Raw genomic sequence first — 71,444 nt, forward strand, 5'->3', positions numbered from 1 at the left:
CTGTATCGGCACATAAACATCATTTGTCACAATCCCTTTCCGCTCCTTTCTGGGCAGCTACAAAAGTGGCTTTATCTTTCCCTTTCAATACAGCTCAGCAGTGTTCTCTGTAAGCTGCTGTTGAAAACTCTGGACAGAATTCTTCCTTAGTTCCCTCTTTCACGGCCTTAAGAATCCCTCCTGTCCTCCATCCTGGTGGGTTTGAGCTTCCTTAATTCACAGCCAACTTTTTTTTCTTTTCTATAATTTGTTTATGAAACATCTTATCTTTGCAAAGCTCCTTGGCAAGATGTGCGTCTGGGCTCCCAAGACTATTGTCAACTCCTGTCATATAATCACTTACGATTCTTATGGATGGGAACACGGACGCATCTCTCTTGACTCTGCCCATCTTCATCCCAGTTCTCAGTTTGATTGTCCCGCCTAACTTTATCCTGCCTTGCTATAGGCCAAAGAGCTTTATTATTTATTATTTATTTATTAACAGTAATACATATTCACAACATACAGAAGGATCATCCCATAGCCCTCAGTAATCATAAATATATACCAAAGAGAAACTCTTCCAACAAGAACATTCTATAGCCTGCCTGACAGATGGAAATGTCTAAAGAGACACCTGAGTCTCCCAATCTGACTATCAGACTGTTGAAACAACCAATCCCACAGAGATGGAAATTCCCCAGGAATCGCTTTCTGAGAGAAGGAGAAAGCCCCAGCCAGAGGGGAAGCTTATTACTCAGGAAGAGATTTCACAGAGTTGGAAAGCCCCGATAATGATGGGTCAATGGTGGGAGGCTGCTCAGATGTACTTGTCCTTGGCCCTCTATTTAAACTTTAATTTCAGACCCCAAAGATGGAATTGAGAGGTTCTCTGGATCTCATTATCCTTCTTCCCAATGTGGCCAATTTGAATTAAATCTCTTTTTTCTCATTATTAATTTGTCTCATTCAATTGCATTATTGAGGATGGGTAGCCAGACCTGACTAAGGGCACAGGCTGTGACCCCCATATTTAATACTGATTTCTGGCAGCATTTTTTTTTTTAATCCTGGAAAAGCTGAAAGTAATTTAAGTCTGCATCAATAGAAAAATGCATTTGCTGGATTAACTTTAAAGCAGCAGTTAAAATCAATGACCAAGAGCACAGTGTGAAAAAGATAAATTATGAATATATGTTTGAAGAGGAAAGAATGTGTACAATAATGAGTAGAGAAAAACAGCATTCCATTTTCGACTGGAAAGATTGCTCAGTGTTGGTAAAGTACTCAATCCTCCATTCCTTGGTGTGTAAGGACTGGAGTTCAGATCAGGTGCATCAACATTATAAGAAAGATTTCGCCCCCTGGAGTCTGTACAGGACACACCCTGACACCAAATTCTCAGCACAAAGGAGATTATTACCTCTGAGGAGCAATCAAGGGGGTTGGGAGGTGGGGTGGGGGGAAGTTAACAGGGGTGGGGTTTTTTAAGGGGCATCTAAGTTAGGGTGAGTTGGTCAATCCTGATAGGACATATTCATTATTCACATCAAATAATGAATTTTGACTGTAGGACCTTGGAATTTTGTCTCAGTAATGAGCCAGTGGCCAAAAAAGGGAGTGGACCTTGGGGGTGAGCTTTAGGAATGTAGTCTAAGGATTTTCAACAAGAGGGAGGGGAAAGGATAAAAAAAGTATTGGTGCCACGTTTGTCACGCTCAGGCCCACACTTGCTGTACTCAGGCTTGCTGGAGCCCTCCACGTGGAACTGCCCTACGGGCCTGTGTGTATGTGACAGACTTCCTGGGGTGACATGACTGTGGTGGTTTGGAAGAAAATGGCCCCCCAAAAGGAGTGGCACTATTAGGAGGTGTGGCCTTGTTAGAGTAAGTGTGTCACTGTGGGGGCGGGCTTTGTGGGCTCTTTTTCTCAAGCTTCCCTCTGCGTGACTGTCAGTCAACTGTCAACGTCCTGTTGTTGCCCACAAGATGTGGCACTCTCAGCCCCAGCACCACGTATGCCCACACGCTGCCCTGATCAGAATGGACTGAAACTGTAAGCGAGCCACCCTCAAGTAAATATTTTTATGAGTTGCCGTGGTCATGGTGTCTCTTCCCAGCAATAGTAGACCCTAAGACAATGACACACCCTTCAACTCACCCCAGAAAAGGAGTCTATGACAGACCAAAGTAAAGATTGCGCCCATAGCCAATTTGGTGAAACTAGTGGGTGTTTTTATTGGCTTACTAACAGGGGTTTGGGTAGAGGTTACTTATGAGGGACAGGCATGATTCTTGCATCACCAGAAAGCCCACCCCAGCACAGGTGGCCACTTCCGACTTCTGCAAATTGCAACCCAGGAGCTGCTGGGGCTCTCTGCACAGTTTGAAGGAGCTCTGCAGCTGGATCTGACTATCTTTCCACCACTGGGCTGCTCAGAGTCTCCAGCCCAGCAGCTTCTTACTCTTTTTTTATGCTGTTGAAAGGGGTCTTCAGGAATCTTCCAGGTTGTTGTTGCTTTTATAAATGTGGAATGCTTGATGAATTTGCCTGTCATCCCTTGCTCAGGGGCCATGCTCATCTTCTCTGTATCTTTCCAATTTTAGTACATGTGCTGAAGAAGCCAGCACTCATACAAGCTTTGGTTTTGTGCATGCGTGGCCTTTTGTAACCTCTGCTTCCCTCTTGGAGGAAATGTTTCAATGTGGAAAAAAGTGTTGCAATTCAGAGGAACGAGCCAGACAACAGCATGGAAACCCACCTGAAATTCCAGCGCTTGGGAGTTGGAAACAGAGGATCCCTGGAACAAGCTGCTTAATGAGAGTAGCATATGGAGACCCTGCCTCAATAAATGAGGTAGAGAGTGGTCAAGAAAGACACCTAACTTCAGCCTCTGGCCTCCGTATACACATATGTGAACTTGTGCTTGCACACTCATGTGTACCCACACATGTGAACACACACACATACACACGCACACACACACACACACACACACACACACACATATATATAGCACACACATACACATGCAAGCAATGAGTTTTATACACACTTCTGACAAGCTATATACTACTGTAGTAAAAGTCTGAAGAAAAAAAAACCACTTGAGGATGATATATAACAATATATAGAATGGTTGACCAAGAGATGGAGAGAGGGGCTCCTAATATTTTTCAAAGCACATTATAGCATTCTGATAAAGTGCAAAGTATATTTTACAAATGCTAAGGCTAAATTTATAGTCACTAGAATGGCATGCATCGATGAATGCCATTAGTTTTATTGATAGGATGGGCAAGTTCTATCAACAAAGCAACGATCTGTATTAGCTAGGAGAGCTGGCAGTTGGGAACCACATGTTGGTTTCCCTGGATTATTCTTTGTCCTTGCATCAAAAGAGACCCAAGCCAAGTTTGCATGGCTTAGAATTAATCAATCAACTGTTCTATGTAACTGAATGTCATACTCACAAGTTCCTGAAGAATGTCCAAAATGAATCGAAAGCATCATCTGTACTTTCAAAGAATTAAAAAATGTAATTCTATAAATGAGACCAACAGGGAAGGACAGAGACTGGTGGGAGCTAACTCCTGTGTTTTGTGCCACAAGGACTTCGAAATCTGGAGATCCGAGCAGACTGTAGAAGCACTTGGCAAAGCATCATGAGTTGAAATCTAAACTAGGATTGTAAAATGAGGAGAATGCAGTCTGCTGTGCAGGTGAAATTGAAAAGCAAGCCTTTCCTCATGCTTGAAGCTGAAGAGATTGCTCGGCCTTTAAGAGCCCTTGCTGCTATTACAGAGGACCTAGGTTCAGTTTCCAACACCCACATGGCAACCCCAAACTGTCTTTAACTCTAGTTTCAGGGGATCTGATGCCCTCTTCTGGCCTTTCTAGGCACTGCATGCACTTGATGTGTGTCCATATATGCAGGCAAAAAAACACACTCATAAATTAAATGCTTTAAATATTTAAAAGTAAGATTTTATTCATGGTGCATTATTGTTCCAGTCTGAGAAATATGCACTTCCATTGAGTCTTAGCACTGGATATAACAGCAGCTTCACTAATGAAACATTTGACCAGTGGGGAAGTGAAGGCTGTCAGAACTCATTACTTAGCTCCTTCCCTGTCCCAAAGTTCTGAGCAAACAGAACACCAAAATGAGGGTAAGGATTCTGTCTGGTCCCTTAGAGTCTCATGTCACTTGTGAGAAGGAGCAAGACCTCACTCAAACATGCAGAGAGGAAAACGGGACCTTACTGAGCACACACTAAGCCTTAGTAGCTGTCAGTAAGTTGCAACAGCCAGTGACTTGGAAAGACAGAATTGGAACCCACATTCTCTGTCTTAATCATGTCTTGCTTTTCCTTTCTTTTGTTTTTGGTCTGTCTCTTCTCTGTGTTGTGTGGCTTCCTCTGTGTGCATACATGCACATACCCTGTAATGTTAGTTAACATCCATCGAAACTCTAGGTATAGTTTCCTTTTGTGCATACAATCCATTTCTTGAACTTTACACTATAGGGTCACACACACACACACACACACACACACACACACACACACACACCTTAAAGCAACCCAAATGTTCAGTAACCTGCTCTTGTAGTCTCAGAGAAGCAGAGTTAGGGAAACATAGGTAAAGCAGGAGGTAAAAGCAGGTTCTCTGCAATGAGAAGCAGCTTCTCATAGTCAATTCTATGAGAAGAAACTGGCGAGAAGGCAGAGGGCCAGGTGTCCAGACAGGAACAATAGGGAACAGGGGAGGGCCCAGGAGCCCTATAAAATACCTAAGCCAGTATCCGTTTACAGGACATCCAGCCTTAGGCTTTCCCTCCCAGAATGTATAGAGTTACTATTTTTCATTAGCTTGATCTTCTGTATTTCCCAGATGTCCATTTTGTTGCTGCTGTTGTTCCTGCCAAGGGAGACACCTGGCAGTGCCCTGGACAACCACTGGCTCACTGCTCCCACCCCCTCAGGTCAGCTACTTGAAAGGTTAGGAAATGAGGAGAGCTCCAGTCCAGGAATCAAAAACAAACGTGGGCAACGCAATGAGAGCCAACGTGTGAGTACATAAGTGTGAAAAGCTAGGAATGTAGCTTGGCGATAAAGCACTTGCCTCGCGTGCATGTGTCTCTGAGCTCCATCCTTGCAAACTGCTGAGTTTTGGAAACAAAGCTTTACTATGTGGTCCAGGCTTACCGGAATCATCTTGCCTCAGCCAAACATTGGCTTTTCCTTTTCCTTCTGAGTATGATGTGTGTGTGTGTGTGTGTGTGTGTGTGTGTGTGTGTGTGTGTGTATGTGTGTGTGTGTGTGTGTGTGTGTGTGTGTCTGTGTCTATGTCTGTGTGTGTATGTGTGATTATATATACATTATATATATAACAATTTGATATGCCAATGTAATTTGATCTGGAAATTTGGGCAGCATTTTAGGAGCCCATAGAGAGTCTCTCTTCCGCTTCCGCAATTGTGGGAACACATCGTGATAGAAGGGAGTGAGATGGAGGCAGCCCAGCCACCACAGGGAGTCCAGGGTGGTGCACAGGAGGTGATCTTATTTTGTATTAGGTCACCATCTTGGTGATGCTTGCTATAACAGCATAAAATCAAGACCATCTAATAACAATATGCTATCCACCCAATAAAAAGAATGAGATATGAGAAGGGGACATAACCATATATAAAATTATTGTTTGTGGATTTAAAAAAACGAAACAAAACATTATGGAGTAGGTAAGACAGAGACACTCTTTAAGCTCTTACATATTAAATGATACAAGTAAAACATAACAAATAAGGGCTGGAGAGGTGACTTAGCATTAAGAGCATTGGCTGCTTTTGCAGAGGACCCAGGTTCAATTCCCAAAACCCACAAGATGGTTCACAATCCTCTGTAACCCCAGTTCCAGGGGAACTGATGCCCTCTTCTGGCCTAAGTGGGCACCAAATATGTACCAGACATACATGCAGGCAAAATATACAAACACATAAAAAATTTTAAATTAAACAATAAGATATGACAGCTTGTGCAGTGTACATGTTGCATTGGCTCCTGAGCCAGAAACAAAGGTATTTTTCTTTTGCTATAAAAGATATTAGCGGGATAGTTAGCAAAATTTGAATAAATATATTGACTTGTTCAGTCTTATATCCTAATCAAATGTTTGTAGTGTTAGAACCAAATGTGAGTTTGAACTGAAGAGTAATTAATGTGTCTAATTTGGAAATGTAAAAAAGAATGAGCGCCCTTTGCTGGTAGCAACTATAAAAAACTTGTGGCTTCCTTTGGGGAGCTGGCTGAGTCTATGCAGGGGAGGCCTCTCTGCATGGAGAGGTGGTATCAGCTGTGTGCAGTTAGGGCAAGCCCCACTGATTATCTCAGCAGTCAGTGATTTGAAGTATTTCTAGGTTTTGCTTGCTGTTATTAAGTAGGAATTCTTCTAAAGAATTCAGTACAAAGTATTATATGGCAATCCCTTTTTCCGTTTCAAAAAGCTAACAGTTAAGAAGTAAAAAACAGATCGCATCTCGGATCCTAATTTGTCCCGGCCAGCAGGATCTTCAGCAGAGACCCTAGAAGGGGGAATGGCGAATGAAAGGGACAAGAGACACAAAGAATTGACAGCAAGACAGTATTCTGATCAAACTGCAAAATTTTATTTTTCTCAGGTGGGTTTTATAGTAAGCAGACCAGGAAACTTTCTTTGGGAAAAGATCAGGGAACTGTTGAGTTGCCAAGCAACCCAACCAAGCAACCTAACCACAAAACATTGTTACTAATGGTCACTGCAGCAGAAAGATAAGGAAATGTGAAGTTATTTTCTAATAACTCAGGACTTGTCCAGGCATGTCAAAAATTTCTGGTTAGTAGCTCAATACTGGACAACGGAAACTTAACTCAGGCAAGCAATATGACATGGCTCTTAAAATTGTCCTCGGTACTAATTCAATAGCAAAATTCCCTCAGAGATTTAACGACATAGTCTCAGTAACTTAGTTTCTTAGACTTTATGCAATCAATAAGAAGAAATTGATGAGAATAAAAATTCTATAGAGATTGGATTTCTGGTTTTAACAATGACATTGTCACTTTTTAAAGAAGTTCTTAAATATCATTTTTTCTGTTGTTTTTCATTCACGTAAAAGATGCTTTTTTTTTTTTTTTACCAGTAGTTAAGCACTTTCCTGCTTCTGCTTTGCCCTTTCGACTGCTTCGGCTCCAAGCACACATCAGTGCATTGTGGGTAAGACGAGATAGGAGGAAGAAGGGTACATGACTGAAAAGGAGAGTCTTTCAGTTGCTTTATGCACACATGTGCTTACACATATGCCTTTATTTGACACGGGAATTTATTTTGCATTCTACTGTATTGAGTGCTGAGAATCAACACCAGGAACTTTCACATACTAGGCAAACATGCTACAACAGATCTACATACACTGTCAGCCTCATAATTTTACAATTTGTATTTTCATTTATGTTACAGTTCAAATATGGAGGGTCTCCTTAAAGGCCACGTGCTAAAGACTTGATCTCCAGAATGGCACCATTAGGAAATAAGGGACCCTTTAAGATAGATGGCCTCTTAGGAGGTAGTAATGGTCACTAGGGACATGTCCTCAGGGAGATTTTGAGAGCCTGGTAGCTAGATAGGACTAGAATTCAGTTTTTCTAAATTCATAGCAGGAATTCTGTTATAAAGAGAATGACACACAGTAATTATTAATGCCTGCACAGTAATTTATAGCAAAACATGTCTCACAACAAAATGAGATCTCATCAAACTCCAAAATATGTAATTTAACTATTTAAACAGTTATTTTATTTATTTTTTATTTACTTGTGTATTGTAGCTAGAAGTTTTCCCGTGTCCCGCCTGGTCCCACAGCTGCTCAGACCCAAATAAACACATAGAGGCTTATATCAATTACAAACTGGATGGCCTAATGGCTCAGGCTTCTCACTAGCTTGCTCCTACAACTCAACCCATTTCTATTAATCTATAAATTGCCATGTAGCCGTGGCTTACCAGCACTTTCACATCTTGCTTCTCCTGGTGGCAGCTGGTGTCTCCTTTCTGTCTGTGCCCCTCCTTTTCCTGTCTCTGTCCTGGATTTCCCACCTGCCTCTAAGCTGCCTTGCCATAGGCCAAAGCAGTCCATTTATTAACCAATGGGAACAACACATATTCACAGCATACAGAAAGACATCCCCCAGCTGTGTGTGTGTGTGTGTGTGTGTGTGTGTGTGTGTGTGTGTGTGTATGCACATGTGTGTGCAGGTGCCTGCAGAGGCCAAAAGAGGCACTCAAACTGCCTAGAGTGGCAGTTACAGGCAGTTGTGAGTTGTCCACCATCAGCCTGGGAACACAACTCTAGTCCTCTGCAAGAGTAACAAGTGCTCTTAATCATTTAATGTTTATAGGTCTTTTAATTTTTATTGGCTTAATTCCGACCCGTCTATCCCTTGTAGTTATAAAGATTAAATTAAATAGTGAATTTTAAAACTATAAAGGTTTTTACCAAGCCCAATTTTTTAAAAAACCAAACTAGTATTATAATTTAAGAGCCCCATCTTCCCCTTTTCTCTCAACACCATGTTTCAATTCATTTGTATTTATCAATCCAAGGAACATGGTGGATGAGATGGGGGTGAGGCTTTGGGTTCTTGGAATGTATAGCTCAGAGTACTGTCTACTATGCACCAGTCTAGCTCTTAGAAACCTGTGGGTGAGAAGGCAGAGCATAAATGTGAATAGACAGAAAAGTGGCTAGCAGGGTGCTTGATAACAAACATCCCCAGAACTTTAAATGGGGGTAGATAGGTTTAGTTTGGTGTGAGAGTTAGGGACTTCCTGGCCCTAGAAACCCCCGGGGAGTTGTACATCTGCACCTAAAATGATATACTACAAAAAATTGTAAAAAGACTTCCTTCACTGCTCCAGCAGGGGCCTGGTAAGTTCTTTGTTCCTATACCACTGGTCCATAAAGACCAATATTATTAGCTTTATAACACTGTTTCACGGCTGTGATTTCAAGTGCTCTAAAACTAGCCTTGAAGTCCAAATAGGACAACTAATAAAAATAACCACTAAGGTACATCCTTAGTCAATGCAAAGACAGTCAGTACAAATAAGATGTGCATGCAGGAAAATAGGATAATGTAGGGTCTTATCTCTGCCTTTACCATCTATATGCGCTATTGGCCAGATTTCTGATTGGTAGCACCTGCATCCCTTTGCCTGAGGGCTCTTTTTGGCCACCAGAGCACACCTTGCTATGTAGCAGGCAGGTGCCGGGTCTAGGAGCAACCTTCTACTGACAACTGATGCTGCAGTGTTGTATATAATGCCCCCCTGTCTTTGTGACTTTTCTATCACTGTGAAGAGACGCTATGATCAAGACAACATATGGAAGAAAGAGTTTATTGGGTTCCCAGTCTCAGGGGGGCGAATCCATGACCATCGTGGTGGGGAGCATGGCGACAGGCCAGAAAGTGACGACTCCAGGGGCAGTACAGCAGAGATCACACGTTAAGACAACAACCACAAGGCAGAAGGAGAGAGAGGGAGGGGGTCTGACTGGGAATAGTGTGGGCTTTTGAAAGCTCAAAGCCCACCTCCCTTGATATACCTACTTCACCAAGGCTACACCTCCTAATCCTTCCCAAAGAGGACCAGGCATTAAAATCTTTGAGCCCATGGGGGGTATTGTCATTGAGACCACTATATTCCTCTTCTGTGGAATAACTCTGAGGTGTGCTTTACACTGATCTCCAGAATATATCAGTAAAAAGATTAAGTCCCAGTCACCCTCAGCCTTCTCTTGATGATACACCCTTCATGCCTGTATTAGCATCCTTTGCCTGCCTCCTTGTTCTGCTACCTGTTTCCTAGGACTGCTTCCACCATACTGCCTGAACTCAACTCCTTTCCCAAGGCCTGCTTCTTATGAAATCTGAAGCTTGTAAGGCCCTAGGAGAGGCCTGAATAAAGAGGATGGAATATTCCAGTCCATGCTTCCTTCCTTTATTCTCAGAATGCTTTTGAGCTCGGAAGCATTTTCTCTTTGGAGAATTTGTTCAGCCAGAAGGAATGAACAATATGCTTTGAAAATCTTCTTCCTGCTTTCTGATTGCTCTAGGCTCCACTATGCTGTTAAATAGGTTCTCATCTGTTGTATTAAATTTCTATGATCCTTAACTATTGGCTCACACGTACAAATAAGGACTAAAAACAAAAAATCAAGGGGTAAGGATCTGGAAGTAGTGGATGTCTGCAGTGAAACAGTATTTTCTGGATATAACAGGGAAATTTGATGCATGAACTCACCATGACTATGACTTCATTTTTTCAGGACCTGCACACAGTCAGGCGAAATCACAGCTTGGGTGGGGGAAGGGTTAGAAAATCCCACCCCTAGCTAAGAAGCCATTGACAATGTATGGCTGCAGAGGGGAAGAAGGGTAAGTTTTCCTGAGGGATGCTGCCTCTGAGAAAATACACGTGTTTCAGTTCATTCCTATGTAGGCAGCATTAAATGGACTCAGTGGATGTAGGGGGAGGGAGAGGACAAGAGAAGTTGGAAAGGAAACATAGCAGAGGAATTTGGAAGAGACAGAATGGGAGGTGGATTTGGCCAGAATACATTATATACATTAGTAAAATTCTCAATAAAAAAAAAATTGAAAACACACACACACACACACACACACAGAGAGAGAAAGAGAGAGAGAGAGAGAGAGAGAGAGAGAGAGTATTTAGATAAATCTGTCAGAAAGCAATTCCCCTGTGTTATGAGCTTTTATAGGACTAGACTCTAGCTTTACTCATAAGTGTGTATGTATGATCAAGGGCATAGAAATCTAATATGGTAGCTGAAAACCAATTTAATACCAAAGGGATAATAGATCAGGGAAAAGAACACCTTTATGTATTTCTTCCTTTCTCTGCGGAATGAGAAAATGTTACATCTATGAAGCAAAAATATAGCATCACAAGAAAGGGGCACTTGAAGAAGAAATGAGAACTTCAAACAACCAAAAGCCCTGAAGATCCCTGAAGACGAATTTGAGAGATTCTCCAAGAAAGGGCAAAAAGATGACGTCAAAAAACTGGAGAGTAAAACAGATGACTGAAGTGTTTTACATCTTGAGCCCCAGTAGAAGGGGTATCACACACAAGCGGTTGATGCGGCTGATGTGGGGGTGATCTAAAGCTGAAAAATAGTAACCCGGTTATAACTGAATAAAACAAAACAAAATTTAAGCAAGTTTCTCAGGCCCAGAATAAATGCAGAAGTACTAGTTAGGCAGTTCTTACTACAGGAGTGTGGATAAATTATGAAAAGTTAGAGCGTGGATTGAACAAAAATTAAGAGAAAAAAAAAGAAATTAAATGCTAGAACAAGCTGAACCTGTGACAGAGGAGGTATCTTGGGTAAGGGTGGGAGCTGGGGAGGGAGGAATTTGATGTAAGAGGAAGAACAGATGGATTCAATTTCTCTAAGTTTCCAGAATGAATTGGACTCCATTTAGCAACATGCGCAATGAATGAGAACCGGCAGTTTGAAGTGGTGTGTTTGAGTGTATGGAGTGGGGTAGCGATCACAAGTTTATTCAGTGTTTTCTGAGCTCTACTGTGGTGTCAAATAGAGGAATGAGGTTCTTGTGTTCATGTTACGGAACTTGTTAGAGTCTGAGCCTGGGCCTTCAGCAGCTCTAACAAGACAACAAGCCTCTTGTCCTCAATAGGCCAATTAAGGAAACAAGCAACAGTGAGGCAGAGAAGGATGATGTTTTCAGCGTGTGCACACTGGGAAGAGAAACAAATGAAGAGGCTCAGTGAAATCCTTCCCTGAGTACCTTCGGGGTTCTGACGTGAGATTTACATTTAAACACTGGAAGACAAGAGGTATGCACAACTAAGTAGTTCTGGTCAAGGTATGGATCGGCTCATCACTGACTCGTCTTTTTATGTGTCCCCCAAAGCGGTCCTAAGAGCTTTTAAAATAGGAGTTCACAACTTCCTGACAGTAGAAAGTGCACACGGCCAAAGGCAGAGGGAAATTCCTTCTTGGGAACCTCATTCCTCCTGAGTGGCACCAGGTTTCAAGCCTACTTTTTCTCCTCTTGAGAGATTATTGAGAGGAAATTGCAGTTCCTTGGTGACCATTGTTTCAATGCTCTGGTAGCCAACTAAAGTAGCATACTTATTTTTTCTTTGGAATCGTTGCTCCTTCTAGGTGTAGAGGTGAACCACATTTAAAAGAAAGCATCGGTTAACTTTAGGTGGTGACACACGCCTCTAGTCCCAGCACTCAGAAGGCTAAGTAAGGTTGGAGCACTAAGAGTGCAAGGTCAGCTTGGACTACGTGGCGAGATCCTATATGCATACAAAAATGGGATTAATATTTCTTTCAGGGGTACAGCGTTTGGCCTAGAAGTAATGAAATCGGTGGTGAGCATGTGCGCAGAATACTTGGTGACAGCAATCGCGGATAATCGCTTCTGTTTAATAGGTGCTCTGGGGATTCCCAAGAAATGAGCGCCCGTCCAGTCGGTTATGGTGAGGTTGGAGCCACTGTGACAAGCCTGAGATGTTGGGGCGTCTGTGTGGAGGGGAGGTGTCCTAGACTAGGGGCTCAAAACTTCCTGGCAGTGTAGTAGAAGGCGCACACGGCACGCAGGCGCAAGCACCCCAGGCGTGCTCACAGTCAAAGGCGGCGGGAAGTTGGTGTTAGGAGCAGGAACTGAGCAGCCTGAAGACTGATTGGAGCCCACGGACCAATAAACAAACGTCTCATTGGCGAGGCGCGCGCAGGCGCGAGTCCCGCAGCTTCGCATTGGGCCTTTCCAGCGGAGGGGGCGTGACCCCAGGGCTCCGCCCCTCGCCTCGGCCCAGCCTCGGGGTCCGGGCAGAGGGTTCCAGTGTCCTCGGGCCGGAGTCTCCGTGCTGTTTGCTCTACGGTGCCGGCTGCGCGGAGCCGGGATGCGCTGCGCCTGCTGCGGGTCCTCAGCATGGAGACCAAACGCCTGGAGATTCCCGGCAGCGTCCTGGACGATCTCTGCAGGTACTGGCAGCTCACCTCCGCCTCAGACTTTGCCTCAGCCTACCAGCGTCCCCGACCTAGGTCCTCCCTCTCCCCGGTCCAGCTTTGCGCCCTAAGCTCGGTTGTCCCTCCCCATTCCCGAGTTCCACTATGCACCCCAGCCTCCGCTCTCCGCCAGTCCCGGGTCTCAGCAGTGAGCCGGGCCTCGGCTCTTCTCCATGTTCCCGAGTCCCCCTTTGCCCCTCCACACCCCCACCTCGGCCTTGATTCTCCCCCATTCCCAGGTACCACTTTACGTCTTCAGTCCCAGCTCTCCAGGCCCCTGCGTTGCCCCCCGGGTCTGGGCTCTTACTCCATCCCTACCTAGGTCTTTTGCACCCCAGCCTCGATTCTGTCCCCGTCCCTGGGTCCCAATTTGTGGTTCAGGCCTCGCTCTCCTCCATCTCCGGGTCCTTTGCGGTCCTGGCCTCGGCTCTCCTCCATCCCCTGGTCCCGCTTTACGCCCTCGCTGCGTGTTCGACGCCCCTTCAGTCCCTGAAGTCTTTCAATTTCTCTTTCTCTAGCCCCTACATCCTGGAGCACCAGAATCCCTCATTTTTACCTCATCTATTCTGCTTTTTCCTGCAAGTGAAACTCCTTTGCCCAAACCTGAATCCCCAGCGGTTTTCGGCCCAGTTCCTTCTTTGAAGTGTGTGGGGTTTGTGTTTTTTTGTTTTGGTTTTTTCTTTGCCTCTGACTTTAACCTAGGGTTTTCTTCCTCCTCTCTTCGTCCTTTCTCCGATTCCGTAGGTGGGGCTCACTCTTTTAATTTCGGTTTTATGATTCTCAGGTACGTACGCAGGGAGCAATTTTCAAACTCAAGCCTTCTTCTCCTCTGCGTGTTCGCCTGTGGCATTTTCTGTAGAGAATTATTCTTTCCCTTTTCCCACGGATTTATCGTTGAGAACCAGAGGGGAAATCCAACAGTCCCTTCGCTTTAATCTTTTGATTCTCCTACGTGTAAGGAAATTCTCACTCCCCTGGGTTTCTGTGTTCTTGTGGGCAATGATTGCAGCCAGCCAAAACCGCATTCAGAATACTTCCTTCTTTATCGAAGTAAAGTTCCTGGTACATTGTTACCAAGTCGTCGCTAAGCGTTTGGACTGTGAAATAATTTAGATTATGAATGCTGGCGCTGTCTTCACTTCTAGACACTATATATGTGCTTTAAGGTGAAACGGTAGTTGTGCCACATTCCAGCTGTTTGCTTTTTTTATTTTATTTTTTTAAGATTTGTTTTCTTTGTAATTACGTGCCTGAGAGGGAAAGGGGCACCGATGTGTGTAAGGTATCTGCCCAGGCCGGAAGAGGGCATCTGATACCTGGAGTTGGAAATAGAAGCCAGTTGTGAGCAACTTCAAGTGGGTGCTGGGAGCTAGACCTGCATCCTCTTAGAGTAGACATGCTGAGCCATCTCTCCAGCCAAGCAAAGAAATATGCTTGTGGAGTGTTTGCTGGTGTTTCCTTCACACGTATTGAAACAACGCTAAGAGGGACAGTGATTTCCATTTTCATCTGGACAAACAGATTTGAAGATTAATTTATACAGTGACACATTTTTATCCTAGTTTTGAAGGTCAAGATTTGAAGTGTTCCTTTTCCTCTACACCCCATGAATGTAATGTAAAGTCAAATCAGGCATTTTAAACGTTGCAGAAGTACATGTAGAGAGTCCATAGATTGGACTTATAGTTAATAAGCTCTTAGCGTTTACTGCAGCTCCTCTACCCACTTGGTGGTTCACAACCATCTGTAACTCCAGTTCCAAGAAGGTATTTGATTCCCTCTTCTGAACTCTGTGGGCACCAGGTTTGCACGTGATACACATAATACATCTGAGCAAGCAAAACACTTACATGCATACATTTTTAATCTGACCTTTTTTTTTAAGGATGTCATTGTAATTCTTTGGTGTTGGGAGAATTATAATTTTTGGCATATGGTAGATTCACATGAATCCATAAAAGTTATGAGGAATTTATTTTCTTTATTCCCAAATTCCCAAATGGTAAGAAAATATAATGTATCTATGTGGATAAATCACTAAAGATTTGAGTCTAAAGTGGGATGAGAGGGTTGTGATCTTCATTTTCTTTGTTTCCGAGGTCTTTTGTTATTTTCACAAATGCACATTTTGTAGTTTGAAAAACTATAGTTTGGGAAAGTGAGTGGTTTTGCATGGGTTAGTAAGGATGAAAAGTTGACAGAGGTAACTTTACACTGTTTTACAGGCATCTTCAAGTAGCCTTCCTAGAAGGAGTATTTGGGCTAGTCTGCATATTACCTAGGATTGCATCATTTGAAGAGGTGATATCAGCTGTTGTGATTGTAGTGTGGCTCTGTTCACAGAGTAATTACGTTCTGTTGTGCCAACAGTGAGCTAAGCAACTGTTAAGGGTTCAAGGTAGTGGGGTTCCAGTGAATTTATGTAAGCTACTCTTTCATATATCTTACTGTACCCTGATCTTTTTAAACAGAATGTGATATGTTCAGCTGTTAGGGCTAGGTGCTTGATGAACGAGTAACTAAGGGGACTGACCATTTCTTTAAACTACAGGTCTTAACAGTTTTTGAGTTAGTATGTGTCTCTTGCTTGGTTTGTTTGTAGTTTTGTGTTAAAAATTCAAGCTCAAATGTAAAGCTCAAGCTGCAGAAAAATGATGACTGGGGGAATTGGGTACTTGTCATTTGTGCGTGTGTGGAGGACAGCTTTGTGCGTTTGCTGCCCTCCTTTCACCTTTACGTGGGTCCCAGGGATCTAACTCAGGACTCCAGGCTCGTACCATGGCAGCCTAGCTAGCTCCCCAGCCTTCTGATTTATAATTGGATTGCCATTCTCTATCAAAGTGGTTCTCAGCCTTCCTAACACTGCGACCCTCTAAGACTGTTCCTCATGTGGTGACCCACCCACCCACACACACACCATAAAGTTATGTCGTTGCTGCTTCACAACTGTAATTTTGTTACTGTTATGAGTCATAATGTGGATATTTGATATTCGACCCCAAAGGGGTCATGACCTACAGGTTGAGAACCATTGGCTAGCACATCAACCCTTCCAGTGTGCACAGTTGCTTCCCCACCACCACTACTCATTTCTTTAGTATATCCTTATATAAACCTCTGTCATACTATGTGCTCTGTTGGATCTGCTTTTCCTGTAGACTTCTTGTGCTGAGAAAGGACATGATGCTAGAGGTGTGAGGATAAAGTAGTCGTCAACCCAAAACAGACACAGATTTATTCAAGAAAATATACTGCAGAAACAGAAATTGAATAGACAAGTTCTTCAAGGAATGCTTCCTGAAAGGGAATCAGAATTCTTTTAACTTTGGATGTGCTGTGCTGTCCCTATCTAGATGAATAAGTGGATATTCTACTATACTAGTGAGTAGTAAACAAAAGATTTTGAGATAGTGTGTCATGTATGCTAGGCTGGCCTCCAGCTTCATGAGATAGGGTGTTGTGTGCTAGGCTGGCCTCAGACATTATGTACCTAGGGATGAGCTTGTGTTCCTCCTCATCCTGCTGCCTCTCCACCTCCTAGGCATGTGTGCCCCCTGCCCCGTTTATTAAGCGGTAAATTTTATAGCCTAGTTGTCTTTCTCATCACCGGCCATCTGGGATAAGGCGCCATGGTCATTAGGAGTTAGGTAGGCTCCGGGTGTTTTTAGTAGACCATGACAAGTCAGTGCATGTCTGTGAGATCTGTGTGCTTTCTTAGAATTAAGGATGTTTTGTTTTGTCTAACAGGAGAGTGAAGTTATATGATCAGAGGGTGCCCACAGGAAGGGAGACCTTTCTCATGGCTGGTGGCCTTAGTGTAAATGAGAGCCTGTCTTAAGAAGCCACCATCTGATCTGGCAAGACTGCACTCTCAACTGGTGAGTGAGGAGGCGCAGTAGCATTGGTTTATTATCAGCCCTGAGAGTGTTCGGGTGATGCGTCCAGACTCACTGGAAATGCGTGTGAAGAGAGAGTGTTACTTAAATAAACTTGGGTGGTGTGGCTGGGTGAGCACTGCCAGTTCCAGCCCCACAGAGCCAGTGGTTTTCTATAAGAGTCGAGCCATGTTATTTGAGGAGATGGTGGACCTTTTGGAGATGATAATGTAGGGGAGGTAGCTGCATGGGCTGGGAGTAGGAGTTCTTTATGAGAACAGTCCATTAAGACAGAAATAATGGCAAAAGTAGCTAGAAGACCCAGGTTCAGTTCTCGGTATCCACATGACCACTAATAACCGTCCATAACTTAAGTTCCAGAGAATCTGATGCCATCTTCTGGCATCCGTGAGCACTGCATGAATGTAGCGTAGGCAAAGCACCTGTACATATAAAGTGCAAGTCCCTTAAAATTCATTCCCTAGCCCATCGGTAAGAGATTCTATGTCTGGAAATAAGTTGAAAGGGGGGTTATGGTGGTGTACACCTTTAATCGAAGCATTCAGGAGGCAGAGGCCAGCCTGGTCTGCATGATGAGTTCTAGGACAGCCAGGGCTACATAGTGAGACCCTGTCTCAAAACACAAAACAGAAAAAAAGAAGGTGGAGAGTGACACCTGATGTCAACCTTTGCCCTGCATACACACCTGTGCCTGACACCGTTACACATACACAAAGTCACACTGTAAGATGGTTTCAGAAAGGCAGGTAGGAAGTATGATGATAATGATTATGAAAGGTTGGGGGTGGGGATGCCCAGTAGGAGTGCAGTGATGTTTGAGAAAAGTGATAACTTCAGTTCAGGACAGGCAAAGTCTTCTGAAGGAACATGCTAATGACAACTTTCCTGAACTGGATTGGGTCTTCCAGAATATCTAGGGAATGAGAGGTAAGAGCTTGTAAAATACCAAAGAATTCAGAAAGATGGACGAATGAATCCCGGCCATGCATTGTGGTCTCCAGATAATCAAAGCTACATGTTCACTTGGGTGTGACCAGAAGAGAAGACAGAGATCTCCAGGGGGCTCCTAGAAGTTGGCAGTTCATGAGCTTCTGGGGATGACAAATGGTGCCAGACTCGGTTGCTTGACTGCAGTTGGACGTGTGAGCAGGACTTGATAAACTCTAGTCTGTACAGGTTCCAGTGGGCTTTTACCCCATGCAAAGGTTTTAAATTAAACATTCTCCATGTTAATGTGAGACTGCGGCCCCCCAAAGGTGAGATCAGTTTGGGTCTATACAGATCCTATTAGTCAGTCAGTGATGACCTTGACCGCCTATTGTGTAGCGTTCTCAGTATGACCTGGTAGCCCTACCTTAAGGAAAGCCCACTGGAAAGGCTTTTGAAGGGGCAGAAGTGGGTTGTGGACATAGCAGTAATTTGGTATCTGAGAAGAGCCCACTAAGACTGTTGAGTCTCCATTAGGAGTTTAGTGAGAGATCTCCCAGGAGCTGGAGATCTTGCCAGCAGATTGAGGATGCTGGGTTACCTGGAGATGATACTCTGAGCTTCATTCACTCCCTGAGTGAAATGAAGGTGAAAAACAGGCTCCTACCAATTGTAGAGATCTGAGAAGCCGAAAGCAAGGAATGATGTATTCCCTGAGGACAGTGGTTACCTCCGAGCCCTGGTTGGTTGGTTGGTTGGTTGGTTGGTTGGTTGGTTGGTTGGTTGGAGAATACCTCTGTCACTGTAGTGATGACATACAATGGAACCTGAAGCTATTAAGAGCCCCTTGCGTGGAGGCATGTGAGTGAGATTCTTTTGCCAGTCTTCCTACAACATAGTTCCTCTGTGCTGGGTAAGCAGAATGGAGGAGGGCAGAGGATCCTCTCAAGATTGGCCTGACAATGGGTAGGAGAAGCTTTAGAAATGGACCTCAAAGTCTGCAGAATGTGTCTGTGAGGAGAGACTCATTTAGAATTGGAGAGACTTTGGCCTCAAGTGTGTGGCTTGATGTTAGGGCTCTTCCTTTGGGAAGATTGGGGAAACTAGTGTAGCAAGAATCTTAAAAGGTCTTATTAATAGAAACAAACCCAGAGCCAGGTATTGGGGTGAATGCTAGAAGATCAGAGAAGCAGAACAAGCCACAGCTAACCTCACCTCGCCAATTCCTCAGCTGATTCTGTTCCCTCAGACTGGAAGCCCCTGTGTCCTCATCCGAATGGATTTCAGCTGAACTCCTGCCAAAAAGCCTAAAAGCTTAACCAGCTCCAGTTCCTGGTCCTCACACCTTATATACTTTTCTGCTTTCCGACATCACTTCCTGGGATTAAAGGTGTGACTCACTGTGCCTGGCTGTTTCCAGTGTGGCTTTGAACTCACAGAGAACTGGATGGATCTCTGCCTCCAGAATGCTAAGATTAAAGGTGTGTGTGCCACCATTTTCCGGCCTCTGTTTGTCTAGTGGCTGTTCTGTTCTCTGACCCCAGATAAGTTTCTTGAGGTACATAATATATTGGGGGACACAATATCACCACAAACTAGCTTATTTTCTGGGCTTTGTAATCATCCCTCTGATGTGGTCAGGAAGCCTTGATGTAAAAAACCTTTGAGTTTCCTAAGTACTATTTTGTGATCATGTGACTGGGAACTAAGGCAGAAGGGAATGGAAGTCTAGCTGCCTGTTGATCTTTTTGGGTACTATCTTGAGACATGCTGGAATGGTCTTTTTGATGGGCCTTGTCCTATATAACAGCTACCTGCGTTAGAGGCTAGACGGCCTCTAGTAGGGCCAAAAATTTCATAGGTGTGTGTCTTCGCAACTTTCCTATTGCTATGATAAGGCACCTTGACTTTTTTTTTTATCATTTATAGAAGGAATTTTTGGCTATTTAGATAGATAATAAGGGGTTTGTTTGACTTACTGTTCCAGAGGTATACTCATTTATGGAGGTGTGGGGATAGCAGGTGACAGGCAGTTGAGAGCAAACTGGAAATGGCACTAACCTCTCAAAACCTGTCCCCCAGTGACAATTTCTCACAGCAAGGCCACGCCCTCTGAGCCTCTCCAAACTGGACCAACTACTGGTGACCCAATATTAAATATCTGAGCCCGTGGGGGCTGTTCTCCTTCAAACCACCACAGCGCATCTAATCATCACATTTTGGGCAGTGAGAGGTCTGTTTCCCTTGAGACTGCTGGAGATGCTTTTCACTTGGAAAGCATTAGCTGAATTATGTAAATATCACTCCTGCCCCTGCTGGAAACCCTGTGAGAGCAGGTAGCTCTCTACCTTTGAGGCTGATGTGGATTTACCCAGAGGGATCCTGCTTCCTGTGCCTTCCCAGGCTTACTGTCCCAAGCTCTGAAGATCTAAGTCCTGCTACCATAAAACATTATGTAACTAGGTAGCCTCAGGTCAGCAACATGGTAGGTCCGGTCTAACACTGCAGGTAGGGACTTGTCTCCACTCCAGACTGCTCCAGAAAGACCTCGGGGCTAGGATGTAGCAGTGCGGTAGCAGAATTTAAAGCTTAGCAGGGTTTTGTAGTTGGCTCTGAGTTTATTAGAGTCTTGAACTTGTCTGTTCTGTTACATGAGACCTAGTGGAAGGTCCACTAGGAATTGAAAGCTTAACTTATCCAATGGTAGCGTGGAAGTCATCATTCTCTGTCAGGGGCTAGAGGCTTCCCACCAAGAGCAACAGTTGCGAGTGCACCAAGGCAGGAGAGCTTTCCCACAGCTCCAGGGGTAATGACTTGAAAAGGTAAGCAGCTAGACTCTTAGAGGCCCCCCAGATTTACAGCACTGAGTTAAAATTCTTGGCACTACTTCTGCTCGCTCTAGTACATGGAGAAAAGGGTTTAGTAAGAACAGAACCTATGCTGGGCGGGGGTCAATGCTTAGGCATGTCTTGGACCCCACAGAGAAAAGGGTTTAGTAAGAACAGAACCCGTGCTGGGGCGGAGGTCAATGCTGAAGTAACCCCACGTTACTTCAGAGATCCTATGTAATGCTCCTTCTCTGGGTAGGCTGACCTGGAGATTCCAGAATTCTTCAAAATTGTGCTCGTAGTTAAAATGAGATCCTTGTGACTGGAAAGGTTCCTTGTGCCTGGCGCTAGTCTAATTCCTAGGAGCTGCACCTCTTCCAGGGAGCTTGGAGCCTGTTGAGGGGAAGCCTTGTAGATTCCTAAGGCCAGATTTTGAAGACTCAGTGTTTTGCTCTCAAGTATGTCAGGGCTCCAGATTAGTAGATCATCCTTGTAGTAAAGGAGGCTACACCCAGGGGAGATGTGAGGGAGGACAGACAGATCTTTTTAGCTAGTGACTGTCCAGAAGGTGAGGGCTATCCCCAAAGCTAAAGCTCTAGTATGCTGCCAAGTAACCTGGGTGGAGTGGCCCTGAGATTTGGAGGGAGCCAGAAACCAAGTCTGAGAATACAAAGGAAAACATCCTTTAGGTCTGGCTGTGAGCCAGGAGGTGTTGGAGGCACTCCTGCGTGAGCACAGAAGTAGTAGAAAGAGTCCTTTGCTCGGAAGCTGTTAGTTCCCTTACCCAGCTGCTAGATGGGCTGTAGAGTTTTGTGAGAATGTAGGAAATACACAGTTGCTTCTGTTGGCCATTGAACTTGATTCTGGTCTTGGTGTGCCTCCCACTTTGGCCTCGCTGGCTCAAGGGGTTTCCCAGTTACTTCAGCCCTCGATGGCCATGTCTAATAAAGTGAATTAGAGGAGTCAGGCCCTGGTCTAGTTTATGAAGCTTTTGTCTGATGTCTAGAGAGGCTTGGTAAAAAATGGACAGCATGGGTAGCTTTGCCTATTCAGCGGTCCAGATATCTGCATGGTTTCAACCAGCCTAGAATACCAGACACCACTAGTCTCAGGAGCTTTGTGTGTTGTCTTTGTGTGAGCCGGTTAGAGTTAACAGATATGATAACTGCCATTTCCTTTCCCGTATCATCTTAGTGACTCACTGCTCCATCTTGCCTACATCAGTATCAGTGTGACTAATGGGACTGTATCAGGCACAGTAATGGAGTTGTGAGCCTTTTCAGCTCAGGTACTTATTAAAGTCCAGATATGGGACTTCTGACGTGTGTAGCGTGTGGTTATGATAATGTAAAAGGCCAGAAGCCACTGTGAACCCTTCAGTGTCTCTGATGAGGCGGGGAAGGAAGAGGTATCCTGACTAAACAGACCTAGTTTGGATTATACTGGGAATGGGTCAGACCTTGGAGAGGGGGCGTGTACCCAGATGGTGGCAAAGTTCTCATTAGCCACCTCATGGAGGGTCCTAAATTACAGCAGAAGGGATCTAATTGTTGAGCACAGTGTTAGCTGAGTAGATCATGAGGTGGCTGCTGTAGGGTGTGCAGATTTGTCACGTTGAGGGTGAGGCATCCAGAAGAAGGTGGCCCTTTATCCTCCAGAGTCTTGGCCTGTGTTGGTCAGGTTCCTGTGGTGGTAAATGGAGAGTAACCCTTTCTGCAAGGGGCCTGAAAGATATACCTTCCTCCCTAACTGGTAATGACCTAGCTTCTGAAAGACAGCAGTCACAAGACCAGTGTCACTGACCTCATTTGCGTGGGGTGAGTCACAGTATTAGTTTACTAATTGCTGTGACCAATACCTGCCAGCAGCAGACTGACATAGTCTTTATCCTGGCTTAACGTGTGCAGGCAGTGTGATGATACTGTCCATCACACATAGTGGGGCAGCACGAGGCTGGTCATGTTCCCACATAGTGGGGCAGCATGGGCTGGTCGTGTTCCCGCATAGTGGGGCAGCACGGGGCTGGTCGTGTTCCCGCATAGTGGGGCAGCACAAGGCTGGTTGTGTTCCCGCATAGTGGGGCAGCACAAGGCTGGTCGTGTTCCCGCATAGTGGGGCAGCACAAGGCTGGTCGTGTTCCCGCATAGTGGGGCAGCACGGGGCTGGTCGTGTTCCCGCATAGTGGGGCAGCACCAGCTGGTCATGTTGCCACTGCAGTCAGCAAGCAGAGTGTTGAGTGCTGCTGCTTATCTTGCTTTGTCTTTTATTCAGTCTAGGACCTCCCACCTCACTTAACTAGTCTAGAATCAAGTTAACTTTCACTATTAACTATCACGTCACCCTAACCAAAGGAAGATAGCTCTAAACAGCACCTGAGTCCCATTGTCTCGAGAGTGCAGTTCTTTTGATATTGCCCTTGCCTCCTTGACCCTGGCTGTGTGCGATAAACCTGTGTTTCTCTTCTGGGCTGAAGGGTGAATGCTTTCACCCAGCCTGTCATGCAGATGTCTCTTGTTAACACACTTCCAGTGGGACTCCAAGAGAACCCTGTGCCCGACCTTGCCTGTGTACCCTTGTCCTTCTCCGGTCAGTTGTGTACTGCTCTCCTGTACTCACATCTAAATTATATACTATCTACTGCTTCTCATTGATACATTCACTAACTGTGCTTTACCCTGGCTTGTCATGAAATGTTTCCTGTGGTGTAATCAAGGTCCAAACTCTCCGAATAGGGACCCATAAGGGGGATATCCTCAGGCTTCAGGCTCAAGGCATGTCTGCCTTGAGCCCTTCAGCAGTTGAAATGATGAGGGGTACTGTGTGGAGGGCACAGGACAAGGGCAATGATTGTAACTGTTAATTGTGGGACAAAAGACAGTACAGGAAACAGTGCAGGCCACCTTTGTGTGATTCTAAATTGCATTTGCTGGCTGTAGTGTAAAGACAGCCTGGTGATCTGTCAGACGATGACAGTCTTTTAAAGGCGTTTTAATTGACTTTATTTGGTGTTGTGGAATTGGCTGACACTGTCAGAGAGCATAAAGCAGAGAACGAGCAGTACTTGGCTTTACAGTCAGAGGAGGGCTGAAGAAAGAGTGGAGAGGGGCCTTTCCGTTTTGACAGCATCAAGGAAAAAGTTCCCGAAGACTAATTAGTTCATTTATATCGTTTACATTTAAGGAGGGGCTTCGCTATTTTCTCTTTTCCTCATCACTGGCACTAGCCTTTGACAGATGGGCTACTACCTGCTTCCTGGTTTCCAGGAAGGTCAGGAAACAATGTGGTTTAGATTTGGTGCTTCCATTTGATACATTCGAGCTGGTTAGTTAGGACCTAGTACAGAAGTTTAGTACCAAACAGTGGTCTCCTATAACCTGTATTTAGCACATCTAACCCAGAAAGTCTCTACTGGAAGTGATGTCCCCCCCCCATTTAGGGGACATTTGCCACTATCTGGAGATGGTTTGGTTGTGGCAGCCTGGCAGGTAATATACCCAGATGGAGGCTGAGGGTGGTGCTGAGCATCCTTCAGCATGCAGAGCAGCCCCTTTTACTAGAATTACCTGCTCTGAAATGTCAGCAGTGTCCTGGCCAGCAGTGGTGGCACATACCTTTAATCCCAGCACTTTGGAAGCAAAGGCAGGCAGGTAGATCTCTGTGAGTTTGACATTAGATTGGTCTGCAATGCATGCCCCAGGCCAACCTGGGCTACATGGTGATACCCTGCATCAAAAACAAACAAGAAAGCAAAGCTGAGACCCTAGACAGTGTTGTGTCGAGAGAATGGAAAGAACAGTGTGGGCTGGGAGTGGGAGTAGTTAGTTGATTCCTCTTCCGTCGTGGAAGCTGTTTTGAAAAGGCCCCTAACTGAGAAAAGAAATAGCGGTTGCATTACATGGATGTGAATTAAATCAGGTAAGAGTTCTTCCCGCTCTTTCCTCTGTGTGCCATCTAGTGGCCGATGGGGATTTGGCCGGTGATTTTTCTCAGTTTACTTAAAGATTATATTAGCCAGTTTAGAGTCTGAACTGAGCATGTGCAGAATAAACCTCAGTGCTCATCCACAGGTTTATGGGGTCCCTTCCCTGGAGTTCTCTTCCTAGTACTTCTGGATCCCTGGGGTGTGGTCCGGTCGGTTGAGCATTGGAAGGCCCTGGCAGACTCCTTGATCCTGGTAGACTTCTGGAGCTCTCTGCCTCTGCTGATGTTGCTTGCCTGCATGAGTCCACAGTTGGAGCCAGGGTATACTGAAGAGTGGGGGACTTTGTTTTGACATTTTCCAATCTCCTCCTCCAAATGTATTTACTTTTCAGAATAAGTAAAATAAGCTACTCCATGTATTCTGTCAGGGTTCCATGGCTGTCTCCTGTGACAAGGACAGAGGAGTACTTATTTCTTGACAAGAATGAGAGTCAGTATAAGCCTTTAAAGGGTAAATTACAACCATCAGTATATGTAAAACCTTTTGCTAAACTGGTAATGAAAATCTACAAAGATACCATATGCCATCAGTGAACAAATTTGGACATTTAGCGAGTCTGAGAGAGCATTGTTATGTGGTATTCACCAGAGATGACTGCTCAGACATAGGTTTAAGCCAATACAAAGTCTATATTAGCCAACCAGTGACTACATTGGATATTTAGGATCCCAGTGTAGCCCTGAGCCTTTCTAAGGGACAGCTTTTAAACACAAAAACCACATTCTGGGTTGACATACTTCAGTTAACAAGAGCAGTTAGCCACAAGCGAAACCACAGAAGCTAAAATGCAAAGTTAGTACATTTAGAGACTTTCCCAGAACAATGGACTTTAATGGATTAGACTTTGTTTTAGTTTTGGCAGGTGGTGCTGTCTGTGTGCTGAGTTTCACAGCCTGAATGGCACTTCCATCATGGAGTCAGTTGTGCTAAGGTCTGGGGCCCTGTTAAAAAAGTATGTGTGTTCAGAGGAGTCTAGTGCACCTGCATAGTGGAGGTAGTGTTTGTGAGTCCCTGATGATGAGTTAGGAGTTCGTGAGGTAGACCAGCAGAGGAGAGGGAGATAGCATATACAGGTGCACTTTTCAAGGTCTGAAAACTAGGCTTCCTTACTCAGAAAGATCCTCTCACACTTCTATCAATCATCTTCTTATATTGAAATGCGTATATGTTTTGCTATTGTTGATTTCTTATTTGACTGAGACATTGATGTAATTTTAAACTTTTGATTTGATTTGAAATTTGAGAACTGAAGTAAAAGTCACTTGGCATCATAGCAAGTAAATAATGATATGTGCCTTATTAGTTGAATGGTAGCTCTTTTAATTAAAATGGTCCAAAAGGGCAGCACACTTATTTCATTTAGTCGGATTTGTTTCTAATGCTGGAAGAAAAAAGGAGTCCCCAAACCTCAACTGTGAAAGAATCAGTTAGTAGATGTTCCACAACTACTGTCATCCACATTCAATTGGTCTGGTGTAGTTTAACCTGTGTACCTCACTAAAAAATAAGACAACTCCTATCTTCATCACGTTTATACAATTACTGTGTGTTTCTGTAGAAGAAGCACACATGCAGACATTTTCCTCCTTTCTTGGTGTTTGAAAAAGGCAATTTTGGATTTGAAAAAGTAAATACTTGGAATTAGTGTGAATCAAGGCTCTGTGGTTGTGCTCTTGGGAAGTCCGGCGTGTTAAACGGAAGTGCCCATTTCTGCCGTCCGCAGCTGTCTCGTGTTGTTTATATGTGGATGGCACTTCTAATGAATTACAGAGACACTGATCTGTAGTCTTCTGTTCTGAAGGAGGAAATTCCTGTAGTGTCCTCGCATGCTGTAATTTGCTAGGAAGCTCTGAAGTTAATTTCTGTATTTGTGAACAGTAGCTGTACAACTTTTTAAAGGATTCTATTGCAAATCTCTTTCAAACCACTTTTAACTGCACAATCCTCCTGCCTCAGTCCCTCTGGTGGTGGATTGCAGGCGTTACACCACCAAACCCAGCTCTTTTTATTTATTTATTATTATTATTATTATGTGTTTTAATTTTATACATCAGCCATGGGTTCCCCTGTCCTCCCTCCTCCCGCCCCCAACCCCTTTCCCCCAGCCCCTCCCCTCCATTCCCATGTCCTCCAGGACCAAGACACCCCTGGGGACTCATTTAAACCTGGTGGATTCAGTACAGGCAGGTCCAGTCCCCTCCTTCCAGGCTGAGCATGTGTCCCTGTGTAAGCCCAAGGTTCCAAAGAGCCAGCTCATGCACCAAGAACAAACAGGTCCCGGTCCCTCAACCTGGGTGCCTCCCAAACAGATCAAGCTATTCAATTGTCTCTCTTATCCAGAGGGCCTGCTCCAGCTGGGGGCTCCACAGCCATTGGTTCATAATTCATGTGCTTCCATTCGATTGGCTATTTGTCCCTGTGCTTTTTGCAGTCTTGGATTCAACAGTTCACGCTCTTGCAGTCCCTCCTCCTTCTCGACAGTTGGACACCTGGAGCTCCACCTGGGGCCTGGCCGAGGATCTCTGCATCCACTTCCTTCAGTTATTGGATGAGAGTTCCAAGGCGACTGTTAGGGTGTTTAGTCATCTGATCACCAGACTAGGTCAGATCAGGCTTTCTCTCAACCACTGCCAGCAGTCTACAGAGGATATATCATTGTGGATTTCTGGGGACCTCTCCAGCACTCTGCCGATTCCTGTTCTCATGTGGTCTTCATTTATCATGGTCTGTTTTTCCTCGTTCTCCCTTTCTGTTCTTGATCCAGCTGGGATCTCCTGCTCCCCTAAGCTTTCTTTCCCTCAAATCTTGCCCTTTATTACTCCCACTGTCGTCTAGGTTGTTCATGTAGATCTCATCCATTTCTCTGTCATTGGGTGATCCCTGTGTCTTTCCTAGGGTCCCATTTTCTAGGTAGCCTCCCTGGAGTTGTGTAGCAGTCTAAGCATCTTTGTTTTACATCTACTATCCTCCTAAGAGTGAGTACATACCATGTTTGTCCTTCTGAGTCTGGGTTACCTCACGCAGGATGATTTTTTTCTTGATCCATGCATTTGCCTGCAAACCTCATGAGGTCATTGTTTTTCTCTGCTGAGTAGTACTCCATTGTGTATATGTACCATATTTTCTTTATCCATTCTTCAGTTGAAGGGCATCTAGGTTGTTTCCAGGTTCTGGCTATTACAAACAATGCTGATATGAACATAGCTGAGCAAATGCCCTTGTGGTATGATTGAGCATTCCTTGGGTATATGCCCAAGAGTGCTACAGCTGGGTCTTGGGGGAGATGGATTCCCAATTTTCTAAGGAAGCGCCATATTGATTTCCAAAGTGGAAATCATTCCCACCAGCAGTGGAGGAGAGTTCCCCTTGCTCCACATCCTCTCCAGCATAAGCTGTCTTCTGTGTTTTTTATCTTAGCCACTCTGACAGGTGTAAGGTGGTATCTCAGAGTCATTTTGATTTGCATATCCCGGATAATTAGGGATGTTGAGCAATTCCTTAAATGTCTTTCAGCCATTTGAACTTCCTCTGTGGAGAATTCTCTGTTTAGTTCTATACCCCATTTCTCAATTGGACTGTTGGACATTTTGATGTCTAATTTCTTGAGTTCTTTACATATTCTGGATATCAGCTCTCTGTCAGATGTGGGGTTGGTGAAGACCTTTTCCCATTCTGTAGGCTGTCGCTTTGTCTTGTTGACTATGTCCTTTGCTCTACAAAAGCTTCTCCATTTCAACAGGTCCCATTGATTGATTGTTTCTCTGAGTGTGCTACTGGTGTTATATTTAGAAAGTGATCTCCGGTGCCAGTGCATTCAAGAGTACTTCCTACTTTCTCTTCTATCAGGTTCAGAGTAGCTGGATTTATGTTGAGGTCTTTGATCCACTTGGACTTAAGTTTTGTGCATGGTGACAGATATGGATCTATTTGCAGCCTTCTACACATTGACATCCAGTTATGTCAGCACCATTTGTTGAAGGTGCTTTCTTTTTTCCATTGTACATTTTTGGCTTCCTTGTCAAAAATTATATGTTCATATGTGTGCGGGTTAATGTCAGGGTCTTCAATTCTATTCCATTGGTCCACATGTCTGTTTTTATGCCAGCATCAAGCTGTTTTTATTACAGTAGCCTATAGTAGAGCTTGAGGTTGGGGATCGTGATGTCTCTAGAGGTTGTTTTATTGTACAGGATTCTTTTGGCTATCATGGGTTGTTTTTTTTTTTTTTTCCATATGAAGTTGAGTATTATTCTTTCCAGATCTGTGAAGAATTGTGATGGTAATTTGATGGGAATTGCGTTGAGTCTATAGATTGCTTTCGGTAAGATTGCCATTTTTACTATGTTAATCCTGCCTATCCATGAGCACAGGAGATCTTTCCATTTTCTGACATCTTCTTCAATTTCTTTTTTCAGGGACTTAAAGTTCTTGTCATATAGGTCCTTCACATGCTTAGTTAGAGTAACCCCAAGGTATTTTATATCATTTGTGGCTATTGTAAAGGGTGATGTATCTCTGATTTCCTTCTCAGCCTGTTTGTCTATTGTATATAGGAGGGCTACTGATTTTTTTGAGTTTATCTTGTATCCTGCTATGTTGCTGAAGGTTTTTATTAGCTGTATCAGTTCCTTGGTTGAATTTTGGGGGTCACTCATGTATACTATCATGTCATCTGCAAATAGGGAGAGCTTGACTTCTTCCTTTCCAGTTTGTATCCCCTTAATCTCTTTATGTTGTATTATAGCTCTGGCTACAACTTCAAGTACTATATTGAATAAGTATGTGGAGAGGGGACAGCCTTGCCTTGTTCCTGATTTTAGTGGTATTGCTTTGAGTTTCTCTCCATTTAATTTGATGTTGGCTGTTGGCTTGCTGTAGATTGCCTTTATTATGTTTAGGTATGTTCCCTGTATTCCTGATCGTCCCAAGACCTTTGTCATGAAGGGGTGTTGGATTTTTGTCAAATGCCTTTTCTGCATCTAGTGAGATGATCATGTGGTTTTTTTCTTTGAGTTTGTTTATATGGTGTATTACATTGACATACTTTCGTATGTTGAACCACCCTTGCATCCCTGGGATGAAGCCTACTTGATCATGGTGGATAATTGTTTTGATGTTTTCTTGGAGTCTGTGTGCCAGAATTTTATTGAGTATTTTTGCATCAATGTTCATGAGGGAGATCGGTCTGTAGTTCTCTTTCTTTGTTGCATCTTTGTTTGGTTTAGGAATCAGGGTAATTATAGCCTCATAGAAGGAGTTTGGTAATATACCTTTTGCTTCTATTGTGTGGAACAATTTAAAGAGTATTGGTATTAAGTCTTCTTTGAAGATCTGGTAGAATTCTGCAGTGAAACCATCTGGTCCAGGGCTTTTTTTTGGTTGGGAGACTTTTAATAACTGATTCTATTTCCTTAGGGGTTATTGGACTATTTAAATGGTTTATCTGGTCTTGATTTAACTTAGGTATGTGGTACCTATCCAGAAAATTATCCATTTTTTTTAGATTTTCCAGTTTTGTGGAGTAGAGGTTTATGAAGTATGACCTGATGATTCTCTGGATTTCCTCATTGTTGTTATGTCCCCCTTTTCATTTCTGATTTTGTTAATTTGGATGCTTTCTCTCTGTCTTTTGGTTAGTTTGCATAAGGGCTTGTCTATCTTGTTGATCTTCTCAAAGAACCAACTCTTTGTTTCATTAATCCTTTGTATTCTCTTTATTTCTATTTTATTGATTTCAGCTCTCAATTTGATAATTTCCTGGCGTCTGTTTCTCCTGGGAGACTTTGCTTCTTCCTGTTCAAGGGCTTTCAGGTGTGCTGTCAAGTCACTAGCATGAGATTTCTCCAGCTTCTTTATGTGGGCATTCAGTGTTATGAATTTCCCTCTTAGCACTGCTTTCATAGTATCCCATAAGTTTGGGTATGTGGTGTATTCATTTTCATTGATCTCTAGGAAGTCTTTAATTTCTCTATTTCTTCCTTAACCCATTGGTGATTCAGTTGAGCATTATTCAGTTTCCATGAGATTGTAGGATTTCTGTAGTTTTTTCTGTTGTTGAAATCTAACTTTAAACTATGGTGGTCTGATAGAACACAGGAGGTTACTTCAGTTGTTTTGTATCTGTTGAGATTTGCTTTGTGGCCAAGTATGTGGTCGATTTTAGAGAAGGTTCCATGGGGTGCTGAGAAGAAGGTATATTCTTTTTTGTTTGGGTGGAATGTTCTTTAGATATCGATTCAGTCCATTTGAGCCATAACATCAGTTAAGTCCGTTATGTCTCTGTTAAGTTTCAATTTGGCCGATCTATCCAGAGGTGAAAGTGGGGTGTTGAAGTCTCCCACTATTAATGTGTGGGGTTTTATATGTGATTTAAGCTTTAGTAATGTTTCTTTTACATATGTGGGTGCCCTTGTGTTTGGGGCATAAATGTTCAGAATTTAGACTTCATCTTGGTGGTTCTTTCCTGTGATGAGTATGTAATGTCCTTCATCATCTCTTTTGATTGATTTTAGTTTGAAGTCTGTTTTGCTGGATATTAGGATGGCTACACCAGCTTTCTTCTTAAGACCATTTGATTGGAAAGTCTTTTCCCAGCCTTTTATTCTTAGGAGGTGTGTTTCTTGTATGCAGCAGAAAGATGGGTCCTGTTTTCGTATCCATTCTGTTAGTCTGTGTCTTTTTATTGGTGAATTAAGTCCATTTAAGGGATATTAATGACCAGTGATTGTTTGTTCCTGTTATTATTTTATTTTTTTGGTGGTAATGTGTGTGTACTTCTCTTCTTTGGGGTCTACTGCTGTGGTGTTATCTATTGCCTGTGTTTTCATGGGTGTATCCTCCTTCCTTAGGTTGGAATTTTCCTTCTAGTGCTTTCTGTAGGGCTGGGTTTGTGGATCAGTATTGTTTAAATCTGGTTTTGTCTTGGAATGGCTTGTTTACTCCGTCTATGATGATTGAAAGTTTTGCTGGGTATATTAGTCTAGGCTGGCATCCATGGTCTCAGTGTCTGCATTATATCTGTCCAGGTCCTTCTGGCTTTCAAAGTCTCCATTGAGAAATCGGGTGTTATTCTGATGGGTTTGCCTTTATAAGTCTCTTGGCCTTTTTCCTTTGCTGCTCTTAATATTCTTTCTTTATTCTGTACATTTAGTTGTTTAATTATTATGTGGCGAGGGGACTTTTTGGGGGGGTCTAGTCTGTTTGGTGTTCTATAGGCTTCTTGTATCTTCATAGGCATTTCCTTCTTTAAGTTGGGAAAGTTTTCTTCTATGATCTTGTTAAATATATTTTCTGTGCCTTTGAGTTGATATTCTTCTCCTTCCTCTATCCCTATTATTCGTAGGTTTGGTTTTTTCATGGTGTCCCAAATTTCTTGGACATTTTGGGTCATGACTTTGTTGGTTTTAGTGTTTTCTTTGACTGATGAATCTATTTCTTCGACCGTATCTTCAACACCAGAGATCCTCTCTTCCATCTCTTGCATTCTGTTGGTTATACTTGCCTCTGAAGTTCCTGTGTGTTTACTCAGATTTTCTATTTCCAGCATTCCTTATTGCTTTAATTGTCCTTTCCTCTAGTTTTTTATAGCGTTCTTCCCATTTTTTGTTTGTCTGTTCCTCTACTTTATTTTTGATTTCTTCTATATAAGGGTCTAGCCTCTTCATGATGTTACTTATAAGGTTGTTTTCTTCTTTTTCTTCCATTCCATGATGTTCAGGTCTAGCTGTTGGAGAAGGGCTAGGTTCTGGTGATGCTGTATTGCTCTTTATTTTGTTGTATGTACTTCTGCCTTGACGTCTGCCCATCTCCTCTTGGGTTCGTTCTTGGTCTTATCAGTGTACTTGGTCCAGAGAGAGCTGACAGATTTAGGGAGCCTCTCTCTGTTCCAGATGAAAGCTCTGGGCCAGATGGGAGTGCTGGTCCAGGTGAGAATACTGGCCGGATAGGAGCTGGGGGGCTGGACTCTGAGGCTTGGGAAGTCTCTGGGGTCTCCTTATTTTGTCCAGATGGGAGCTCCTCTTGTCCAGATGGGAGTTTCAGGGCAGGATGGAAGCTGGGGCCTGGTCTCTGATTCTCAGGAAGTGGCTGGGGCCTCAGGCAGATGGGTGTGGGGGCAGGGTGTGGACACTGCAGGGTCTGTCTGCAGTCTTGGAAAAGGGGAGCCTTCCCGCAGGGCCCGCAGATTGGCTGGAAACTAGGGCCAAGTTGGTCAGGTCCTCCCGGGATGGGCCGTATCCAGCGGTGGGACCCAGGGGCAGTTGCCTCTCTGGCTATAACCCCAGGCACTCACCTCTGGTCCAGATGGGAGTTCCAGAGCGGACAGGAGCTGGGAGTTGGTCTCTCAGTCTCAGGAAGTGGCTCCAAACCCAGCTCTTAACCACCCTTCCCAAGGCACTTCCCATCAGATACTGCTCTCCTCTCCTTTCTAAGTTGGTGGGCAGCATAAGGGAGTAAATGTATTAAGATCAAGTGTAATAGTTTGTGAGCATAACTTTTGGTGTGTTTTGTTTTGACAGCCGATTTATTTTGCATATTCCCAGCGAGGAAAGAGACAATGCAATCCGAGTTTGCTTCCAGATCGAACTGGCCCATTGGTTTTACTTGGATTTTTACATGCAGAACACACCAGGATTACCTCAGTGTGGGATAAGAGATTTTGCCAAAGCTGATATCCTTTTTGTTGATATGATAATTGTCTTTCATTCTTTCTAATAAAATATTTTAGCACAAATTTCCATTTGCTTTTGAATTTTTTTAAACCTCTAGATAGCACATAATGAAAATAGAAATGTGATGCAGTTTTGTTGTATTCTTATTTTTTTACAATACTGAAATGTACACTGATTAGGAGTGAATTTTATTTTATAAATAACTAGCTTATTTCTGGGACAATTCTGGTTTTTATTCTTGCTATGTAAGTTAACCAGGTGATCAGATCAAAGAAACTTTTCTTCCTTTATAAGACACAGCTTAGTCAGATGTAGAGGCACAAGCCTTTAATCTCAGCACTTGGGAAGCAGAGGCAGGTGGATCTCTGGGAATTCAAAGTCAGCCTGGTCTACAGTGTTGGTTCCAGGACATCCTGGGCTACATAGAAAAGCCCTGTATCAAAGACAGACCAAAAAAGACTAGGTTGTTTTAGTGTAGTAGTTATAAGAGATGTATCTGACTGTTTAAAATTATAAAATAAACTGTCTATGTGACAAAAAATGATGGATGGATTGCTATGTTAAATGATTTTAGACTTTAGAAATAGGATAGAAAGATTTTAGACAATGCACTTTTAAAGGAAATGCACAGTTTCATGTATATAGACACAAGCAGGGAGTGAGCAGAGTTGGAAAATTCTAGAAAGCTCAAAAATCAACTAGCTTGTGCCAAGCACAGAGTTCTCATAAGCCATATTGAAAGTGGATGGAGGAGTGTATGGTGGGTTAGAGGCTCTTAAGGCATGAGCAGGGCTAATTAACTTACTCAGTAGATACGATTCTCAACCATTCAGTATATGTTGCAGTGAATTAGTCCCCACGAGATCGGTGTTAGAACTAGCCTTAGAGCAGGTACAAGTGACCCAAAATACCAAGCTAAGCTCCCTGTCACTCTCCAGACCATAATAAAATAAGAGATTCCTGGGCTCTGTTGAAAATGGATAACATACTGTTCTGGAGACATTAACATGACAAGTGTTGGAGCAAAGGTAATTGCTCATCATGTGAAAATGAAGTCCAAGGTATGTTTGGTTGGTGACCTGAGCCATAGACAAGCACTGGTACCTAAGACATGAGTAGGGGTCTGAGCCATGGGTCTAGGGCTCCAGAAAGATCACTGTCAAAACAAGTGCGTAGGACCCTTGATAGAATAAATGTGGAGAAGTTGGTGATGAGTCAAAGGGAAATGGGATTCAGTTGAGTACTGCTTTTGCCAAAGGTTGGTCACTGGTTCTGTAAGACAGAAAACCTTGCTTTAAGAGAGAGTTATAATCTAGGGTTGGGGATTTAGCTCAGTGGTAGAGCGTTTGCCTAGCAAGCGCAAGGCCGTGGGTTTGATCCTCAGCTCAAAAAAAAGTTATAATCTAGCTGTGGAAATGTTATTACTAACAAAGTCCTTTGTTTTGGTTATCTTGTACAGACTTACGGTTTTTCTAAAACAGCTGTTGGTCTTGGGTTTCTGAATAAGAATTTGCTCATGAGTGTGCATGAAAGTTTTACACATAACCTTAGTGTGTTATAGATATCAAAAACTCGATGCAGTTTTTTCTTTTCACTTAGTTATATGGGGAAGGAACCTTTAGTGAGAAGAATCTCGGCTTTGTTAAATAACTGAATGGTATGTATGTGCCAGGCATTTTTGCAGTGAACAAGGTAGGCTTATCATTTAGGGGCATGAGAGACAAAGGAAAATGCTTGCAATACAGTGTGGTGGAGTAGCAGAACATTCAAGAGAACGGAGAGGAACCGTACCAGATCCTGAGATTGACCCCTAGATCTTGAAGTTATTTAATTTCTTATGCTCCCAATTCCCTTCTTAATCTAATAATAAATAATATGTGGATGTTGGCTAATCAAAGGGTAAATTTGGAAATCAGGCTAGTTGTACATGTAATTGTTTAGGATAGGCCTGTCATTTAGGAAAGAACTAATAAGTGTTTAGGATTGCAAAAAAAAATATTTTGAGGTTAGATGAGTATTTTGGGGAAAAATCATTTTGGAAGAAGAACAGCATGAAGTGAAAAAGGAAGGTGTTTTGAGTAAATGGAAAGAGTGGAAGATGCTAGAAAATACTCCGCTGAAGTGTGCAGGGACTTGGGCATGTTTGAAAAGGAAACTAGGTTTGTTTGGGGTATTTGTTTTGTTTGGGTTGGTGTTCGTTTGTGTTAGACTTTTATTTGGGGGGAGGCAGAGTCAACTTACAGAGAAAGTAAAAGAATGTTGTGTGTGTGTGTTTTGTTTTTGTTTTAAATCTATGGCTTTACAACACACTTTTTTTTTCTTTTGGTTTTCTTTCTCTCTGTAGTCCTGGGTGTCCTGGAACTCACAGAGATCACTCTGCCTCTGCCTCCAGAGTGGTGGCATTAAAGGTGTGCGCCACCACCGCCCAGCCGAGGATTTTTATTGAATATATAGAGCCAGACTTTTTAAAAAATACTTATTTACTTTTTAATTGTGTGTGTTCGGGGGATATGCAATGGGTGCAGGCGCTTTAGGAGGTCCAAAGTGTCAGATTCACACAAGGTGGTCATCACACATATTTGAAATTATATTCATGTCACACGTTTCTAGAGTTAACGTCTAAATAAAAATGGAATATACAAGTTTTTAAGGGCTTGAGAACCATTACAAATAGATCCTCAGATTGAGAAACTCGTAAATTATGATTTTCCTCCATAGCCGTCATCCTCTGTTTGAGTGATGGTGCCTTTGATGGCTTGGGGCATCAAAAGACCAAGTATACAATTTTAGAGATTGTTAGTAAATTTATTCTCTAATATTTTACAGTGTTCTATTCCTTAGGTATATACTTAAATTTCTTCTGAAAGTGCCACCCAAGTTTTCCTTTATAAACTTTAGTAAGCCCTCACCTTTAACAATTATGAAATAAATACATGTATATGTGGTAAAGAACTTCATGTAGTGTGTTCCTTATGCCGTATCCTACTCCATCATGTTAACTCTTTGTGTTCCCGATGGCTCCTTCCTCTTGGCTGAGTGCAGACGCTTCTCTGGTGATGTCATTTTTAGTGTGCTGCTTCTGGCATGGATTTGACTCACCAATGAGTATTTGAGACAGTCACAGTGTCTGCCTTTGTGTTCATTGACTCGGGAGTCCGGGACTGATTATCAGTAACATAATTTGGTTTGTGTCTAGGTTTCCAGGTTAAATACAAGAGCTAATGATTTGTTCAAGGAAAATGAGTGTGCTGGGGGAAAGCAATAATGTTCAACCCAAATAAATGGCGAACTTGAATCATTTCTTATAAAATACGGTTGATTTAAATAGATCTGTTTCTGTATATAATTTTATGAAGTTTTATTTCTCTGTGTGAGTAATTGTGTGTAGGGGTGTCTGTGGAGGCCAGAAGAGGGGATCAGACCCCTTAGAGTTGGGGCTGTATGGCTGTGAGCTGCAGATGTGGGCACTGGGAGTGGACACTGGCTCTCCAGAAGGGTGGCTAGTGCTCCTGACCCCTGAGCGTCGCTCTAGCCCATCCCTCTTGTAGCTTCTTAGGCTGTACTAAGGGAAAGGTAGTTTCCTTAACATGATTTATACTCTTCAGTCATTGTCCTTTTCTGCTGCCACAAGGTGAAGATGTGGAAAAAGTTCTGGATGAATGGAAGGAATATAAAATGGGAGTACCCACCTATGGTGCGATCATTCTTGATGAGACACTCGAGAATGTGAGTGTACTGTATCTAAAGATTTTTAGTGGAATGCTGACCAACCTTTAACTTTTATCCTGTTGACTAATGTTCTAAATTGAGGTTTAAAAATAGCCTCAGATTCTTAATGTTAAAGAACTAAATTCTGGATGTTTTACCTGCATTCTTTTGTGCTTGTTACGGCTTCCTGTAAAGAACTGTGAGTTCATTGTTGAAACAATATGTTTTAAATAGACAAAATGTGTCTCTTCACACTGTTATGTGTATATTATTGGAAGATATTTAGGCCAAATGCCGTGCACAGTTTATTGGTAAATAATTACCAGAAGTACAGAGAAAAGTACCTTTGGTATAGGGTTGGAACATGGGAGTGAAAACTTTCCTTCGGTTTTTGTTTCTGAATTTCTACTTGCTTGTAGGTACTGCTGGTTCAGGGGTACCTGGCAAAATCAGGCTGGGGGTTTCCAAAAGGAAAAGTAAATAAAGAGGAAGCACCCCACGACTGTGCCGCTAGAGAGGTGAGTGCCCGCATTTGGCAGTAAGTGTGGCTGTTAACCTGCGGAATCTTAAGCTTTATATAGATGTACTTTTTTGGACTCTGAAGAAAGTTCAGTCTTTTCTGGAACTTGAATGCATGGTTTACTAGAGACAACCCTTTGGGCTGGAGAGATGGTTAAGAGGACTAGCTGCTCTTTCAGAGGACCTGGGTTCGATTCCCAGCACCTATGTGCTTCCTCACAGCCTTCTGTAACTCCAGGCCCAAGGAATCTGGTGCCCTCTGCTGGTCTTCACAAGTACCAGGCATGCAAGTGTTACACAGAATTGCAGGCAAAACACTCCTATATGTGAAAATAATAAATAAGATACTGCCCCCCCCCCCTGTTTTGGGGGCCATATCTACCTTCATCTATCCTCACTATCTACTTTTAAAGCATACCTCTGGCTCCATTCTTTATTATGACGTCTTTTCACACTCTTTGCTTGAAAATTGGAATTTTTCTTGACAAAAGATTTCAACTTCTAGCGATATTCTGTTACTTTTCTTTCTAATAATCCAGAAAAATGTAGAATCTGGGTTTTTCTAAGGCACGTATGTGTTTCTCCTCAAAACTCATTCTAGCTTTATTCCCGAGCTATAAGATACAGTTTAAATCCTCCCCTACCCCCAGGTTAGCCATTTAAAAAGATTTATTCCTTGTCCTCTGAATGTGATTGTTTCTAAAATTTGACTCACATTCTGCCTACCCAAACATCCCCTCCTCTCTCGTGTGAGTTCAGACCCCAGCTCGGTGCATCTCTGTATTAGTTCCTTCTGTCTGTTGTGACAGAACAAACGCCTGTCAGAAACAACTTGGTGGAGGGAGATTGACTTCGGCGTTCACTGTCAGAGCCTCAGTCCAGCATGGGTCAGGTGTAGCGGGGCAGCATGGTCCCTGGTGTCTCCGGCGGTGGCAATGCTTATTCCTACGGACCTAGAGGCTCAGAGCATGGGTGGGCCCAGGGGCTGCTCCAACCTGTTCTTACCATCAGATCTCCCTCCTGCAGGCTCCACAGCCTCTCACATAGCACCAGGAGATGGAGGCCAAGTCGAAGCATGAGCCTGTTGTGGACATCCCACATTTACACGCAACAGCGTCTGAACCTTTCCTCTGAAGTTCTGTTGCCAGTTAGCGTTGAAGGGGGGAGTTTCTCTGTAAAGTGACATTCAGAATGGGTGATTTTTCATTCCTCCTTATTTAAAATTCTGTTCTGCTGGTCAGCTCTAGCCCATAATGGTCTCTTGAGCCTATTCAGCAGCTGTTCTTTACCATCAGGGCTTTCATATACGGATAGTCCGCTGTTAGCTCTTCATCCTACACTCATTATACCTGACCCCTGAGATACGTTCTGCTTTAGCCTGTTTATCTGAAAGCCCGGCTACTTCAGACCAGTCATTTAACCGCTCAGATGTACTAAGGAGAGTCACTTTCAAGAACTTCATGGCCAGAAGCCACATCTTGGAGTTCAGAAAAGCGGCAGAAATTTGTGTGATGTTTTTGCGGTGGTCCCTTTGATGCAGTGATATTTATTACCCAGTTTTAGTTTGGATGTAGCTTATTAGTGAAGAAAACATTACAGTTCCTAAAAGCCCCTGGTGTGGGGTCTGGGGTTTAGCTCAGTGTGCACAGTACCTGCTGCCCAAGCAGGAGAACTCGGTTTGCATTGGCCGTAAGCCCTGAGTTTCTGTTGTGTGCGGGCAGTGCCATTATGGACCTGCTGGTAATGTCAGTTCAAGCCACAAAATCCCGTCATCCGCAGGAAAACAGGTGCAGCCAGAGGTTAGCCCTATTAAGTCAGACCCAGAAAGACAAGTACATTCCCTCTTCTTTCGGGACCCCAGACATCGTGTTGAAACGTTCAGTCATGTATATATGCAGGACACGAACAAAGCAAGATTCGGGGAAGGACTGGAAAAACCAGAGGGGCTAGGGGAGAAAAAGGAAGATTCAGGCCATGAGCGTGGTCAAGAACGCTCATCTAGACGCCTTTAAGAAGGCTGCCGTGGGCTAGGGAGAAGTTCCGTAGGTGAGAGCACTTGTGCTCCAGCACAAAGGCCTGACTTTAGCACCCATCTAAAAGGCTGTGCCTGCACTTGTAACCGCAGTGCTGTGGGAGGGAAAGACGGCTCACCGGCTCGCTGACCTGGGCAGTGGCCCCTTGTGCAGGTGGCCTTCCCTTCAGTACCGAGGCAAACCTTGGTTTTCAATTGGTTTCTAAATGATTGCCTTTGCCATGCAGAGGTAAAAGTTTGGGGAGTTGGCTGGAATGTTAGTGTTGAGTTTGCTTGAGTTGACTTACAGCTGAGGTGTAGCTTAAACAGCAGAATTGATTTCCTAGCAGATCTGGAACCTACAGAGCCAAGATTAGGGCTCCAGCTAATTGAATTTCATTGCAGACTCTCTTCCTGGCTTGTAGGAATCCAGTCTCCAGCTATGTGCCCACATGGGCGTTCCTGGGTGTGTTTGGGTATTGTCCAGAGAGTGGTTGGGGTCTTTTCTTAACCAGGATCAGGATCATACTGTAAAGAACCTCCTTTAGGGGTTGGGGATTTAGCTCGGTGGTAGAGCGCTTTCTTAGCAAGTGCATGGCCCTGGGTTCGATCCCCAGCTCCATACACACACACACACACACACACACACACACACACACACACACACACAAACCCTTTAACCCTTATAACTCCAGACTCCCTTCCTCCATACAGTCACATGGTTTCAACCAAGGATTTGGGGGAGAATTTGGTTTGTTTGTTTTTGGGTTTTTTTTTCCCCTGTTGTTGTTTTGGGGGTGGTGGTGGTGTTTTGAGACAGAGTTTCTTGTGTAGCGCTGGCCGTCCTGGAACTCACTCTATAGACCAGTCTGGCCTCGAATTTACAGAGATCCACCTGCCTTTGTCTCTGACTGCTGGGATTAAAGGCTTGCCATCAACCTAGGGATCTTGAAGGCTGACTTCCTGCAGGTGCCTTTCTGAGTGTGTTTAAACTGAGTGCTAGAGCTGCAGTGAGTCCTTTTGCCCTTAGGTGGCACTGCAGTGTAATGGAGCACCACTGTCTAAAAGTGGACTGCCAGTTAAGTCTTGGCTGATAGCCAGAGTGTTAGCCATCCTGTGCCTACAGTTTACTCCATTTGATCTGTTTGATTTTTGCTTGTATTAGCATAAGGAGGGGCTTCTTCCTAATTTCTTAGCTACAGATTAGATTTAGGCTGAGATCTTTGTTTGGTTTGGTTTTGACACAGGCTCTCAATTATGTAACTGGCTGCCCTTGAATTCATATCATTAAAATCAAATATTTTATCCACATTTATTTCCAGGTCTTCGAGGAAACTGGTTTTGATATAAAAGACTATATTTGTAAAGATGATTACATTGAACTTCGAATCAATGACCAGCTTGCTCGTTTGTATATCATTCCAGGAGTTCCAAAAGACACAAAATTTAACCCCAAAACCAGAAGAGAAATTAGGGTATGTATGAGTTAAGAATATTTGTGGGTTGCTGAACAGACTCTCGGTTGAATGAAGCAGGGGGTTTATTTTAGCTACTCCTTGCTGGTAATCAACTAAACGCAATTGTTTTGTTTCAGAACATTGAGTGGTTCTCCATTGAGAAATTGCCCTGTCATAGAAATGATATGACTCCCAAGTCCAAGCTTGGCTTGGCACCGAATAAGTTTTTTATGGCCATTCCCTTTATCAGGTATGTTCATTTCTTAAACTGTGGAACTGTCCTTGATGCTGCTGTTTCAGGTTTATTTGTGTTTGTTTTTAATGAACTGATGATGTTTCCACAGACCACTAAGAGACTGGCTGTCTCGAAGATTTGGAGATTCCTCAGACAGTGACAACGGTTTTTCTTCAACTGGTAGCACACCAGCTAAACCCACTGTGGAAAAATTGAGGTAAAGAGATGTCCTTGTGGGATTGTGGCTTTCTGGGGTTTTCAGTACAGCACCGTTTGCTTCTTGAGTCAGGGGTTTGAGGGCACCTAGAAGCTCTGTGCCGCCTCTGGTTTTGTGTCGTAAGAAAGTCTTTAGAATTTTCTGCTGCCAGGCTGTTTAATTCCAGCACTCAGGAGGCAGAGGTAGGCAGATCTCTGAGGCCAGCCTGCTCTACAGAGTGAGATCCAGGACAGCCAGGGCTGTTACACAGAGAAACCCTGTCTTGGGGGGAAAAAAAAAAGTTTCTGCTAAGGTTAGTTGGAGGAAAGATGCTTCGGGTACATTTTAAAATAGTACACTCGAGGATACCAACTTCTTAGAACACTAAGAAAAGGAAAGAATGTGTGCTGAACAGCTAACACCCTGCATTCATGATGATTAAGTTTCTGGAGATGATTGAATGAGGTGTATGGAGGTCTCTGTTGCACAGGAGGTGGGAGGTGCTGATGAATAATTTGTTAAAGTCAGTGACAACTATCTTGACTTTATAAAATTTTATATGCAAATGAATGTGTATGTTCATGTGGGTGAGGGATCACATGTGCACATAAGGAGGTCTGAGGTCAGCCTCTGGTGTCATTGAGCTTTGTCTTTTGATTCACGGTCTCTCACCGGCCTGGAGTTCCCAAGAACATTCCTGCCTGTCTTGCCTCCCCAGCTATAGGATTACAAACACAAATCACCACACTAGGCTTCTGTACGTGGATTGTGGGATCTCATGTTCATACAACAAGTACTTTACCAAATAAGATATCTTCCCCAGCTTGTTATCAGCTGTGTTATGAAGAGGGACTATTAATTACATGGGTGTGAACAATCAATGACATTTGCTGGTTTGGAACTTGGTACAGACCTGGAAAGTAACTTTATTAAATATGCATAATACATAATTCTATTAAGTTTATTTTGTCTGTGTGGGTATGTGTGCACCATGGCTTCTGTGTATAGAGGACAACTTGTGTGTGTGTGGGGGGGTGGGTATGTGTGCACCATGGCTTCTGTGTGTAGAGGACAACTTGTGTCTGTGTGTGGGTGGGTGTGTGTACACCATGGCTTCTATGTATAGAGGACAACTTGTGTGTGGGGGGGGGCAGGTATGTGTGCACCATGGCTTCCGTGTGTAGAGGACAATTTGTGTGTGTGTGTGGGTATGTGTGCACCATGGCTTCCGTGTGTAGAGGACAATTTGCAAATGGCTCTTTTGTACCATGTTGGCCCCTGGGATCAAAGTCAGTCATAATTAGTCTTGGCAGCAAGAATCTTCACCCACGTTTGCTCACTAGACCTAGTATATGTTCTCATAAGCACTTGCTGTAACTTTTTTGCCAGAGTTGTTTTTTGTTTATTGTTTTACTTTTTTTTTTCTAATTTAGTTATCTTTTTATCTAAGATTTTAATCTTAAAAGAAAACAATACGAGTAGATCACCTTTATGGTTAATAAAATTTAAATAAGTACTATTCCATTTTTATTAGTTTAGGAGGAAAAGACATTGGATTAAATGCCTTAGGAATCATTTCTGTCTTCCAAAATTTATAATTGTTACCAAGGCACCATTAATAGTGAACAGTATGGCAGAAATAAGGAAGACAAGAATATAGCCAAGAATATAAATACAGTTACTACCAAGAAGTCATAAATGGAGATAGTGCATCATTGGGAGAGTCTCCACCCGTCTGTGGTATGTATGGCCAGTGTTACTTTCAGTCCCAGGTTTCCGTTCTGGTTAGTAGAGAGAGGTGAGTGGGTGAACTCTAGCTACTTTCTACATTCCCTTTAGAGGCAGTGTTCATTTCAGTCTTGCAGTCTGCGATATGCTGGAGGAAAAAGAATTACGGAATGTATCCAGCATTTTTAAAAATACTTCGAGACAGAATCTCACTTTGTAGCCCAGACTGTTCTAGAACTGAACCATGTAGCACACACTGGCCCCAAAGACAAAGCAGTCCTCCTTCTTCTGCCTCTTGAGTGTTTTAATTACAGCCTAGAGCCACCAGATCCAGCTTCATAGGTTTTAAATGGAAAAAAAGGGGGAAGGGTTCCGAAAGGAATCTGATAATCTTCTTAGAATGTTGTTCTTTAGAACAGTGTTTATGTGCAGGTATGGGGTACTGTAGGATGAAGTTCTTTAGATCAGTGTTTATGTACAGTAGCAATTTTCAAAATGAAATATTCTTTAGAGGAGTGTGTGTGTGTGTGTGTGTGTGTGTGTGTCTGTGTGTGTGTGTGTGTGTCTGTGTGTGTGTATGTCTGTGTGTGTGTGTGTAAGTGTAAGCAGGCAGGCAGGCAGGCAAGCCTGTAGAGGTCGGAGGACAATCTTTTGGAGTCAGTTCTCTCCTTCCATCCATGGGTTCCAAAGCTTGAACTCGGACCATTGGGCCTGCACAGCACATGATGCTACCTGCTGAGCCAGTCCCCACTCCTCAAATCAAGCATCTAGCAGAAAACAGCCCAAAGATGAACTGATTTGCTGCATACATGCTTGGGGTTGTAGGAAAACAGACAGCCTTTGCATTCAGGAACTAAGCCGTGAGAGTCGAAGCTACATAGTATGTATTATAAGCCTTCAGCATGTCAGTCTCATGTGTAAGCAGAGGTCTTTCACATGTGTTCTTGGTGTTCCTGGCTTGATGGCATGTTGTGTGTTGCCTGTTCAAAACCAAGGCTGTGTAGAAGTTGGGTAATGGAACAGTCCATAACACTTCAGATTCAGTACATATCGGACTTTACATTAACTTCTGGGTTTTGCACATTTGGACATGTTTACCATTGCAGGATTTTGCAGCTCTCATGGTTTAGGGAGCTGTTTCTAGAAAGTAACCAAATTTCTCAGCTCTCATCACTGGTAGTATCTGTAACCAACCTATTTGATGAGATCCCTTCCTGAGATGTCTAGAAAGAATGTGTTGTCTATCTTATTAAAAAGAAAAATCCAGATACGTTGTTTTTTGTTTTTTTGTTGTTGTTGTTGGGGTTTTTTGTTTGTTTGGTTGGTTGGTTGGTTGGTTTTTTTTTTTGTTTGTTTGTTTTGTTTTGTTTTGTTTTGTTTTTTTGCTTCGACTAAAATTTACAAAGACCTGTCTTTTACATTTAAAGAATATAGCGACTTTAGGGAGAGGATGGTATGAATAATCAGAAAAGCCTGGGGTGAAAATGGCAGATTGTTAATGTAAGAGATCTTTATTAACACCGTCACTTATCTAAAAGGCTGGGGAGTCCAGCTGGCAAAGCCCGTCAGCATTTGTGCTTTAAGCTGGGCGTGCTGGTGCATGACTTTAACCCAGAAGGAAGAGGCAGGCGGATCTCCGAGTTTGATAACCTGGTCTACAGAGCGAGTTCCAGGATAGCCAGAGAAACCAAAGAAAGGTGCAAAGCTAAACAGAAATCCTGTCTCGAAAAACAACAACAAAAAGTAGAATATGTAGTTGGTAGGTTAAACTGTCAAGGCTTTCGGAGAACTGCAAGTGAAAAATCTAATTTTTCAAACCTTGGTGTAGTCGAACAAAGTTCCGCCACAGCCAGCAGCTGTTTCCCGAAGGTTCTCCAAGTGACCAGTGGGTAAAGCACAGGCAGCCTCTGCAGCAGAAGCCGCACAGCAACCATACGGAAGCCTCGCCAGACCCTTCCAAAGCAAAGGTGAGTGAGTCACATTGAAAGTCTTTCAGATGCTTTGATCATTCGGCTTCGAAATCGTTCTCAGGTGAGGAGTTATGTGTAGCAGTTAGAGCCCTCGGTTGTTGAACAGTTGCCCATGTCCCAGCTTGTGACTTGAACAGACCTGAGACTCATTATCCTTCATAGCCTTGGACTAAATCCAACCTAGTAAATAATGGGATATGCAACTTGAGCCTTCTTACGTATGCCGCCAGTGAAAGGCTTGGAAGAAGACAATTTCTGAGTTAAGATGAATAGGACCTTGTGGTGGTATTGTGTTCCCCGAAATACTGTGCACCCTACTAAACAATTAAGTCAGAGTCAGAACAGCCACAATATTAAACATAGAGGATAGGCAGTGGTAGCACATGCGTTTAATCCTAGCATTCCAGAGGCAGAGATCCATCTGTTCAAGGATACAGCCAAGCGTGGTGACACACGCCTTTAATCCCAGGGAGTGATGGTAGAAAGCAGAAAGGTATATAAGGGGTGAAGACCAGAAACTAGGAGCATTTGGCTGGTTAAGCACAGTTCAGCTGAGATCCATTTGGATGAGGACACAGAAGCTTCTAGTCTGAGGAAACAGGATCAGCTGAGAAACTGTCAAGGTGAGGAAGCTGTGGCTTATTCTGCTTTTCTGATCTTCCAGCGTTCACCCCAATAACTGGCCTCAGGTTTGGTTTTATTAATAAGACCTTTTAAGATTCATGCTACAGGATCTATTGTTTATAGGGAAAAGTAAGAGTGTGTTATATTGTTTTCACTATCATATACAGTATGTGATTATGCCACAGTTTACCTGTTGTGCACTTGATGCCCATATTGTTGTTTCCAGATTGTTACCTCAAGAACAGTAGCCTCCAAAAAATTCTGTAAAGGCCAAGCCCTTTCTAAAACACTTGGCCCAGACACTTCTCTAAAGAAGTTCAGGTGGCCATGAAGTACAGAAAAGACTCAGCAGTGTTTACCATTGGGGAAATAGAGATCGGCCATGCCTCAGGATGGCTGGCTGTGATAATAAAAACCCAACAGAAGAGAAAATCAGTGGTGTTGGGGAGGGTGTGAAGATCCAGGGCCCTTGCGTGTGTTCTTGGCAATGTGAAAAAGGACAGCCCGGTGGCTGCCCACAAGTTAGATGTGAGTTTATCACGTGACTCCACGACCCCACACCATATATAGCACATATAATATAACAGATAACCAAAAATAGCTTTAACAGATGGCGGCATGCTAGTGCTAATCACAGCATCATTCATTCACAGCACATGGACGGATGAACAAACTTGGTGTGTTCATGCACTGGGCTGTCTTTAGCCCCTAGTGAATACATTTTGAGACATCTGAGTATAGGTGACCCTTGAAGACAATGGCAACGTGACATAAAGCAGGGGAAAGGGGGAAATTGCATGGCTCTATGATAGGTGACTAGCATAGGCAAATTCACAGCCACACGAGGTGTGCTAAGTAGTGACTATGGCTGTAAGTAGTGGAGACTGCAGGAGTTACTTTTACCGGCGGTGGCAGGATTTGTTACTTTTACCTGGCGGTGGTGGTGGCACACTCCCTTAATCCCAGCACTTAAGAGGCAGAGGGAGATGCATCTCTGAGTGAGAGGTATAAAGGGCATTCCAAGACAGTCAGAGGTGTTACACAAAGAGAAAAAAAAAAGTTGTTACTGTTTGTTGGCAACAGTTTCTGTTTTAAAGAATTAAAATGTTTGGAAAGTGGGCTGGGTCTGGTAGCACAGGCTCTCCCACGTTGGCACAAGATCTTAGATCCCCAGAATTCCCCAGGAGAAACATAGCAGCAGCAGAGCCACTGGTGTGGGACAGAGTGAGTGTTGCTGGTGTTGACAAACATTCCATCTACTGCCACTGAGGTACACATCCTAAAGGATGGCACGGAAAGGAAATCCTGCCAAGAGAAAAATGAAGCTCTGTTGAAAGTGTTTCGGCATGAGATCCACCATCTGTCCATTTCAGTTAAGTTACTGTTGGCCAGTTATTTCAGCAGCTACCTAGTGTTTAAGTGAGAGGGTGGAATGAAGAGAAACATTTTTATAAGTAATAGTTACCTTCATTATTCACAGTTCTCTCAAATAGCTGTTTTTCAAGATCTGAAGTAGAAATTGATATTTGAAAAGATTGTGTCTAAACTTAAGACTAAAGGCCCAAATTTTTAAAACACTAATGTTCATTATTTTGTAAAAGATTATTCTCTCAGTGGCACTGATTTGTTTATTATAATTTTCTGGTAACTGCTTGTGCCTACTGCTTAATTTATACTATTAATAGCTGTGTGGGCCAGCAAGATGACTTAGTGTGAAGATACTCTGTGCACTGGCCTCACGACCTTCGTGTGGCCCTGGAACCCATGTAAAGGTGAAAGGAGAAAGCTGGGTCTGCAAAGATGTTCTCTGACCATCACCCACATTGACTCACAGCCCCATACACATGCACAGTGTTAAATAAGCTGAAAAGAGAAAAGCAGGCTGGCCCGTGTGCCCTGGCCTGCCTTCCCAGCGCAATCTCTGGCGGTCCACAGGGACTTTAGGGCTTGTTCTGCCTCCGCTTCTTTCCTTTATCTTCATGCTGGAGTTGTTTCTGGGTCCTTATGCTCTGTATGAGCTTTACCCCTGACCTGTACCCTGCCATATTCATGCATTATAAACAGTTTATAAGCAGACATGGATAAAGCAAGAGGTGTGGAAAGGACCTAGGGAATGATGCATTTGCTGTTTGCTGTTTCAGAGGAGATGTTCCTTTGCAAAGCAATCTTCTAAGAAAATAAATTCATACAGCAGTGTATAAATGTTTGGATGGTGCCTTATGAACTCTATTCAATTGAGAAAAACAGTCATAGAGGGATATTCATGTTGTTATACTTAGATTTACATGTTCTTTTTCCTGGAAAAACAGAATCAAAATATGAGAGGGAATGGCAGAAAACAGTATCAAGATTCACCTAATCAAAAGAAGAGAACAAACGGAGTTCACAGTCAACCAGCAAAGCAGCAGAATCCCTTGATGGTAAGAGTTCTGGGCTCAAGTACTTGGGAGGTAGCTCTCATCTTAAGAATGGAGCAAGTGTTGTTTAGACACAGTAACGTTGATTTAGTTCTTATTTTCATTTGATTAATTTTAATGATTGGTTTTTAATAAAATTAAATTCTTCACCATTGCCTTCATGAACTAAAACCTAAAACACCCGTTGGCCATTCTTAACTGCAGGCATGGAGTAGTTAATTGGGTACACTTGTACTTTTTGCCTTGTGTGGTTTTTTAACGTTTCTTTTAAAGCCTTGAAAACAACTCTGTAGTAAAAACAAGCAATCTCTTTTTCTGAAAACCCTTTGTTCAGGGGCCTGGAGGAATGACTCCATGGTTAAGGGCATCTGCTCTTCTCCAGAGGCTGCAAGTCCAGTTCCCTGACCCAGATTTGATCTCCAGCTCCTAGAGGTCTGATCCTGGCTCCTGGCTTCCCTCCGTATTCACATACACTTTTTTCTTTTTGCTTTTTTTGGGCTGGGGATCGAACCCAGGGCTCACATACACCTTTTAAGGGATGTTAATTAAATCTGTATATTTTTAGTAGATTTCATAAGGATGTAGATATTTATGGGGTGCCATATGTCTCAATATATGGGTACGTTGTATAATGTTTATGGTGAAAATAATTCAGCCTGGCGTGCTGGCAAAATGCTTAGGAGGCTGAGGCCAGAGGAGCTCAGGCTCCAGGCCTGGGCTACTTTGAGGCCAACCTGGGGCAGAAGGAAACAGTGATCGCCGTTCCTTTCTGGCGGCTGTTTGAACTGTGGTTCACATTGTTGTTGTTCATAGTCGTGCTACTGTGCACTAGCACATCAAGCTTGCTTAACCCATCTGGCTGGAACTTAGCCATTGAGCAGCCCCTTCCGTCCTTCTCTCTGCCCTGCCGCCAGCTCTATACCCACCATGCCACTCAGTTTCCTTCCATGAGGTCATCTCGTGTTGTAATCCATTGTTACATTGCAGTTCAAAATTTGGGAGAATTTTTATTTCTACAAGAGAGTTGTCTCTATTGAACTTTTCTGTTAGTGTATGTTGGATTTTCTGTTTGTTGTTTCATTTGTCTGCTGTGTCTTTAAAAAAATGAGTTGTGCTGGGCGGTGGTGGCACACACCTTTAACCCCAGCACTCGGGAGGCAGAGGCAGGTGGATCTCTGAATTCTAGGACAGTCAGGGATACACAGAGAAACTATCTTGAAAAAAAAAAAGTGAGTTATATTAGTAACTTCAAGCTTTAAAGCTTTAAGGAAGTGGGAGACACCATTAACTTTAGTGTTAGGGTTAACTATGGTTGTGATAAAACATCATGACCAAGGCAACTTGGGAAAGAAAGGGGTTTATTTCATTCATGGTTCCAAATCAACAGCTCATCATCAAAGGAAGCTGGGACTGGAGTTAGGAGGCAGGAGCTGAATTAGAGGCCATAGAGGGGTGCTGCTTACTGACTTGCTTTTGATTTTCATAGCCTGCCCAGCCCTGGACCACCAGCCCACAGTGACCTGGGCCCTCCCCCATTGATCACTGATTAAGAAATGCCTACAAGCTGGATCTTACATGCAGAGACGTTTTCTTAATTGAGGTTCCCTCCGTTCCGGATGACTTTAGTTTGTGTTAAGTTGACATAAAACTACCCAGCACACTGTGTCCCAAGGATTACTTTACCTGGGTGTACTAATTGCACCAATAAATTAAGGGTATGGTTATTGCCAGACTTCTCACGTTTTTATTTTGTTTATTCCAGTGAAAGTGTTACCAAAAACAAGATATTACAATAGATATTCAAAAGGCTTCTAATGCAGTTGAACATACTTTTCTCACAAAGGTTAGAAAAATGCTTTCTTAGTGATAATGCTATACAGATAGTCTGCTGTTACAAGTTACTGTGTAAATAGAACTCATTAAAAAGTTTTGTTTGGGCCGGGCGGTGGTGGCACACGCCTTTAATCCCTGCACTCGGGAGGCAGAGCCAAGCGGATCTCTGTGAGTTCGAGGCCAGCCTGGGCTACAGAGTGAGATCCAGGAAAGGTGCAGAGTTACACAAAGAAACCTTGTCTCAGAAAAACAAAACAAAACAAAAAAGTTGTGTTTGTTTTTGAGAAATTGGATGTGTCAGATTTGTTTTGAAAATTTTGAGTGGATTTTTTAAAAAGCTTCAGTGCCCTAGTATTTATTTGGTCTTTCTTGTCCTCTTTTGTGCATTATACTATGGAAATGTTAAAGGGTGAGGAAGGCCTGGAGTCAGCAAATGGACAGGATATAAAGTGGTGTTTTTCTAGTTCTAACTCACAGATTTTGGTGGTAGCTTAGTAATTACAAACATTCCATAGTGAGAGTGGAAATCCCGCATCAAGCTCTACAGCTCCTTGAGTGGCTACTTGAACTGTACAAAGGTTCATTGAGTTATATCATCTAGTTAATTTCGGTGAGTTCTTTAAATTTGGAAGCTTTTTAATAATAAAGTTTTAAAACATTTTTAAATTCCTAAAGGGAAAAAATACAAAGTAGAATTGTCTGTAAGAGAACTGGAAATGGCCGAGCCTGTGAAAAGTGGTCAGCTGTGCAAATCGAAGACTAGGAGTTGTGAGTTCAAGGCCAGCCTGGGCTACATAGTTAAGACACTGTCTCAAATCAACCACCAGCCGTTAAAATGTGATAATGCCGTTCCCCACCAGACAGGCATGGATGAAAAGTTTGAATGCTGAATTACGAGTTACTGAGTACATTGACAAAGCATACGACTTACTACTTGGTTTAACCTTTTACAGAGGTTTTTCCCCATGTCAAAGTTTGAAAGATTGCTTGTTTTTCAAGAAAGAATATAAAGGAGAATATAAATGTAAAAACCTTCCCTTTACTCTTAGTTATAAAAAGAGGAGAAGTAAATAGCTCCGAAATTGATAATAGATGCAGCATTGTATGTCTTTTTGTTTGTTTTTATTTTTACTTTTTTGAGACAGGGTTTCTCTGTGTAGCCCTAATTGTCCTTGAACTCTTTCTGTAGACCAGACTGGCCTCCAACTCACAGACTATCTGCCTGCCTCTGCCTCCCTAGTGCTAAAAGGTTAGAACTCTTGAGGATTGTAGTTCACTGGCAGAGCTATTTGTGCCTTGTGTATGCCAGGCCCTGGGTTGGGTTGTTAGCTCTGGGATAGCAGGAGGGGCTATGGAGCAGTACTGTGGGAAGGTGAAAGGCTGTATGCTGCTCCGGGCGTTGGTGGCTCACACCTTTCATCCCAGCACTCGGGAGGCAGAGCCAGGCGGATCTCTTTGAGTTCGATGCCAGCCTGGGCTACAGAGCAAGTTCCAGGATAGGCTCTACAACTACACAGAGAGACCCTGTCTAGGGGGAGCGGGGGAGGGGGATGGGGGGCGGGCGCTGTATGCTGTAGTGTGCATAGCCCTTAGTTCTGAGTCATGATAGGTAATAAAGTAGGTATATATTCTCCAAATTGTTTAAAAGTTGAGCTCTAAGGAAACCCACTGGGAATGATGATTAGATTCCTGGTTTAATTTTGTTCTTGACATGTATGGTCATGTATCTCTTGGGTTTTAATAAGTAAAAATAACAAGAGACTGCTATATATGTGGTTTTTTAACAGAAATGTGAAAAGAAGCTGCATCCACGAAAACTTCAGGACAACTTTGAGACAGGCAAGCCATTTTCTTTTCTTTCTTTTTTTTTTTTTTTTTTTTTTTTTTTTAATATTTTTGGGTGGGGCTGGGTTCCATCAGTGGTCTTTGTGGTGATGATGGTTACACAGGAAGAGCTGTCTATCTATATGCTGCAGAGATTTCATACATGATACTCTCTCAGTGGAAACTGGCTGGAAGGAATTACTAGTAGGTGAGCCATATAACATTACTTAGTGTTGAACGTACTGTTCCTTTTGTAAATGTTCAGGCCCTGGGTCCACATGAATGGATGTTGTGAACACTGGCTTGTGGGTTAGTAAGAAGTGTGATATGAGGATGCCTCATTCTCTCATTCTGCTTCTGTACGTAGTGAGTTCAACTTTTTAAAGTGTTGCTAAGCACATGGCTTTCATCCAAATGATGCCATTCTCCTTCCTCAGTTAGGGAATGTAGTGTGTCTGATTTGGAAACTGTCCGAGTCACTGTTCTAATGCTGTGAAGAGACACCGTGACCAAAGCAACTCTCTTAAAAGGAAAACATTTCATTGGGGCTTGCTTACATGGCAGCTGGCGGGCAGACAGGGTGCTGGAGAAGTAGCTGAGAGCTTTTCATCCTGATCCACAAACAGCAGCCAGAGAAAGACATTGGCCTGGAGTGGACTTTGTTTTTCTGGAGCTGAGGACCGAACTTGGGGCCTTGTGCTTGTTAGGCAAGCACTCTACCACTGAGCTAAACCCCCAACCCCATGGAGTGGACTTCTGAAACCTCAAACCCACCCTAGCAACACACTTCCTCCCACAAGCTTTCAGACCACCACAGAAACTAATAACGAATGTAGAAAGTTATTTTACTGCTGCTGACATTTGATTAATAGATGTCATTTAAAAGGATACATTGGCTAGAGAGATGGCTCAGCCGTTAAAGGCTAGGCTCACAACCAAAAATATAAAAGGATAATACACTATTGTTCTTAGGTGCTAATTTGAATGGTAAGAAATTTCCTTGTGCCACTGTTATATATTCATCCGAGTCAACCTTTCATATTGAAAACTCCTAAGAAATGAAGAGCACTGGATGCCGGTGGCTTGTGCCTTTCATTCCAGCAGAAGCAGGTGGATCTCTTGAGTTTGTGGCCATCCTGGTCTACAGAGCGATTTCCAAAGCAGCCAGGGCTACCCAGAGAAACCCTGTCTCAGACCAAAAAGAGAAAAAGAAATGAGCATTGTTTTCTTTATTTTTAAATATTTAAAGACAGTTTTCAGATGCAGGTCCACCAGTGATCATTAATGGCAGTCCTGAGGTGGCTAAGTGAATCGCCTCCATGTGTGCTGAGCCAGGAATGGGGTTCAGAGTCACTGCTGCAGTTGCCAGAGTCGGCTTAACCAGTCATTAAAAATGAAAATGAAAGCTGCTTTAAGACGTTCTGGGTCTAGGAAGATAGCTCAGTGGGTAGAAGGACCCTGCGTCTGATCCATGGAATCCAAGCCAGGCGTGGTAGTGCAGATGTATAATCCCAGTGCCCCTGTGGCAAGATGGAAGTCTGTAGTCAGTCATTCTGGCCACGGCCATTGCAAAAGCAAACAAGAGGCCCTATCTCAAAGTGGACGGCACAGACTGACACCTGAGTTGTCATGTGACTTCCACATGTGCACTGGGACATGCCTGTACTCATGCTGTCATGCGGGTGTGCACACACAAGGTTAACAAGAACACAGATGCTTGAGCCTCACTGTGGGAAGTTACCTACCTCTGTCTTAAACATGGGCGCTGGCTAGCATCTCAGTTGGTGTGTGACATTTGTTTCTTTTGGCTTTGGGTACTATATCTAAAAGAAGGGCATCGCTAAGACTAATTGTCTAAGAACTTTGGAGGTTTTCTTTGTGATCTGTTGAGGATCTGGTAAACTTAAACTGTATTTTCCTTGTAATCTTTACAGGTTTCTCCCCCCCCCCCCCCCCCCCCCCCCCAACCTGTGTAATTTTCATGGTATTTTCATATTGACCTCTGTCACTCAGGCACAAATACAAATACAAGAGCTAACAACATGCCCAATTTGAAAGCAAGAGGATATCAAGGCTCTTAAAAGGCAGAGGTTAAAAACCTGCATTAACAAAAATAAGCAGTAATAGATAAAATTCCACTGAATACTGACAGAGGCACTTAAGGATTGAATCAGATTACAGAAAGATAAACATACAGTCTGCCTGAATTTCCCCCTGTGAATAGGTGGAGGGTAGTGTTTGGTAAACTTTCTGACTACTAATTTTGTTTCCTAAGCAGATGCCGTGTATGACTTGCCTTGTTCTGGTGAAGACCCATTGGCAGAACATGTTGAGGGACCCTCTGTGGCATGTAACGGACATTGCAAGTTCCCATTTTCATCCCGGACCTTCCTGAGTTTCAAATTTGACCAAAATGCTATAATGAAAATCTTGGACCTTTGATCGCAGCAAGTGTATTGCAGAAGTCCCATGATCAGAGACCTGTTGCTTTGAGTGGTGTTTCCTCAAGCCTTACCTTTCTCAGGTATCTGAAAGAAATGCAGGGAGGCAGCTTCTGAAGAGATTTTCTCTACAGAAGAGAAGCTAGAAAGAAACACAGATTTGCACTGTAAATGCAGTTAGAACTTTTTCTATGGATCTACCGTTTCAGTGTTTAAAACCAGGTTTTAGTCGCCTTTGTTTTTTGTCTTTTCCTTTTTGAGGGCATTTATTTTATATTCTGATCAAGAAAAGAGCTGTTTTGATTGAGTCATCAACAAGTAGCCAAGTGAATAGGAGTGTTTCATCTCCACATCTTAGTGATTGCAATAAGTTTTCTTACTGAAAATTTTAACAGAAACTTAAACCCCCAGTTATGAGCATTATGAACTGAAACGTGACGTCAGGATTTGCAGGCATTTTGCTCATTTCTCTGCTTCTAACCACCGAGAAGCTAATCCTTCTACTTGGAATTGTGTCAGTTTATTTAGAACCAGCATCTTCCAAACAATATTCATTTGCACAGTGAACTCTTGAGCACTTCATCAGGACAAAGTCCACAGGCTGGAGAGAGGATGAATTGGTGAGAGTTAATGCTGTAATTTCGAGCTGTGGTGTATGCTGTTCCAGAACCTATGAGTGCTGGAGCAGAGAGCATGGAAGGCACTCGCTGGGTCATGCTTGACCATCCTGCCTCCAGGTGTTCAGTATTGTGCAATGATTATGCTCATTGAACTATCTATACATACTCTACTGTGAGTATATGTGGAAAACTACATTCTTAGTTTTATATTGCATCTCAGTGTTGATCTGTGGAAGCTGATTTCATATTAGGTTCCATTTTGCTATAATAGCAGAGTGACATGCTTTATTAATGTCTTGAAGCCCCTTGGTTATAAAGTGAGAAAAGAAGGGGTTATGCAATTTACCCAGTACAAATAAATAAAACGTCTTGCTGGGGGACCCTTTAAGTAATGTATTTAGCTCACACCTAGGAATGTATTTTGCATTTTGCTCCTTCAGGATTCTTAAATCCAAACAAGCACGACAATGCCCATTTTACAAAGGCTCACCTGTAACTGAGGACAATCACCAGAGCTTTAAGGAGGCAATAGCATCTTAGCTGCATCTGACCTCGCTGAGAATATTTCCTGGGGGTGGGACGGGCTTGTTTGAGTGCATGTGTGCATGTGCATATGTCATGTGGGTTTTTAAAAGTTGTTTGTTTTTGTTTTTTTTTTTTACAAGCGGTTTCCACAAAGTATATCTCTGCTTATAAATATCACTATATAAATCTTTATTCTGTATATTGTAGCCTATTTAATAGGGGTTCTCCTTAGCCCCACGGGACTTTGAAAGGAAGGGCTATTACTGTAAGGAATTCACTTGGTATTACTACATTGTTTTTTCCTTTAGATGGCTGGTTTTAAAGAAGAGATTGTTTATTAATGAAACTGTCACTCTTGGTGCTAAGCAGGAGACTTCACAATGATACAGTGTGTCTAGAATCTTGAATGCCACTACTTTGTGAATCCTTCTGTGACCTCTGCTGTTTAACCCAGTGTATGATTGTGTGTGGAAGCCCATACTGTTCTTGTCAGAAATGCCGCTGCTTTGGTTGGGTCTTCTTGAGCCATATTTATAGTTGGTCCCAGCATTCCAGATTCTGTTAAGTGGTTAGGGAGTGGAAGCTTAGTTTGCTCAGCAGACAAGTCATTTTCACTCATTTACTGTCATCTGGAAACCATTTAAGTGTGTGTGTGCGTGTGTGTGTGTGTGTGTGTGTGCGTGTGCGTGTGCGTGTGTGTGTTGGGGGGAGGGGGGAGAAAGAGATTCTTTTTAAATGAGTACTTTGGTCAGTCTCTCTGGTGCCTGTAGAGGTTGGATTTTTCATCTCTTGATCCTAAAGCAAAAGTGATTAGTTACCAGAAGTATGGCCTCTGAAGTGGTTGGCTGGATGTCAACCAGCAATGTTGCGCTGCTTCATTTACCGCACTATGGAACAAAGCAAGGGTTTGGTGGGGATACAGTTATGATGACTGTGGGCTTCGCTCTCCCAGCAGTCTGAAGTTCAAGCATGCTGGAAGAAGAATTAAGGTTTGTGTGTCTGATGTGACTCAACTATGCAGAAAATGTTCAGTTGGTGTACCTTGTTAATGTACGTCTGCTGTACTTCCTCCACTGTTCAGGTTGTCTGAGAGACCATGGTTAGCACAGGACTGGATTTCTTCTTGAGCTGTGTTAGCATTTCTTCATAGAATCTGGCGATGAAGATGCTGACTATGCAATAATGCACTTCTGTATAGTGCTGCGTTTCAAGACGCTAGATGGAACAGTAGATCTGTCAGCCTTATTATGGTTTGTGTATTTGAAGGTGGGACTTTGAAATCGCTTTGTAAACATCCTTAGGACCCAACCGCATGTGTTCCAAGGTGCAGTGCACTGTGAATCTTTTTAAGTCTAAGTTTGTAGGTGCTTTTATGTGTAACTTCAGTGATTGGAAAAATGTTAAGTAGCTTTGTCCTTAACCATTTTACTCCAAGAGACAAAGAATGCAGTTTACATACTCCCTGTAAGTTTTTGTTAAGAAGTAGTTAATGAATGACTCTAGGATTTCAAACAGTGATTCCGTCCTGAGACATGAGCATTTGGAGGGGCCTGAAAAACCTAATAGACCTGGTTGGTAGCTTGGGTGGAATTGGTTAAACATGTTGAAAGATCTAACTAGGTTTTTGTACCAGTATACAGAAATAGTCTCCCAGCACTGTCAGAGGAATTGTGGACACTGCTTGTTGTTGTGACCTTTGAATATCATTATTTTTATATTAAATGCTAATTAGTAATTACAGGTAATGGAGTTATATAGCAGATTAATATTATGCTGTAAGACTTGGCTGTAGTTTTCTTTTGGAGTTTTAGTAGTTTATATGTACTGTCAATAAAAAATTGCAAATCTTAGAGAATGGCTATAGGAATCAAATTCCTTTATAGAATTCTGTTTCCAAAAGTGTCAAGGACTGATGTGTGTGTGCATTAAAAACTTTGCTTACCAAATCCCTTGCCTAGCAGTTCTGTTCCTCTGCCATGAAATAGTAATAGAGGGAGGGAACCTGGAAGTGATCGTTTGCTGGGCAAGTTGTCTTCCTGCAGTGCACGTTGGCCTTTTCTCTACCTGTGCACCTCCTTTCCTGGAGATTATAATGACAACAGTTGTGTGTTCTCTGAGGCAGTATTTTCTTTGTGTTACTAATCGTGGTTGTATTCATGAACACTTCTTCCTCCTGGTTTTGAGTTGGATTATTTTGTAGCCTGAGAGACAAAGTTCTGATGTGTTGTGACTTGAATTGACCATCAACGGAGGAAAGCACTGTTGTGTCCAAAGTTATTATCACCTTTATGTATGGGGTGTTACTCCTTATAGCTTGGTAAGGCTGGGCCAGAACGGCTCATTCCTGGTGTCATGACACTTTGGAATACATTTGTATAGCTTCCTAAAAGTCTAGAAATGGGCTTATAGTAGTCCTTCTGCACATCTTTTTCTCTCTATATATAGACTTGGGTTATTCCTGAAGCCCATGGAAAAAGGTAGTAGATTGAGATCAGCAATCTGAGATTTGTCATAGGTAGATTGCCATTTCTAGTAGTTGTTCGGCAGGGCTCCAGGAAGAAACTCCTGAGCACTACTAGCACTTGAGTGCTTACATGATGCCCCAGATGAGAAAGTGACTGGTACCCAGCCCAAGCAGAGTCAAAGTATAGTCCTTCCCATGCATTTTCTGCTCCTCAATGAAGTGTTGTTTTCTAAATATGATTGCCAAGCAGTCCATTGACTCCGATGTCATTTTTCTCACTTTAAGGACTAGTGTTTGAGTCCTTTCTGTGTTGAGCTCTGGACTTTGTTTTTAAGTTTTTTTATTACTTTAATTTCTTTTTAATGTGTATGCCTGTTTTGCCTGTGTATGTATATGTACTACATGTGTGCCTGGTACCCAAGGAGGCCAGAAAAGGGTGTCAGATCCCCCTGGAACTAGAGTTACAGATCCTCTGCCAGAACAGCCAATGCTCTTAACGACTGTTGTTGATAACAAGATGGCCCAGGATGTAGCACAGTCACAAGCATGTGCGTGTGCTTCCAGCAGTCTCCTTGTGACAAACAGCAGTTGTTACTGAAGTATATAGCTAGTGGAAAGTGAAGCCTCAGCCCACTCAAGCATAGAACTAGTTGTAAAGGCATTTCTGTTAACCTAGGGCTGACCGGGTTTCTGTTTGTTTGAGTTTCCCACGCACTCCTTTGTACTTTGTGTCAAAGCTCTGAGGCTTTCTTTTGAGACTGTTCACACTGGGATATCTCATTTGAAGTCAGCAATAGAGCAATCACATGTGTCTTGAGTCTTAGTGTAGCAAAGGCATGGGTTCTGAAAGCACAGTCTAAAAGGAATTCACCTCAAGATGCTAGTAATTTGGGTGGTGTTGGTCAAGGGTTTTGGGGAGAGAAATTAGGGAAGTAGGCTTCAGGGTGTGGCTTGGTCTTAGGTTATTCAGTGGGAGGTGAGGTCCCCCATGTTTGCTGCTGGGTTGGGTGTTTGGGTTGATGTTGTTACTGGCTCCTTTGTTGAGTGCCATTTTTTGAGCATTTGTTTTGGTAATCAGTCCTTTTTTTGTGTGCCGTATCTCTAAATGAATCTGGCTCCGTGAGAATTTGCCAGAACTTTAACTCTTGAGCCTCAAGCAGTGAGAAGGGCTATGCTCTCTCACATGGATGTACATAGCTGTGAAATTGGTATGGGAGCAGAGAAAACAGTTCAGTGCAGTGTTTTCTAGAATGAAATGGGCAACATTTCCTAATCCTCAGTTCTTATGATAGTGAGCTTTTAAAGTAGAAGGTCCAAATACTTTGTACTTTCAATGATTTGATCTAAATGTCTAAAACAATAGCTCTAGACTATTTGGGGACACAGTTGTACATTTTTAAGCCATTTCTCAAGCTTTAAGAAATTAGCACAGCGGTTGCCAGCTGTGAGCTTTGGAGAAGTAGCATCTGCTGGCTGTGGATGACTTGGTGAGTTGCAGTAATGCATCTGGAGCATGAACAGCGGCGTACTTGGACACGTGGCATGCACAATACCTTGGGAAAGCATGAGGTGGTCCTGCAGGAGTATGCATTTCACTGTTGTCTGTGTAGCACATTTTGGTTTGTGTTTGAGTATAAGACAGGTAACTGTTAAATGTCAAATGCAAGTATCCAAGGGAGCGAGCCTTTCATTTTCAGTTTGTTTCCTTCAAATTAGGAGAGCAGACAGCTAACATCCATTGTATGAATATTAATTTTTTTCAGCTTAACAAATAGGGAAGAGTAGTAAAACCCTTAACTTTGCTTTAATTCTTAAAAACTATTTTTTATTTGCTGATTAGTTTTAAATCTTAAAATAGTTTTAAAATGATTTATTAGACCTAGGTATGATTTGCTTAATCTGTTGGCTTCAATGAAACCATAATGAATCTTCATGAATGTTCATATATTTAGCTATTTTAAGTGATACTCTTAGTTAAGATAGTCCTAAATCAGGCCAGACATGATAGTACACACCTGTAATCCCAGCACTTGGAAGGCAGAGGCAGGGAAATCTCTTGAGTTTGAGGCCACAGTTCCAGAAAAGCCAGGGCTACACAGAGAAACCCTTTCTCATAAATAAATAAATGAATGAATAAACAGTCTTAAATCTTACAAAAATGAAGCGTACAGTTTCATTTGGGTGCAGAAGTGGGTAAAAGTTGTATAGTCTTTGAGAAGTGATTTACCCGATGTTCCTGGTAGTCTTAAAACAGCCTGCTTGTCTCTGAGTCTGTCTGGAAAAGGTAAACTATATGGTGAGTCATGGAAGCCGCATAAGCTGGCACACAGATGCACACAGAAATGACTTCCTTAAGGATACAATGTTCAATGGAAAAACCTGGGCTTTAGAATAGATTTGTAACCTTTGTTTCTTTATTAATTGGTTTTGTCTAATGTGAAGCAATTTAACATTTAATCTTGGCCTAACTTTTATTACTTGGGGAAAGATGATGTAAACCACATGATTATGTTTGTGGTAGTGTGAAAGTTATTTGCTTTATTGTGGTTATTAGTCAGATGTTTAGGGAAAGCAAAAAGGACCCCCCAAATAGCTTGTTAGGTTCGTTGTAGTGTGACAACCACCTTTAGGACTGGATTTATTCAGTGCCACCCCCTACCGCTTTACTCAAGTTCAGTGTCTGAAATGACTGGAACTGGTTTTCACTTACATGGGTGTGACTCATAAATGTCCAGTGACTGGGGTTTGTGAATTAGTGAGTCCTGAGCACTGCACTTCCAAAGACATGGAGATTGACACCTGCATTCTCCACTAGATATGCAGGGTTGTCTTCAACGGTAAGTATGCCATACCTTCTAAAGGTTTTTCAAATGTAATCCACACTTCAGAGCTAAAACTATACTCCACACAGTACATTTAAAATGATGGAAGATGGAAAGTTGCTTATATTGGCTTTGTGTCAGTGCTGTTAATTTGGTCTAATTCTGGATATTTAGAATGCATTGCCTATAAAATTGGCTCTGGTTTAGTTGCTACTTTACCATTGTTTCTGCTTCTGTTCTTTTTACTGTAATTTTAAGTCATTATTGTTATTCTTGGCTGCCATCTCTCTGGACCAAAAGGTTATGAAGTTGTTTGCATTAGTAGAAATATAAAACATAGAATCAATTTAGAACTTACAGTGGACAGTGGGAATGTCATCTTTATCTTCATTCACAGTTTGGCTCTCTTAACAGGAGTATAGTGGTGGGCTCGAGGTATAAACCAGATTAGTAAAATGCAGTGATTCTTAAACTTAGGCCAGAACTGTGCTTTCCAGGAGAATGTTCTGTTCTTGGGTCTCAGACAGAAGGAGAAATAAATTGTTCTTTTAAAGTTCTCAGCTATATAACTGTTACTATCAAAAGTTCTTTCCATGTAGCAAAAAGTCAGTGTTTTAGCACTTCTGACATGTTAACACTCTGACATGCTATGAAACTGCTCTCTAGTAGTTTACATTTGACTTCCTGATACTTTACATTTTAAAAATACCATCTAATAGAGAACTTTCTGTTTATGATGTTTGTGAAGGCAACCAAATAAAAATTGGTGATAAATGAGAATTTTCTTGTTCTTTTGATCTGAAATAGTTTCACATCTAGCCCCTAAATGAATGGATGCATCTCTGGTTTGTATTTACATGTATGACTGGCAAATACTTCTATAAAACCTCTTAGTCATTAATTAAAACAAAGTACTTCATGGAATTAGAAATATTTATTCAGAATATAAGAACGTTTGTAAAATATTATAAATGTCTCTGTATAAATAAATGGAGTTTTTTTTTTTTTTTTAAACAATTCTATATCAAATAACACAAAGTAGCTATTTTACACCAGCTAAAACTAAAGGCATCTGGAAACATTTAAAGCTACAAGTGAGCCTAAAAAATTACAAGGTATAGTACAGTGTTTAGTAGCCGCTTTAAAATGAGACTTCAGTATAAAGAGAACAGCACTGACAGATGCAAATGGTCACGTGTGCTTTAACAACAGTACATTCAAGCAGGATTTTCTAATTCAAGTGGTATAAAAGCACATTTTCAGTTAATAAAAAAGTTAAATTTCATGCAGAGTAAGTTAATAACGTGTAAAAGCAGATTAGAAACAGAAGTGAACATGTTTTGTAGTCTTTGCACCAGGTCCTAACAATTAGGTTATGGGGGCGCTGGAAAGTGGGTGTCCCAGCAGGAAGACTGCAAAGGAACACTGGACTCTACAAACATTTTCTACGTGAGTTTGACCATGGAAGGGCGAACAATAGAGCAGAAACATACCTAACCAGAGCATCTCCGTGGGTGTGGAATCCTCTACAGAACTTGCGTGCTGTTTGAGCAGGCAGTTCAGTATTATCAGATGAGAGACTGGGAAGGTTAAATGGTAAGTCGTGGGTGTCCTTATCCAACAATGGTTCTTGGGACCCAGCTTTTTTTTTTTTCCTCCTCCTCTTCATACACATGTACAAAATATCAGATAACGTGTTAAGGTTGTACTAGATTACCAAAATTGTAATGCTTGCCTGCATATGAAAATGTCTTCCTCTACACAAGCATGCTCAGTTAGCTGGGGTCACAGCATCTCAGATAGACCATTGGCAGCAGACACAAACATTTCTAAATGAATACAAAGGTGTTTAGAAAATGAAGTCAAATTAGGAGGCCACAGGCTCAGAGCTGACTTCGACCTGACTTGTATTTAAACAAGGGGTTTCCATTGTGCACACAATTCAAAGGCGGGGGTGTTTTTTATAGCAAGCCATGCCTGCTCACCAGTTTGCAAGCTGTGGCCAAGGTGCTATTCTGTCATTCTTCGTTATTTAGGTTCTATGAGCTAAACACAAAATTGCTGACTTCTTCAGCAGTTATATCTTGTTGTAAAAGCTGCAGTGTACCACAGAAAGAAAATACTAATGTTACTTAAGCTTGTGTGCCCCGCTCCCTCCCTAGGACCATACCCTAATGAATGAAGATCAGGGCAGAAATTCTAATCATCAGTGAATTTGTTCTAAAAAAGAATAAATGTAGTTCAGTAGGCGACACTGTACACTTAGTGAGCACTGGTTTTTTGTAGTTTTTCTTAGGACACCATGTCCATAAAATAAGTGGGACATCCTCCCAATTAAATATTTATAATTGAAAGCACTTACGGAAGGAAGTGTTTTGACAAATAAGAGTGTTGTTTTGGTTATTGTCTTGATGCTGTTCTGTACCTAAAACATGAGTGTGATAACCCAGCTCCTGGCAGCTCTGATGTAGTTTACACAATTTATATCGTTGCATAGAATTTTTTGTGGGCCATAGTGGATAGGTGGATACAGAAGCCTGGTGATTTTCAGTTTATGCCAGTGATACAGGCATTCCAACCCTGTAGCAAACTAAGATCCGCCCCGGTTCAGGTAATGTCTGTATGTAGGAAATAGACTTCCAATAGTCTCACATTTCCCTTACAGTGGTAAGGTTACTAAGCACCTTAAAAAAAAAAAAAAAGTTTATAGAATGAATAAAAGCCTAAGGCTGTGCCTTAGACTGTTCTTCCTTACAGAACCATGCCAAAGTTCTATTTTTGAGTTCTTTGAAGCCCTTGTAAAATTCGCTACAGGCTCAGAGGAAGACCTTGTAAGTTCATGTGGCTGAACAGAGAACCAAGCACCTTAGCTAACAAAAACTTCTAAATGTCTGCTAAACATAGTGTCCAGGGTCAGGCTACACACACATTAAGAAATGAGCCACATCAGCAGGTGAGAGTGGGTCCAAGTTCTCTGCCTCCACTGGTGCCATGTGACACTCATTTAGGCCTGGAGTATGTGTGGTACGCAGACAAGGCTAAACCTCAGCTGTCTGATCACATGACAGTCTTGGTTGTGAGTCCGATGGCGGCTTTCTTACACAAGGCAGGCAGGTTTGGCTTGTAACAAGTTTGTACGTGGGGTTGTTGCAGGGGACCAGAGCCAGCCATGGATAGATGTCTCCTGGGACTGCTGCCCTACTCAGGTTTGTCTGCCTCAGTTCAGAATGGGGAATATAGTCCAAAGGAACCCTGAAATGGCTCCTAATGGGCCCTTTTGCTCTGCTTACTTTTTCAGGAGCCAAAATTGGCTTCGATTAGTAAAGGTGACTGCAGAGCAACCCCTAAAGACTGGATGATGGGGGTGGTGTTCAAAGATAGGAAATTCCAAAGGTTTTTAACCCCATACAAATTAAAATCAAGATAATTTTGTTAGCCATAATAGACATGTTAATGGGAACCATTTCCTATTTAAAAGTAGGTTCGGAAGAGCCAGGTTAAACAAAGGAAAATTACTCAGGCACCTGCTAATATGTATTTAATCAGTGCGACAATTCACATAATCAAATGCCTGCTGCTTCAACCCTCAACAAAGATTGAAAATTAAAAGGAAAAGATTGTATGGCCCTTTCCCACTTATTTAAAAATGTGGCATGTTAGCTTATCAAATAGTTTTCACAAGTCACCACCATATGTTTATGTTCTTAGAAACTCGGGCCTGGTAGGATTGCTGCTTTGGGGTCTCTTTTTGTGGAGGGACCATGGGCCTAGAAGCGTAGGTTCTCTGATTTTACCTGGAGGGGGGCAAAGCTCAGCAGGTGGACTGTCATCTCTGCTTCAGTCTCCCCTTCCATCTCAGCCTCCTGCACATCTGCATGGACAGAACTGGAAGCCTAGCAATCATCTGTTACCTGGAATGTGGGGTCTCCTCAACCAGGACAGCCATGCCCGTCCCAATTTGCTTGGGAGCAGACATTTCCTGCAGGTACCTGAGAAACTGAAAGCTAATTTTATCTATTAAATTCTTGGGGTGCTGGGGAGGCAATAGATGTTTCTGTCCACACATTTTCCTCATAACAAAATACAACTTTAGCCCAAAAGTGAACACTGAGAAAATGGATCACGGGGATTGACAAAGGGCTAGAAAGCCATCAACACTCAAGAGCCAGACCTTTGCCTCAAACCAGTCACATCTTTGTTTCTGTTTACAGGATCAGTAGAGCTGGGTACTGGTCTGAGAAAGAAAGACTGTTGAGTTTTGGGGGCTAGCCATTGTGGGAGAAGGCCAGAGCATCTTTTCCTCATGCACAGAAGGCTGAAGAACTTTGCTTTCTAAAAGCAGATCCACCCATAGCCTGGAGTCTGCAGCATCAACATGGTCATGAGCGCAGCAGATGGATAACATCTTGGGGGCCACAGGTGGAAAAAAAAAAGCCAGGCTGTTCCTTAATTGTGTCTAAGCAGCAGAAGGTAAAATGGTAAAAGCTACAGTAGAAAACATGACTGGGAAGCCTCCCTAGAGGCATGATGCTCTGTTTGAAACTACGGTGTGTCTGGGATGATGAGCGACACTGTGCCCTCCAGTGGTCTGTCACGCTCAACTAATCCCTCTATGTGACTGTATATCAGGAATCTGGTACCTTAGGACCTGGAAGTAGGAGCCCCGCTGCGGTGAGCCACAAGCCCTAGATGTTGGAAATACACAAAACATTCACTTTTCCCCTGGAGGAGGAAGGAAGAAATCCAGGTTTCAAAAGAACAGTCCAGTCTATAAAAGGCAAAATAATTTTTTTTAAAGGCTCGGAAATCCGCATAAAACCAAGTGCTTGGATTCCCACCCACCGCTACACAGAACAAGTGAGAGCAGAGCATGAGAACTTGTGTGGTGGAAATGAAACGACATGGCTAAGCACTTGGCTGGAGCCATTGATGGCGCCCCTTGTGGTCAGGCCTGGAGCAGCCGAAGTCTGTGCATACACAATCCACAGTGCCATCATGACCACTGAACGCCAAGGGTGGAGCCATGACCTACATGCAGTCTTCTTCCTTGGGCCCTTTCTCTGCAGAGGACTTCAGAGCTGCTGGAGTTTAGCCCCTTGGGGCAGAACCTTGGGGCCTGAGTGGCTGTTAAAGTGAAGTTTCATTGGTATGTGGCCTGGAATTCTCTTCCTCCAGCAGAGCAATTCTTTGCTTGAGCATTCTCGCTTGGGTCTCGTGTCGCTCCACCATAGCCATCATCTGGGATTCCAACTTCTTCAGCTTGTTTTGATGTTTCTTCTTTGCTTTTTCATAGGCAGCCACCAGGTTACTGGGTGGGAACAGAGGAAAGTGAGTAAAGATTCATCCCAAGGAGTGAGGGACGCCCTGTCCTTTGTGGCACTGGGGAGTGCAGCCCGCCTCTTCAGTAGGAACCCAAAGTCTGCTGATTAGAAGCTGCACAGTACTAGGATTCTGGCTTAAGCATACTAATGCAGGCCCAGGTGGTATGCTGACGGTTAACACAGTAGGAGGGCTTAACCCAACAGCCCAAAGTGGCCACATCCAAAACAGGTAAGGATGAGGTTGCTGAATTCTAGAAAATCGAATACAGACACTAGATATTACTGGTTTCATGGCTGCTAGCTACAGGTGGCCAACTATAAGTTACCTAAAATATTCTCTTACCCAGCAGAGAGGCAACTGCTTTGTTTTGCTTTGGACTGGAAGGAAATGCTGTCCCCCTAAAGAAAATAGGCCTGTTAACTGGCCCTAGATCATACAAATTCTCTCTGCTCCAAAATAGAACATAAGCTCCCTCCAGGTATACTCTGTTGCCCTAGTTGGAGTTCCTAATGTGGCTTGAGGACACACACACCGTTCAGGGAGTCTTAGGTTGACAGCAGAGCAGACTGCAAAATCCAGGTAAGCTGTTAAGCCAGGCATTCTTGCAAAATTAAAATGTGCCATTCTAATTACAATTTGGAAAACAGTGGTTTTCATAGGAGTGTGATATCTACCAAGCTTGAATTTTTTGTAAATGAATAAAAACTTAGCAGTCTGTCAGTTTTAGTTCCTGATATTAATAGATGTCTTACAGGCACAAAGGTTTTGAAGTCCTCATTTTTTTATATATATAGGAAGATCATGTACCCCAAGTGTTATGAGACTCTTAACTTGGAGTCTGGAGTACCCTGACATGTTCCACTGGATGAGGAATTGCTCTGATGGTCTGACTGCCCATTGAAAACACCGGCTCACACACCGATTCTTAATTGTTGTTCATGACTTCTCAGAACCTTTATTATGGAAAACATCAAAGAGAAACCACCCTAGACTCCATTTTCCTAAGCCCATCTACTCTGAAATGGTGTTCATCTTAAATTTCCTGGTTTCTGGTCAGCTGTATGGCAGACTCTATACTCACTTCCAAAAGACAAAGGAAAGATATCTCTGTGTCAGTCACTTCCCAGGAGACAGATCCTCCCATGCCCAGCCTCTGGGCTACACAGGAACTTTACCTATTGGCCCGTTTTAGGTCATTAACAAACTCTGCTGACTGCTGGTGTCTGATCTCACTGCTTTTGGTGAGTCTTTCCAAGGCGCTGACCAGCTCTTGAACTCTGGCCTTGAGTTTCTTCTCCCTGTATCAAAGAGAGACAACAGTAGTCATCAGCAGGTGCTGGTGGGAAGGAGGCAGGGTAGCTGGCCAAGGGTCGGGGTCCAGAGCACAGAAAGGTAAGCTGGTAGTGGGCTGAGGAGCACAGCTTGGCTCTACTCAGCCAGAATGAGCATTTTTCAACACTATTCTCAAAGACTAACCAAGCCTGCTTCTTCAGTGTATGCCCCACGGACGAAGAAAGGAGTTGGTGCTACTGGCACAGATATCCTCCAGTCATGACCACAGACTCATTGCCCACGTGTGTCTAAGCAACAGCTCCCAGTTCCATGCCTAGATGGCCTAGTTCTTGCTTACTAACAGACCATAAGGAAACAAAAATGGTGGTATTGGAGGAAGGAATCAAAATGACATTCGTTTCATCGTAAAAGACCTCATTTCTCAGTAAAGTACTTAAATTTCATTTGCACTCTGATTGGACTCCATGTGCTCTTTACTACTGTGGTGGCTCATGCTAGCTGAGAGAGGAAGCAGGCAGTCTAATACATCAGTACCTGCCGGGACTCCGGGGAACACCCTGCCTGCTTCCCGGAGTCCCGGCAGGTACTGATGTATTAGATCTTCCCTGATGCCACATAGACAGATAGGAGTACTGTCATAATGTACTTGGTAGTACGTTATGTACCTCGCCTTACTGAGCTGGTTCCCTGCACCAGCACCTGAGCACTATGCCTAATTGGTAACTTGAGAGCCGCCTGAGTCACAACTAGTGTTCAAGCTTCTTGAGAATTCAGGGTGTAGGAAAAGAAATTACTCTAAAAAGGGCTTTGTGTGAAAACTACAATTCACCCTAATGAATCTGTGCCTGCTGGGAGTAGTAGTATCAAAAATACAAGCAGAAGATGCACCCATCCCTTTGACTAAGCAAACTGATTTCTAGAAATACCTTAAATACTTGAGCATGGCACCCCAAGGTGTATCCGTTGAATCTGGAATCATTTTGGCTTACAATAATTAAGGATAGACACGTAAAAGCACTTGCCACCAAACCGAGCCTGCTGACCTGAGTGGAAGGGAAGAATTGACCCTGGAGTTGTCTTCTGACCACTCCAACCTACTGGGGTGTGCACACACAGAGATTGGGGGAGTGTTTGAATTCATCAGGATCTGTCCGTGCTACTGAAATGCCTGTCGATAAATCTGCCTAAATGCACATCAGCATGCACTGACATGGAAGGATAGAACATTGTTTTATAAGAACAACTAGGGATGGGGTTGTATTGTGATGATAGACCAGAAACCAACCGCAGATTTAGCAGTGGTTGGGGAAGGGGTTAGCAGAAGGCGGAGATGCTTAGAATGCTTGGAAAGGGGGAGGAGCAATAAACCAAGGTGGCTGCACCCACTGCCACCTCAGGGTGGGGAGATTACTTCCTGTGTGGCTCTGACCCCCATCTCCCCTACCTGGTCCCTTTAATATCTAATCATTTACATTTCAGCTTTCAGGGCAACGTGACCTCTCCGGACATGTGACTGGAGGAAGTAACTCCATACAAAACCCCAAAGGAGAAAGCCCAGCAACCAGCCTGTGCTATGGGACTCATTCTTCACTAGGTCCTTCCTCCACTTGCCTTGGCCTCAGGCTAGCTGGCCACAAGGCAGGCAGGAATGAGGGTACACATCTCCCCCTGCCGGGGAACATGTTCATCCTGAGCACTAGCTTTCACGAAGAAACCTGGCCAAGCCGTGTTTCCCACTGGAATCACAGAATGGTAGCATTCCCTGCTAGAAGAGGGAGGCTCCCTCTGTCCCTAACCCTTCCAGGCAGCCCCTCCAGTGGGGGCAAGGTTAGGAGAACAGGGAGGGTTGCTCCTTCACCCATCCTTCATTGGCTGAAAAGTTACTTACGTTTTGTTTTGATTTTCCTTATAACAATTTTCTTGTGTCTGTGTGTATGTGTGGGGTGGTGTGAGTACAGAGGTCACAAAGCTGATTCATTGTACAGAAGGGGGAACAACTTGTGAAGACTAAAAATAGAACCGTCAACGCAAAGACATTCACAACAAAAAATCTTCTACAGAGACACCATCACTACCTCCATCTTTTCCTACCTGCCACCAACAAAAAAAGGATTTCCCTCCCTAACGAGTGGGTTCTCACAGTCCCAGGAGACTTTATGGACCTAGCGGACTCTACAGTAGGACAGACCACCCAAACAAGCAAAGATGCTCCCAGACCTGCCAATCCCCAGCTAGGGGTGATAATACAGAGTGTTGCCAGCCCTGGCTCAAAACGGTCCCTCTAGGACCACATAAGTCTGTACACAAGGGAAAGAAGCATGGACACCATGTCACTTATTTGAAGATGCAAAAGCAGGCCACACCTCCAACGTGGGTTCTTCTGGCTGTGTTGAAAGGACAGATCTATAAGACGACTCAGGGCATAGATCAGTGGCCAGGATCGCAACAATTCTATGCTGAAGTAACACCGCATATCTAGTGTGGAAGCCCAGAGACGCCATGTAAGTCTAAGATAAAGATATTGGAATTTGAAATTTCAACAATAATAAAGTTAAATACCTCAATTTTTAAAACCGCGACGACACGCCAAAAAATTGCTATATTGACTTAAATATGACTGAATATCACTATTATTTTTAAGGGAACAATGTTGGGAATCAAACCTTGGGCAAATGTGTACCGTGAGCGACACTCTGTGCTGTTAAATTAATTTCATGTGTTTTGCATTTTTAATGTGGAATTGAAATTCAAAATGATAGTTGTGGCTCGTAGCTCAGACGGTGAGAACGAGAATTATGGAGACATAAGAAGGAGAGGGATCCCTAACCTGGTTGGTGGAAGCCTCTTGTTGGTCAATCATCACTAACTGAGCTTGACACTTCTCTAATCCCTTGTGCAGACTGAGTGGCTTGGTTTTACACTATTAGTTTGTAATCCTAAAATATCTGGAAATAAAATATCTGTAATCCTAAAATATCTCTCACTTAAGAGAGATGGGAGTGAAGCAACCTTTTAAAACACAATTTGGGAGAAACCTAAAATGGCAGGTATGGTTGATGCTGTGACAACTGTGACTCTCCTGAGGGGCCTGCACCTGGGTAATCTACTTTGCTGCTCTTCTACCTTGGGGAGCACATACCAAACTTGGCTGTGTCTTTCTTTCTGGATGCATATATAGTTAGGAGAACTGACCTTCATGCATAAAATCTCAAACTCTGCTGCATACTGACCAGTCCTGAAATTCCTTCCTGGGTGAAAGCCATGAATCTGGGTCTGGCCTGAGTTCAAGTCCCTCAGAAATTATGGGAACTTCTCGGGCTGTTTTCCCACACACAGGATGACTTGGAAAAATCTAAGAACCCATTTGCCTGTCCCAGTCATTTTGAAATCTCAACCATTAATGTTCTGATCCTTCTAGTTTCCAACATAATATGCCTGGCTGTCAGAAAGGGAGGAATTTATGTGGTTTCTGTCCGTAAAACTGTATGCCAGTGCAAGCATTTTCTTTGGCTCCACACAAGAGAAAATTAAATATAAATTGCTCCCTCAGTACGAATGCATTCACCATGTTCTGGGATTACACAATCTCTTGTTATTTTGTTTGCTGTGACTACCACCAAGTAAAAACAGAATAACGCTATGTGGAATAGGACTCAGAGACCAACCATCCAGTTCAGGTTTCAGTTATGGGTCTTCCCACTCCAACCAAAAAAAAAAAAAAAAAAAAAGGGCTATATATGGTCATAAAAGGTGGTATCTTATCACACAGGTGGTGGTTTGGTATGTGTTGTTACAGTTCTAAGCAGTGGAGTACCCACAAAGTACCCATTTAAGAGATGGGACTCTCGGGGTACTAAGGAAAGCCAAGTCAGCTGGACTGTAAGATGGGGGAGAAGCTGATACACAGGCCCCTGAGGTAAGACTTGACCATGGACTGGCTAGAATCGCAGCTCTGTGCACAAACAGGAGAAATGAGTGCCCTCTAAGAAGGCCAGTAGAAGTAGTTTGTGATTCAGTTAAATCTCAGGTCAGCATGTATCCAG

The 71,444-nt window shown here is 43.0% G+C and overlaps 2 protein-coding genes and 1 non-coding gene across 4 annotated transcripts in view; 1 reads left to right on the forward strand and 2 right to left on the reverse strand.

Moving 5' to 3' along the window:
* Positions 1–2,504: 2,504 nt before the first annotated feature.
* Positions 2,505–2,612, reverse strand: LOC118595067. The gene has a single exon (XR_004946445.1). It is a non-coding gene; the product is annotated as a U6 spliceosomal RNA (small nuclear RNA).
* A 10,268-nt stretch (positions 2,613–12,880) lies between these two features.
* Positions 12,881–54,361, forward strand: Dcp2 (decapping mRNA 2). Its single transcript, XM_036205029.1, has 11 exons — positions 12,881–13,066; positions 33,240–33,391; positions 36,991–37,118; positions 37,520–37,618; positions 40,953–41,105; positions 41,225–41,337; positions 41,432–41,539; positions 45,075–45,213; positions 48,150–48,260; positions 51,878–51,929; positions 54,193–54,361. The coding sequence occupies exons 1-11, from the start codon at positions 13,014–13,016 to the stop codon at positions 54,354–54,356; spliced, it is 1,272 nt and encodes a 423-aa protein (XP_036060922.1). The 5' UTR covers positions 12,881–13,013; the 3' UTR covers positions 54,357–54,361.
* Positions 54,362–65,557: 11,196 nt separating this feature from the next.
* The window catches only part of Mcc (MCC regulator of WNT signaling pathway), a 376,902-nt gene continuing 371,015 nt past the window's right edge, over positions 65,558–71,444 (reverse strand). For both annotated transcript variants that reach the window (XM_036204583.1, XM_036204584.1), the window contains 2 exons: positions 67,284–67,406; positions 65,558–66,094 (listed from right to left, as the gene is read on the reverse strand). In XM_036204583.1, coding sequence (XP_036060476.1) covers positions 65,914–66,094; positions 67,284–67,406 — 304 coding nt within the window. In that variant the 3' untranslated portion in view covers positions 65,558–65,913. The remainder of the gene's footprint in view (positions 66,095–67,283; positions 67,407–71,444) is intronic.

Source organism: Onychomys torridus, chromosome 13, assembly GCF_903995425.1.
Source record: "Onychomys torridus chromosome 13, mOncTor1.1, whole genome shotgun sequence".
NCBI lineage: Eukaryota > Metazoa > Chordata > Mammalia > Rodentia > Cricetidae > Onychomys > Onychomys torridus.

Coding starts and splice junctions, on each gene's coding strand:
- Dcp2 (XM_036205029.1), top strand. CDS start 13,014: ATGGAGACCAAACGCCTGGAGATTCCCGGCAGCGTCCTGGACGATCTC. Junction 41,106..41,224: donor AAACCAGAAGAGAAATTAGG/GTATGTATGAGT, acceptor GTTTTGTTTCAG/AACATTGAGTGGTTCTCCAT. Junction 41,338..41,431: donor ATGGCCATTCCCTTTATCAG/GTATGTTCATTT, acceptor ATGTTTCCACAG/ACCACTAAGAGACTGGCTGT.